The sequence below is a fragment of the Mchenga conophoros genome, linkage group LG8, assembly GCF_057382185.1.
Source record: "Mchenga conophoros isolate Kocher_MC1m ecotype Shallow Benthic linkage group LG8, M_conophoros_male_GT1.1, whole genome shotgun sequence".
NCBI lineage: Eukaryota > Metazoa > Chordata > Actinopteri > Cichliformes > Cichlidae > Mchenga > Mchenga conophoros.
In genome coordinates, this window is record NC_140533.1 from 20,503,252 (window position 1) to 20,575,340 (window position 72,089).

At 39.4% G+C, this 72,089-nt stretch overlaps 2 protein-coding genes across 2 annotated transcripts in view; both read right to left on the reverse strand.

Moving 5' to 3' along the window:
- Positions 1-3,000: 3,000 nt before the first annotated feature.
- On the reverse strand, positions 3,001-31,430 carry cpxm2 (carboxypeptidase X (M14 family), member 2). The gene is made up of 14 exons (XM_085284855.1): positions 31,005-31,430; positions 28,342-28,443; positions 23,895-24,004; positions 21,268-21,407; positions 16,359-16,443; positions 14,677-14,827; positions 14,296-14,384; positions 11,159-11,282; positions 10,788-10,984; positions 8,935-9,114; positions 7,924-8,221; positions 7,526-7,665; positions 7,099-7,198; positions 3,001-3,848 (listed from the first exon to the last, which is right to left on the reverse strand). The coding sequence occupies exons 1-14, from the start codon at positions 31,285-31,287 to the stop codon at positions 3,592-3,594; spliced, it is 2,256 nt and encodes a 751-aa protein (XP_085140981.1). The 5' UTR covers positions 31,288-31,430; the 3' UTR covers positions 3,001-3,591.
- A 13,915-nt stretch (positions 31,431-45,345) lies between these two features.
- The window catches only part of chst15b (carbohydrate (N-acetylgalactosamine 4-sulfate 6-O) sulfotransferase 15b), a 38,931-nt gene continuing 12,187 nt past the window's right edge, over positions 45,346-72,089 (reverse strand). The window contains exons 2-8 of the mRNA XM_085284856.1: positions 58,158-58,763; positions 56,453-56,792; positions 52,609-52,749; positions 49,075-49,231; positions 47,680-47,836; positions 46,412-46,559; positions 45,346-45,866 (exon numbers count right to left, since the gene is read on the reverse strand). Coding sequence (XP_085140982.1) covers positions 45,667-45,866; positions 46,412-46,559; positions 47,680-47,836; positions 49,075-49,231; positions 52,609-52,749; positions 56,453-56,792; positions 58,158-58,598 — 1,584 coding nt within the window. The 5' untranslated portion in view covers positions 58,599-58,763 and the 3' untranslated portion in view covers positions 45,346-45,666. The remainder of the gene's footprint in view (positions 45,867-46,411; positions 46,560-47,679; positions 47,837-49,074; positions 49,232-52,608; positions 52,750-56,452; positions 56,793-58,157; positions 58,764-72,089) is intronic.

The following is a 72,089-nucleotide window of genomic DNA, read 5'->3' on the forward strand; positions in this document are numbered from 1 at the left end:
CTCTTTCAAACCATCTGTCCTCTCTGTCCAAAATGTGATCGCTGGCATCCTCAAAAGAGTGACCTTTGTCCTTTAGATGCAGATGAAATGCTGAGTCTTGTTCCGTGGAGGTGGCTCTTCTATGTTGTGCCATGCGCTTGTGAAGTGGTTGTTTGGTCTCTCTAATGTAGAGGTCTGGGCATTCCTCACTGCACTGTACAGCATACACCACATTGTTAAGTTTGTGTTTTGGAGTTTGTCTTTTGGGTGAACCAGTTTCTGTCTGAGTGTGTTGCTGGGTCTGAAGTACACTGGAATGTCGTGCTTGGAGAAAACTCTCCTGAGTTTCCTGTGTTTCTTCTTCAGTCACCTTTTTCACTCACTATGTGTTTATACACCTCTCTGCACTTTCCAGCCAATGGGATGGGTAATTTTTATAGTTATTATTAATCTCTGGCTCAGATGGCCACCCCTCCCTGAGCCTGGTTCTGCTGCAGGTTTCCTCCTGTTAAAAGGAGGGTTTTCCTTCCCACTGTCGCCAAAGCCTTTGCTCATAGGATGGAACCTTAGATTTACATCAACGATATACCAGTGAAAATTCAAACCAGTACTTGCAAATTGTACCTATGAAGTGACCTGTGAGTCTATATCCCCCCCCCCAAAATGGCATTGAGTATTGTACTATTGGCAGGCTAAAATCAACCTTCTTCTTCTATTTTTATTACTAAATATCTGTAGCAGAAGTAAAACCACTCTGAGTGCTGTACAGTACAAATATACATATACTGTTTAGAAGCCCTGTGGTTTGTTTTAGTGGTTTTAAACTCTCCATCTCCCCATCTGCACATCATATACATCTCTGTTTCATTTGCCATCATATAAATCCACAGAAAATACATCAAATTAACAAGCTCTGTTCTTCTATTCTCCAGTGCTCTGAGATGATGACAGGTTTGCGAACCTCCGTTCAATAATCATTGAAGAACGAGTTAAGAGGCTGAGGTCCTCCTCTAATTGCATGTTGGTCGAACAGAAAGAAGGCTGGTGTTGTTGTCAGAATAATCCAGTGATGTGTAGAAGCCCCAACAGAGTTCTGATAATTAGAGTCTTCCTACCCTGACACTCCTACGATGCACCACTCGCCACTCCAGAAATCAAATTAGATGGTGCTTAAAATTAACCACAGTCGTTACTACTACAGTATGTTATGGGACTGAAATGGAGTTCCATCAGGGAGTTTCAGTCAAAAGGTGGAAGTAAAATGTTTCTCAGTTTGAAAATTAATCATACACATAACCTGCAACATCATAGTGAATCCCTTGTGGCTCAATCAGTTGATAATCTTGCTTGTTTTTTTAGTAGTATTTTAGTATTGATCTGCACTCCCCCTAAATTGCATGTTCGATGGGCTGAATGCTCGCCACTGCTGATGGATTCGGGGGTAGGTGTTTGCCTGTCAGTATGTGTTAGCACTCTGCTGGAAGGATTATCTTCTATTGCCCAGTGGAGACAAAATCCAACTCATATTGCCTTGGCAGGAATCAGTGTCTAAAAAGGGAATTTAACAGAGGTGTCTTTACTTACTTACATATATTTATAGAATCACTGGTATATGTTGTCAATAATCTCAAAGAAGCAATGACATAGTACAGTAGTTGCAGCAGAAATAAAATGCCTGGTACATCCAAAAGGGTTTTGTCTTTCATCTAATTTTTCCTTTCATGATTTCTGTATAGGGTTGAACTTTTATATGACTTCATAATGATAAGGTTTTAACTTATGCATGTTTTATGGCATGATCGCTTTGGGTGACAGGTAGCTGTCATCAAGCTGTCACCTGTCTTCAAGCATCAAAGTTATTTGAGTCACTGAACTGGGCCTTCTGACCGTTCTTGTGATGCTGCTCACATCTGAAGACTTTTTAATGTATTTTTAAGTTTTTTAATTAAATTATCTGACAAGCAGTTTTTTTTACTGGCACATATCCATGCTACAGTATTGTTTGGCCTGTTTTAGCAACTTCATACTGTAATAATATATCCTGATAGTTGAGAATTTATCAAGCTGAACTACTTTAGAAACTAAAGTGATACACTGTTTTCATAAGCTATTATAGTGGATATATTATGTCTGATTTATCCACATATCATTATGTGCATACATGCTAAACGTGGTTAATTTTAGCCCACTGCTAAGTTGTTGCTAGGCAGCATGATGACATCATAATATCAGATATAGATAAGAACCTTTAGGTGCTTAAGATGAACCTGTGTGTCAAGTTTGGTTGCTCGGCTCCTGATCTCTAGAGAGAGTTCACCACACAGACAGACACAGATTTTGTGTATTATAGAAGATTTTAGTAGTAATAAGCATGTAGAGATCATGGATCACCCATGCCCTTTCCAAGCTATATGACCACTTCTGGCAAGATGGCAGTAATCAGTCGTGATGATTTTATGGTTTATAATGATTGCTGTGAAATTTTAATTTCTTATAACAAATACTTAGATATATATGTACAAAAAATTAAATTTTTGCGTTTCTAATACCTCTTTGAATGTTTTAAACGTCACCTGAACCCCCCCACCCCCCACCTAGGGCAATGTGCATATTTTTGTAAATGAAAGAATTCATCTGTTTAGCCCAATTACTTTCCCTTATTTCTAATTATAGAATCATCTGGGTACTCCAGTAGGTTCTATTTGTATTAGACTATATTGATATTTTTGTTTTTGTGGTAGAGTCTGCTCAGCATGAAAATTGAATAAAAACAGCATTTTCTTAATTTCTGTTTCTATATGTAAGAAATTGTCTCTAGTTTTTTTGGATATGTCTCTCCAAACTTACAGATTCTGATATGTAACTATTTTCAGGATGTCTCATGCAAATTATTAGAAGCTTAAAGTTTTATACATGTGGTGACAGGCATAGTGACTAGCAAAAATCTGTATTAAAAAGATGTTACACAGTTTGGCTTCCTGAGTTGAATTCACACACAACATAATCAGCTGAACGAGTTCACTTTGTGCAAAACACAGCTTTTATTTTAATAACTAAAAGAAAAGTGTATAAAACAGAATCAATGACAAAGGTCACTAAGTCCACAAGCTTTTTAAGGACTCAACATTATACAGCTGTTGGTAATAAAGCTTTTGTAACTGTTTATATAACTGTGTTACATAAGTTATTAAGTATGTGCATAATGACATTCATGGTAGTTCCTCACAGTGGCTTAAATTTCTATAGTCATTTATTAAAGAAAAAATAGCTCTAATATGATGACAATCTCTTATCTGCTGTTATAGCTAATGCCACAAGATTTGCCCTATTAACAAACTTAACCTTCCACCAAATGAAAAGCATAAATGTTTCCCGTTGAGATGAGAGAAAAGTTGATGATGACAGTGAGTGCAAAGAAGCTCTAACCAAACAAGAAATCAAATAGAGTGCCCCGTTTAAATTAATCCACATTTTTAGTCTCAAAACACTAATTCCACTGACAGCACTCAGAAGGAATCTGACACAGATCCAAACCCAGGCTTGGCTTTCACCGCAGTCTGATCAGAGCAGATGTTTGTTTTTAATTCTTCCTCCAGCTACCTCATACGGTCATTATGTTCCCAGACGTCTCCTTCTGGACCCCCGGGCCGCAAGCTGCCTCATGGGCAATTTGATGGGTTGCTTTTTGAATTTTTCCATTATTTCTTTAATTCGTGACATGTTGGTGCGGCCAATGGTGAAGTCGCAACGGGTGGCACCCATCTCATAGCCCACCTCACACTTCTTGCTCAGGAGGCTGTATCCCTCAGCCCTCGCTGTTACTCTGTACTCCCCTGGGTTCAGCAGGCGCCAGTAATCACCGTCAGCAGCTGAAGACACAAACACTGAAAATTAACTTTGTTCGTAGGAAAGTGCTGTAGCTGTCATGGCTATCACTGAGTAAAGACGTGAGCAGATTTTAGAAATACTAAGCACTTAGTGCTATCAAAATTAATATGTTAGCATCTGTGATTAAATGAATAACTTTCAGATAGTGTTCATTTGTTGTTTTTAGGCTTCCCACTTCTTTCATCCTTCATTTCTCCAGCTTCATCAAGTTTTTTAAGGACACACTGCATACAGTACTGTGACAGGTTTCTAGGTAATAACTCTTCGGGAATCACCTTGTTGGCACCAAAAGACTTTTTTCATGTCTGTAAAACTGTGTTATCGTTGGCATTTTTTGGCATATTCAACAAAATAAATAGCAACACATTTTGTTTTTAGTTTTTTTTGACAGACTGGTAGAGTATCAAAGTGTCTAAAGATACAAGTTCCTTTTCTTCCCTTTGCTAAATTGTTTAAGTGCAGACACAACACTGGTTCATCCCTTGAGTTAGGTAACTTTTTAAACTTGAATGAGTCACAGGTCAGTGTTAGGTGGCTTAACAAACAATGCAACACCATCCATCCATCAATTTTCTTCCACTTATCCAATTAAGTGTTACGGGAAGCTGGAGGCAATTCCAGCTGCCATAGGGCGAGAAGCAGGGTTCACCTTGGACAGGTTGCCAGTCTATCACAGGGCTAACACAGGAAACGATTCACACCTATGGGCAACTTAGAATCACCAGTTAATTTAACCTTACAAATTGCATGTTGTTGGACTCTAGGAGGAGGCCAGAGTACCTAGAGCAAACCTTGGGGGGAGAACATGGAGAAATCACACAGAAAGGTCTCAGTCCAGCCAGAATTTTAAAAAGCAAAACAAACAAACAAACAAAAAAAAAAAAAAGAAGAAAACAGGTTCCTCTGAAAATGGTTGGCTATAAGGACTGTATGGAAAATGAGTGAAAAAGCATGTTCATAGAAAAACCTTCTGAAATGTTCTGAAAGCCTGAAAAACTACCATTAAAAACCACCTAAAAGTTATCCTTGGAAACAAAATATAAAGAAATGACAGGTGGCTCAAGACTTGCACAGTACTGTATATGTCAAAAAAAAAAAGGAACATATGTCCATTTTAAGATTCTATAGAAAACTTTGTTCTCTTCAATGTTTTGCTTAATTTTACCTTAATTATTACTTAATTATGAGAAAAACATGCAATTATGACCTTTAATTAATGGAAATAGTGCAATTAATTAGCTACTTTTTATCAGTTGACAGGACTTTGATGTGCTTGTGCATACTTGCCATACAGCCAAATTATTATTCCCTTCAGTTATACTGTTGGCCAACCAGTTTCTTTTCTCTTTTTCAAAAGCATGATGAGCACATTGATCAGAAGTAGTAAATTAGCTAATAACATCTTAATGGCTTGAGAAAAATATGCACCGACTCAGCAGTTCATCATAGAAGCTGACACCTAATGAATTTTAGTCTTTTAGATCCAGAGTTTTGTAATGCCCTTTGCATCTTTAGGCTTCACTTTTCTAATCCAGTGACTACGTCCATCTTTAATATACAGGCCATGATATAAAGCTGAAGCATAAATTATGGTGAAATTGATTTCTATAGTCTTGGCACAGCCACGAGTAAGAAATTTTACTATATGTGATGCACCCTTAAGTGTTTTACATATTATGGACTGTGAAAACACATTAAAGCACACTATTTTTGCCACAGTTGCAAAATGCAAATTCTGTCCTAGAAATCTGAATTTGAACAGCCCAGTAAGCAGTCATTTGATGCCTAAAATAAATGTTGGCGAGTTCTGTGTGTTCTACTTTTGACGAGGTAGGTGTTGTATAAAAGTAGAAAGAAGCTCTTTTAAAAGGAGCTCTGCTTTGTCGTGTTGGATTTTCTTGGTCTCTCTGTGCCAAATACTGCCTTTACGTGACCTCAGTACACCAGTGCGCCTATGGAATATTTTCAGCCTTTGACTCACTCACAAAAACGACAGTGTTGCGTCCCTCCTGCCATCCAAACACCCACCTGACGCGTCTGAACAACCACTGAGACAAATGAAATATGAAGGCAGGTCTGGTTCTGCTGCTGTCAGTCCAAATAGTTACACAACAGCATCCATGCTCATATTACTAGATGGAAGAAGAGAACTGAATTGTTTTCTGAAGTCACTGCATGAAAAATGCAATGGAACTAGAGCGTATTTCCATTATCTATTGGATATCAGTGTATCAGCAGTACCAAAGCTTTCTGTCATGTCTTCTTGGTGACTACAGCTGTTTCATCTTGATAAGAGAGAAACCGCCTTGCAAACGCCTGTTTCTAAAGGTCCATAAAGTTCCAAAGGAAATTCAAAGCAGCTGAAAAGGTACAGTCATCAAAGTAAATACCCTCACATCTTTCCTCTCTGCAGCTGAGAATAGTGAGAATCCTAAGAGGAAGCGCTGACTTAAACTTAGTTCCAGGAATAATAATGGCCAATGTCCTTTTGAACATTTGATTTCATGCTCTAAGTACAAAGCTTGGAAAGCTGCATTTTTTAGGCATCAGAATAGATTGCCTTGAGGACTCACACTTGATTGTTAAATTCGGAGCAGGAGGCCTCGGCAGCACAGGCTATGACTGTGAATTGAGTCAGAGCTCCGCTAAAATACATAACCTGCTTTTGTTTGTGCCTTTTATCCCGTCTTATACTGAAATACCAACTCGTTGCAAGAATGATTCATTTCTGAGGAATAAGCTGGACTGTGGAGACAGTTGAGTCAGAGCGCCCCGAGGCAGCTTCTTCTGCTTTGATTGCAAAATCGGAGCTTACTCGCAAAAAATTTCAGATGAATGCAAAAACGCTGCTGCAAAACAGACGCTGACAGCTACCCAGGTCCAGACAATTGGAAGGGGGGGTTTCCTGTAAATATGTTTACTTTGTACTGGCTTACTAGCTCAAACCATTAACCGTTAATGACTCAGAGTACAAACAGAGATCAACAGTTAGTAGCTACTGCTATTGCATGAGCTAATGGGGATCTCAAAAAACTAAAACTAAGAAATGGCCTTTCATTTAGATGTCAAGCACACACATATAAAGTGGCAGACAAATAAAAAATAAACACACAGCTCACAGGCAACTTTGCAGCACCAGTCACAAGGACAATATTTTTCCATGTTTACACACATACAGAGGATAGACCGCACTGTCACAGTAATAAGAATCAGGTAAAAGCAGCATGATACCTGTACGAATGTCATGGTTGATGCCCTCCACAGAGATGATGGCATTAGCTATTCCACGACCTTGGTGGTCCTTGACTACACCTTTGATCCCACGGTGCACCTGTACGTGGAAGCATGGCACATGTCATCGTGTGTGGTTTAATGATGTGAAGTGTACCGTATGTTGACAGTTAAGGATTCTATAATATAGTTCCTCCTCATGTAGCACCGATATTCAAATAACAGCTAGCTAAACCTATATTTGACAACAGCATTAATTTAGTATAAAACAGTTATGGTATTGATATAACATTAGTAAATTAAAACCATGTACATTATAAAAAAGCTCTAAAATATTTAAAACACTCATGTTTAAGTGCCTTTATTGGTTATTTGTTAAGTTTTTTATGTACATGTGTGAAATTTAGGGGCTCCTTTGCCTCTGTACCTGCTCCATGAATACAAGAAGAGACTCGCGATTGTTCTCCCACTCCTCAGGCAGGTCACTCTCATGAGGAAATTTGTCACAACCCACATACATCGACAGCTCAAAGCAATTTGTGTGCAGATAGCTGAAATCATTCATACCTGCCAAGAAAAAGAGACAGCAGAAGCCGGTCAGGATTTAGTTCACTTACTGGCCAGATCTGTGAAATTAAAAGTGGGCTTAAAAAGCCTTTCATTATTATTTGTTTGTCTGTGAATTATTACATAATGCTTTGGCTAAAACCTAGAAGCTCTGAAAGCAGAAGTTTTCCAAATATGCAGATATATGCTAACAAAAAGCTACAGCTCAAAGGCTCAGAGCTGAGCAGAGAAATCCACCCTCCAGATATGGACACTAACTGCCAGCTGCAGTGTGCCAGGATGCGCCGTTGATGGTGCCATCCTCCTTGGCAAAATCTTGTGTGTGGCAGACCCGTCGGTTGGCATCAGTCATCAGACGGTGGGTGGACGCGTAGGAGAAGGCCAGCCAGCGGAAGATGTGGTCATCTGGTGTCGAGGTTTGCTCCCTGACCACCCCTTGGGAGCGAGTTCTGTCATACGGGAAGGTCACCACAAGCTCCCCACCCTGGAGGTTACCACCCAGAACGAAGGGCATCTTCTCCATCCATGCTATCAGAGCTCGTGTCTCCAAGGCAACCTACAGGCGGGAGGGGATACAGGAAAGGGAATGATAATGTACTTCATGCAATCGTCTCGGCACAGTCACTAAATAAACTCACTCATGCTGAAAACAATTTGCTGCAATGTGCTGTCAAGAGGGAGTAATAACAATATTTAAATGTTAAAATACTGCAGTAGAATTTTAGTAAAATCCACTTTAAAAAGTGGACAAATATTCATCAAGAGGCAGGAAATTGATAAAATTGCCCCTGCTGTTCAGGCTCACGTAACCCCTTTTATCTCCAAGCACAGGCTGAACCAGTTAGCCAGGCAGGCAAGGATAGTTTTCACAGCTTTGTGAGCACAGATGGGGATCCCAGCTCTACAGCTGCAGCAGCTATTCTGGAGGCTTTGTATGACTCACTCGGGGCTCTCACCAACGTCAAAACACTCGTGAGGATGAGCTTTAAATAGATTGCTGGGTATATTTTAGCTCACAGCCCCTTTGTCGTCACACAGCGAATGCATCCGCTTCTCCCAAAATAGACAGCACTGATATGCCCCCGTGAAATGTTTACCCTTTTCAAAAGACTGATAATCTTCTCTATGAAATTTGTTTGTTACGCTTCTAGGGAGTCCAAGACAAAAATACAGTGTCAGAATTTGTCACCTGAGGGAAAAGTCACTGGAAACCAAATGGCAATCACAATTTAAAAGACAGACTATGACGGGGAAGATTTACTGACTTACTGAGGCATTTGTGGACTGGTACCAATCTGGGATGGCGATATGGTGGTTGAACATTTTACGAGGAGCCCACTTCTTTGCCTCAACTGCCCACAGAATAGCGTTAAGATCAGGAAAGTTATGGTGAATGTCGATTCCATCGTTGCTCCATCGACCCAGAGACCAGCCGATGAGCTCGGAGCCCTGCGTAAAACAAAAGAAAACCACAATATTTGGAAAATTCAAAGACAGTGGGAACACAAATCTATGATCACAGATGGAATTCTGTCAGCGGCGGAGGTGGGAAGTGTGGAGTTATCATTAAGAGGCTTAGCAGAGGTATCAAGCCAGGCACAGGAGGGGCAGGGGTTGCAGAGACTGATCAAAAAATCCTGTGGTCCATCCGCACAGTTTGCCAAACAAACAACATGCTGTCGAGTGGAAGGTCATCACCTGCAAGCAAAAAGGGCTTAAAGCTGCTTTAAGTGTTTTGTTTTGTTTTTTTATCACTGCAACACAGTTTAAAGCATCCTTAATAAAAATTTATGGACGATATCTGTCCCTCCCTACCTTCTTGCATGCCAAAACAGCATTTTGGGGCAAAGTCGCCATGCTTTTATTTGACTGATGATCCATGCAGCTTTAAACCCATCAAAATTAAAGTTAGTGGTCTTGTTTGCCAAAATATCTGATCAGAACTGGTGGCTGCCGAGTGCCATGGCAACTCATTTTTATTTGACAATATAAAGCCTAAATTTTTAATCTGTGTTCCGAGCTTGGTTAACCCATTTGTTACATCTTTCTTTTTGATCATTGCTTGTTTGGGAGTGGACACTGATAGTGTTTGCTGAAACTAATTGGCTATGGTTTGATGAGACTTGGGGCTAGCAGGAGCCAACTCAAACTTAAAGGGTATGTAGAGCCACAGGACCAAATGCTAAGTTGAGATGCAGAGCTGAGCATTTAGTTTAAATGAATGCAGCAGTTTTCATGTTACATAAGACTTTTATACACTGAACAAAAGAAACTGTGATCCAAGAAACTATTTTTAAAAAGTCAAGTATGAAAAAAGCACTAAAACTTTATAATACAGCCCACAACTAAGGGCATAATCCCCTATAATTAAATGCCATGTCAACATATTTTATTTGAAATTATAATGTAATTATATTTATCTACAAATACCTAAAGGTAGGTACACTAGAATAAGGGGGTAAAAAGTCTAATTTTTACAGGAAACAAAGAAATAATTGTAATGTAAGTAATTGTAAGTAATCGTAGGGCTTTTGCAACTGTTGTTGCAATTTGGCTTTATATAAATACCATAAAAAGCTTTAATCCATGGCTCCACAGTGTAGTAGTCATTCACCTAACAAGCTAAAGTTTCCTTGTTTTCCTGGGAGGAGACACAAATCCCTTTGGGATTGCATCAGAAAGGGCAGCTGGCGTAAAAAAAAATCTGTCAAATCAAACATACACAGCTACCTGCTGTGCCAACCCTGGTGAATAAGTGAGCTACCAAAAGTAGCTTCTTCTTAAAAAAAAAACTTTAATCACTTTAATCAGTCAGGAAAACAATAACTTTTAAAAAAACTGGCTTGCCTGCTGCCTTTATATAAGCGTCACAGGGTTCAGTAGCTTCATCTCTTTTAACTTTGCATGTACTGAAGTAAAACATGACCCTGAAACTGGTTGTTAGCTTTTGTGAAAAGTGTGTTACAGTATGCGCTCACATTGAATGATGTACAGAAAACGAACAAACTAATTTTCCAGCACCACATGCACTTTTATTAGGAGGAGACCAAGCAGAGAGATGCTGCTTTCACCAGAGGCCAGATCGTGGTAGGAGGTCACAAATGGCTGTCTTGCAGACCTACCACTTCAAAGGCTTTCTCGTACCCATCAGGGTTGACAGATGGCAGTAGATGGATTCTAGTCTCTTCCACCAGGTGACGTATCCGCTGGTTGCCAGATAGGTACTCCAGGCACATGAACTGCATCAGCAGAAGGAGCAGTTCTCGTCCCAACACCTCATTACCATGCAATCCTGCCGTGTAACGAAACTCTGGTTCGCCTAATCAACAGTTTCACATTAAGGGAGAGATGGAGAGAGAGAACAGATGGAAATTTATAGAGCCATCACTACAACTGTAGAAAGAAAATAACTCTTAGGAACACTGTGTGTCTTTGATGTTCCTTTTTTCTGCATTATATTCAGCAATCATAATCCACTTACTTAACTACTCACCAACTTCATGTTCTCCCGGATTGTCAGAGATCTCGATCGCATACAATTTGAGGCCACTCTGACTTTTTCCTATGTTATAGATCCGGGTTATGTTGGGACACATTTCATTAACCACCTTCATAAGCTGTGGAAAGCAAATAATGAGGCATTAGCTACTGATACTCTATATAAAATCTGACCTAAATGTGAGAGCTAATATCTACTGCAGAACTCACATTATCTTTGGGGCTCCGAAAAACTACTTTCAGAGGTACAAGAGATCAAAAAATACATTTATTTAAACAGCTAGGTGGAATTTTTGTGGTATTTACAGCTGAGATACAAAATTTTCAAAGTCACAGAAGTGCTCAGAGGGACAGAAAATCACGGCACATCAGTCATTTCATGACAAGACAACAGCTGTCATCTTCTGAAAGCTGCCCAACAAGCGAGCAAATCGACCTTGAGTTGAGATTGTTTTGACAACTGCTGTTTTCAAGATAATGAGCAAACTGTTAGGCTCATCATATGCACTAGTTTAAAGTTTCACATTTTTTAATCAGAAAATGGTGACGAGTGGGTTTGGTCACAAATTTGTCTGCTTCTTCACATTTGTCTGAGGAAACAGATAAAGCTTGTTTTGAGTTGCATGGATTATGTTGTATATCATCAATCAATCAATCAATCAATCAATCAATTAATCTTTATTTATAAAGCACTTTTCATACAAAAAATGTAGCACAAAGTGCTTTACATGGTTAAAAGCAGCCCACCCCGCCCTCCAACTCACTCCCCACACTCTCATTAACATAAACGATGTGAATACACACATCCCCCCCCCCCTCCACACACACACACGCACACTTAAAGAGTAAAATTGGGCTTGGTACGCATGAGCCAAGTGAGGAAACACTATCACAGGGAGCCGTCTGCACCGGGAGCCGGTCACAGATCGCAGCCTCCAGGCTGGGCACACAGCAGGAGGGAGGGATCACAGCCCCGGTGCAGAGAGCGCCCTCTGAGGAAACACTGGAGATATGACACAATAGGATATATACAGGGTAAAAAGATGAAATAAATAAGAATGGGATATAATATAAAGTAAGAAGATAAAAAATGAATAAGAATAAAATCAATCATAACTGCAAATGCCTCCTACATGTTGTAACCTGGCATGCACCTCATTGGAAATTTCACATCTGCATGCCAGGTTACAGACTATAAAGATCCATCACTTAAATCTAAATCAATAGTTACACTAAGTTTCTTAAATGTCCACTGAGAGCTGGCATCCAGAAGTGAGTTAATCTGCATACGTTTGCTTAAAATATTCAAATTTAATGATTAAATTAACAAATTAGCACATATTAAAAATATATATTTTTGGTTTAGACAAAGTTTAAGCAAAGTGATGCCTTGGCTGTTCGCAAGAGGTCACCTTAGCTAATTCACTGAACTGGGTCTCTCTACCTTGTTTGTGTTATTAGTGCCCTTTGGAGCAATTGTGATTAGTTTGAGTTTTATTGCTAACAGCTTGTTCAAGAGCACTAATTCAATCTATCTATCTATCTTAATAATGGCATTGCTTAGTTGTAAGAACATGTGCACATATCCTTAAAATATAAAAATAAATGACACTCCAGAAACACATTCTCCAGTGCTGTGTTAAAGCCCTTATTTGATAACACTGCAGCCAGTGTGAGGGGCTTTGCAGCAGCAGTCAAGGCAATTATGAAGCCTGCAAGAAAGGCCCATTGAATGTCCCCCACAGAGGCAGATTAAAATAGAAATAATTATTGTATACTCCTCTTTGTAAGAGTGGTGACACAAAGAAAATGTGCAGTTGGAGAAAGACTAACTAGCTGTTAAGTAAAGAAACCCCAGTAATGTCAGACATTTGTGTGTGCTAGCTCTTTCAGCTGCAGCAGAAGTTATTAGCCGGTCATGGGGTTTAAATCAAGTCTGTGTTTAACGTAACTTCTCATGTAAATCATTAAACAAACGTCTGCTTTTTATTGATAGAAATATAGGATCCTAAGTCTCAGCTCAATAAAGCACAGCATGCCCTTGATAAATAAACCTGGGCTGTTATTTACCATGATCACTGGGGGACAATCTGCCTTAGAAGAAGGAATCTTTTGCCCACTTCTCTGTAATTTTTTCTTACGGAAACATAATAAAACAGAACACAGCGCATGCTATATGCTTAAACTTTCTACTTACGCTAAAGCTGTTATCAAAGAGAAGCATCTCTGCCACCGTGTTCTCGGGCAATATTAATTTAGAGCGTGAAAAGTGCTCTTTCCTCACCATTTATAATGTCTTTTCACTGTCTGTGTTTGGCAATATCAGTAATCCCAAGGGCGCTGTATTATAATCAGCCGTGGTTTACAGAAAGGACAGTCCTTGAGCATCATAACGGATATCTTGTTCATTCCCTTCATTGGACACGTGCTTTATTCGGGAAGCCGCAAAGGGCTATTTCCAATTTAAAGTTCTGGCACAGCAGTATTTAAACAGCAACAGATGAAGGGGAGATATGGTACATACAAGAAGAAGCAAAATGCCAAGGGTGCAAGAGCCCTACAAAAGGAGTTTTAAAAATAGCCTTTCTTTATGGAGGCCTATTGGTGCTTGAACTTCCTGTGTGAGACATGTTAGCTTTAAAAGAAAAGAAAGCAAAGAAAAGCAGAAACTTTGATATTTCTATAATATAATTTCAGGCACTCACAGCAGCTTTCTAAAGACTCATACATAGCAGTCTGAGTGTGTTAAAGAGCAGGTCAGAGCACCTGTAGTCGAATGTTTGACACATAGAACTGCTACATTAGAGACAATTACAATTCACAGTCACCCTGGCAGAGTGTACGCAGTGACAAATACAGCTGTCCTCCTTCTCAGTACAAACTAGGCTTCTGCTCTTGACAACTATATGAATAAGTAATGTCACAAGCAGAGATGCTTTATGAATTTTTATGTGGCTGGCACTGTTCGCTTCATTTGTTACACTTGTACACTTTGTTCTTGCAAAGGATACAACTTGTCTAGTGTTGGCTCGAAGTTATACGCCATTTTTGTTGCTTCACGCTCTGGTCTGAATAAGAAATAGGTTGAGTCTTTTCTCTTTTTTTACTACTGGTCTGCTTACTGTAACTCACCTGCCTCATTTCTTTGTAGCTGTGATGTCTGAAGTCCAAGTCATCTGTTGTTATGACTTCATTGCGTCTGTGATAATAATTATTTGGATCTGGAATCAGAAGACATACAGTTACTGGTTTTTAAAGATTAAAAAGCTTCAGAAAGATTTAAAATTTGCTCTCTTGGTTTCAGTTTAGGTTTAGCCTGTGCAAAATGAAAACATTTTCTTTCTTGTCTTGTCCTGTCTTTTGCACCAACAGTGTCATGATTACTGTGGATAATCTCTGCAGATAGAAAACCTTTAACTGGGAAAAGCAAAAGTAAATGCATAAAAGCAAAATCTTCCCTGCGAGAAAAATTAAGGACTAATTGTATCTGCTTTGTCCATACAAACCCGTCACCTGGCATAGGACAACCAAGGATCTCCACTCGCATACAGATGCTGCCCCTGGTAAACCAAGAGCGAGGGTTAATTCGAATGTATCGACTGACCACAGGTTCTGGGAAGATGTTCCGGACTGGGATCTCTTTTTCCCTGTTGCCCTTGAATATCTACTGAGACAAAAAGATAGACTTACATAAAATAAATGCTAAAGAGGCTTTTAAAATATATATAAAAACAACCAAAATATTATAAATATAAATACTTATTAAAAGAAAAAAGAGGTTGTACAGTTAGAACCTGAAAAGACCAACGAAAAATATAAAAACACACATAAATGCACCTGTACAATGTCATGAGACTTTGATACCACTGGGAGTTTATTGTAAATTTTAACACCCACGGTTGGAGCTGTCATCCGCACCTTTTGGCATTTTGAAAGACCAACAGAACAGTTTGGCATTTGGCTCAAAAGGTGGATGAGAGGGAGGCTTGTAGCAGACATTAAATTACCATAGGGATATTATCTCCCACACTGATGACATCACCAGCCAAGGGAGTGCACAGTTACACCAAAATTTAATTAACTGGGATGTGAACCACAGAGGGAGCAATGAGGATATGATTTTCCACAAAAATATTAACTTGATCCGATTTGCATGTGCAGAAGAGATTATTAATCTTTCCTTTTTTCTTTCTTGCTTTCTTTCTTTCAGCTGTATTTGGTTTCTGTCTATTCAGTTACATAAACTGCAGAAGTGTTAAGTGGGGAGAAAGATCCATCTCTGACAATGAGCCAGGATGAAGTTCCTATCTGCTTCAGCATCCGCACTGTTTTTCTATTGCACTTCAGCTAAGCTAAGAAATAACCAGGCGTCTAAATCTCTCTGTGTAATTACTCTGTAGCCTTTTTTAAAAAATGGTTCCATCCAACCATGGACACGGAAAACAAGAATCCTTATTAAGCTATGGTTAATAGGAATATTAACAGTATAAGTATTTTTCAGTATGATACATATGTCAGAAGACTTTAAATACACAATACTGTATGAAAGTCTTGAGTGGAAAAACAGTATAAGAGTTTTTGCAATTCTAACGAGCTTGAAAGTCAATATTTGGTTGGATAGTGGCTGATTGATTTCATTGTATGTTTTTCTATGCAAGTATGTTTTAGTGCATTGGAGTGTGTTTGGCATCATTGTTGTGCTGAAAAACAAAGCTGTTGCCATTCAGATGCTGTCCACATGGTATTGCATGTTGGATCGAAATCTAATCTAATGAATCATAATTCTGTGAAATTTGAAGATCGCCAATACAGCTGACTGAGATACAGCTCTAAACAAGTCTCCATCGTCTTTTATAGATGGAGTAGACACTCACTGTTGTAGCTCTCTCCTGACCACAAATTGGATTTGTCACTCCAGAAGTCCTGTTGCCACTGATTTTCAGTCCTGTTTTTGCGTAATTAGAAATACCTCAGCCTTTTATCCCCGTTTCCCTTCTTTAAGAACGACTTATTCACAGAAAATCTTCCACTGAGCCCATTTCTAATAAAAAGCAGATGTATCAGCTGAAAGGCCAGATGCAAAAAAGAAATTCAGAAAAGCCTGAAAAACCTCAGAAGAAAGTCTGGCTCCTTGTCCAAAATATAAAGAAATGAGGGGTGGATAAAGCACTTTAAATGTCTAGATTGTTACTCACCAAGTCTTCTGAGCCATTGTTCAGTGTTATCCAGGTATGGCTGTCATTGCTAAACATGACCTTGTACGAGGTGACCCAATCACTCCTGTTAAAAATTATAAGAATAAGGGAGAAATGTCATTTGAGGCAGTGCATTAGAAAACTGCACTGCAACTATGAAATCAAGATTTTTTGTAGAGTATTAATCATGTTGAATAAAAGGAGCATTCAGGCCTAGACCAAGCAGTGTGCCAGATTCACTGGGGGTCTAGTGGGAAACACTCAATTATAATATCAGGCTTAAGAAGTTATCTTATTTAGATGGGTTCTGTGCTCTGAAAACCTTCTGTCTTTTAGTCATTTTAATCTATTTTCCAGGCTTTTCCAGGCATCACTTGAGCTCTATTAATCTCCTTAAAGACTAAATGTCATGATTCGTTGTGTGGCAGGCAGGAGAAGGACCCAAGATGCAGACTCACAGACACGGGGATAAACTTAAAGATCACAGTTTTAATGCTGGCTTAAAGGTGAAACACAAAACAGTACTGAACTAAACTGGAAAAACTAAACATGAGATGTACCAGGAACCACGGGGAGAATAACACACAACATGAGGGAGAACGCGACGCCGAACAGAGGAAGACGCAGACAGAAATACACAGAGGGTTAACGAGGAAAGTGGGAACACACGGGGAACACAGCTGACACAGATAACCATAACGAGACAGGGCGGGGTGAACATAACACTGACGGGAGACGGGCAGAGTCAAACAGGAAGTACACAGAGGTTCAGACAGGAGGAGAGAGCACGGGGAGAACACAGACATAACAGGCTGGGGAAAACATGGAATAAAACACGAAAGGGGACAAGGGCTCATGAATACATAGAGGGGCACACAGGGGGTGAGAGTCACAAAGGGAAAGCACACAGGGAACAACATAACAGGGCAACTCAGGAAACAGAACCTAAACAGGGAACTAAATACAAAAATACAAGAGAACTAAGAATACTGGGCCAACACGGCCCAGGACCATGACACTAAAATCTATTAGTGCACTCTTGTAACTTGCTCACGCTGTTTAATCCATCACAGTGAGCATCAAATCTGTAAGACTGAGGACAATATGCATCAATCCTTCCTAGAGTTACACCATACGAACTTTTAAAACCAGGCCTCGACGGCATTATCATAGAACAATCGGGGCCATTACTCAATTTTTCTTTAGGGAGATGTTGGTGGGCTACGTTGCACATTTGAAACTCACCATGTTGACTGTTACATAGGCAGACTCCTGCAATTAAACATAAACATACTGAAAAATAAATGGTGAACTGAAAAAACTCAGTTATACATATTTCTATACAAACTAAAATAAACTAAACAGAAAGAAATGTAAAAAATAAAAAAGAGGAATTTTATAAATATGAGAACAGAGGAGAAGTAATTAATGAAATGTGCAAATATACCAGCCATGTCCTTTAGAGGTACTTTATGTTGAACACAGACAGGTGAGACATCACTCAGTACAATGCCTTTTAAATATGCCTATATAAAGAACTCACAGATGGCTTAATGTCCCATAACACCAGACAGACCTCTAACCAAAGTCTGCAGTATGTAGGTTGGCAGTAACTCCCTTGTGCCTCCTATGCTTCTGGATAAAGACATCAGTGCTGAGCTGGTCTAGCCTGGTAAGAATTCCCAGCTCTGTTAATTAAAGCACTGTTATAGAAGGAAGCCCCTGAGCTGGCACTGCAGACAGTTACATACCCTACAGAGCTAATTGCAGAGAAATTCTGTCTCGGGCATCTGTGTCTTCTGTGCCATTAGGTTGCACCAGCATTGAAGGGAAATTACAAACACAACTTGGTAAAGTCTCTCATCTTGCTCTCTGACTACATAGCAGTTTTCTACAAAGTCTGTGCCACCCAGTCCACTTAATAAGTACAAAGGTCTGAAGTGTTCAAATAACATTGTTGAGGGAAGTTGAGAAAGGTAGATGGCAGGGGAAAATCTGCTGGCCTTCTCGCTTAAATGCAAATGTGGTCCTCAGTTCCCTCCAGTTTTCCACTTTCTTGTTGTCAAAATTGCTTTAACACTTATTCTAACAATTTATTTAAGGCTTTTAGGCTTAATAGATAAGTACTGCTGTCCATCAGTCCGGAAGGGCTTATAAGGGCATTTCCACATAACGTGAAGTCCACCATACTGCAGTTAAAAATATTATTCACAAGTGGAAAACATTTGCCAATCTTCTTGGGACTGAATGTCCCAACAAATTCACCCCAAGGTCAGACCACGCAATGCTCAAAGATCTTTTTAAAAACAAAAAGTCTAAAAACAACATCGCAGACTCTGCAAGTCTTGTTTAGGATGTTAAAAGTTAAAGATTATGACAGTACAATTAGAAAAAGTTTGAATGAGTATGGCTTGTTTGAAAAGACTGGTGGGAGAACACCTCCTCTCTCTAAAAAGACATCAGCAGCATGACTTAGGTTTAAAAAGTTGCATGTGAACAAACCACAAGATTTCTGGAACAATGTACTTTGGACAGACCAGACCAAAGTGGAGACTGGTCATAATGCACAGTGCCACATTTGGCGAAAACCACACAGCATATCAGCACAAACACCTCATACCAGCTGTGAAGCACGGAGCTGGGTTTGTTTTGGGTTTGTTTTGCAGCCACAGAACCCTGGAAATTCTCAGTCATTGAGTCAAACATGAACTCCCCCGTACACCAAGTATTCTGGAGGCAAATGTGAGCCCATCTGTCCAATAGCTAAAGCTTGGCCACAATTGTATCATGAAAAAGACAATGATCCCAAGCACAGCAACAAATCTACAACAGAATGACTAAACCAGAAGAGAAGTCTAGACCTCAACCTGACTGACATGCTGTAGTGTGACCTTAAGAGAGCTGTGTGTAAACGACCACCTGCAAACCCTAATAAAATAGAGCAATGTTGTAAAGAAGAATGGACTAAAACGCCTCCATGATGTGACAGACTGATACTGAACAGTTACTTCGACATACGCAGCTAAAAGTGGTCCTAGAAGCTGGTAAATCATGGCATGTGCGTAGTTTTTCAGAGCACTGCTTCTGTTTTGTGGCTTCATTTTTGTTAAAATATTGACATGATGAAATTTGTTTATTTATGTTTATGTCATTTTAAAAACTTCAGAAGCTGCTACAGTACCAGACGATTTTTGGTTATGTCCTGATATATAAAACCTTGGAATTGACAGAGTGTGTGCTTTCTTTACAAAGGCTGTCAGTTTGTAAGTAATAAATTGACCAGATTGAAAAAGTAGAACACATATAGTATCATTCAGTCTAATGTTGGCCCATTTTGTTACCTTTTTGGCTACATGGGATGCAATCAAATCTAGTTTAAATATAGTTTTTTCACATTTGTGGGTCTCTGGTAGCAGAAAAGCTCTTTTGATGTACTAACATGTATAGTTGCAGTTTTGTATAACAAAAAATGAAGATGACAAGGTGTTGTGGAATGTGTTTGAAATGTTTTTTACCATTCTTACACACATGCTTACACACAAAATGACTGAAACAAAGCTGCGGCAGTTTCATAAATCAGTTGATACAAACCTAGATAACTTTCACTCCACCTAGGGTGACTTACCCACAGTGAAGTGTTTGTTTCCTGCTCTGTGCTGTGGAAAACACCCTGATTTGATTTTAAAATGGCTTTAAAAACAGTATACACTGCGGCACAGTAATTGAAGCAATAGTGACTTGTAGGTGGTTTCTAAATTTAAGAGTAAACGCATGTGTGGATACTCAAAGAAGACCTGGCACACTTGTTGTTCAGATGTAGCAGTGGGAGGTGGGAGATATTTATAATTAAGTACATAAGACTCCACTGAGCCATTATGGTGCTGCAGTTTTTGTTTTACATATAGCTGCACACTCTTTCTAAAAGCATTTTTAAATAATAATGCCTACTTGTTGCATCTCTTTTTCCCTCTACATCTGACTGTGTTCAACAAGTCCATAAGGCTGTACAGTCTCTCTCCTCTGATGTGTTATTTCTAAAAATGTGGTGACCTTTTAAGAGTAATGAAAGAATCAGGCTGCACTCCAATCAGTCATATTCATAAATCCTTAATCCCACTGTGAGGGGATCAGAAAAGCCTCATGAAAAGGCCAAACACCAGTGAAGGTTCGGTGCCATGTAGACAAGATTGAAAAGCTTGTTTTGTTTATGTTCGCGGAGTTAAATTTTCCAGATGGATTCAAGGGAAAATCCAAGAATTTCGGAATGGTTATGTCCGTCTACGTTCAGTTTTATTACGGAGAGTCATTTTGAAACTCGTGCAACATGTAAACTGTTTTATGACCATTTACTGTGCTTGAGTTTGTATTAGCAACGTTAAGGGCGCGGCTCCATGAGTGGCAAAGCTAAATCTGTGACTCTGCCATGCGAGATTTACAGATTCATACTGAAACAGTATAATGTCATACTGTACTGAACAATAACTGCATAAGAGCAGAGAAACAACACCTGCAAAGCAAAAGGATTCTCAATATTTACTCTTGATGGAAAATTATTCAAGTTTCTCTATTCAAAGTTCAGGTAAATGGTTGCATGATAATGTTTTCAGTCTTGCTTTTATCTCCCTGTTGTATAAAACATAAAAAGGACTTAATCAAGGTAAGTGGTTAATGCAAAGATTGCCTACATTCATAAACATTACATAACACTGCGCTTGATATTCAGTTATAAATCTCCTTGCAGATTTTCTTTAGAATTTTTTTCACAAATATATCAAAACAGGCTCCAATAGCCTGCATAAAATCCATCCCACATATTTATCCTGTTATGTTTCATGGACAAGAACAATCTAGATCCTCACTGTGCAACCATCTGCAACTCTCCATACATGTCTGCTGGGTTCCTACTCACGACCAGAGGGAGCTCCTGCCTTGTGTGATGACCCCAGTGAACTTTGTCAGCCTCCTGGCATCCACCTCAAACCACTGTAGAGTGTCATCTCTCCCAGCACACCAGGCCCCGTCATAGAGGTCATCTTCATAAAGGCCAGCCTGCAGGTCAGAAAAAGCCAATTTAATTCCACGTGCGCTTACAGTCTGAATATGGTCCAACACACTGACTGGGAACATTTTTTCTTTTATAAAATTCTAATTAAAACTTACTATTGAAGTGTTTTATAATGGAGACAGTGAAGTGTGAAGAATATCTTCTGAAATAAGGTGTATTAACTATAAATTTTACTATGTACGTACAAGCCTACTCTTTTTTTCTGTCACATAAAAAGAGCGAACAAGAGAAAAAAACAGAGCCAGTGAAGCAGAGTTATAGGAATGAGCACGTCTATAAAACAGGGCTCAGTGTTGAAAACTGTCCTTCCTCTCCTGCAACTCTTTCCAAATCCCACCATTTCTGTTTTTGTGTAACTCTTTTAGTATGATGTACGAATCTGGTGCAATAGCTGAAAATGTTGCACTGATTATAAGGGATCAAATGCTACTCTGTAAAGCCTGTGCTGTACCAGTCAACACACTGGCTCAGAGTACGAACACTCATTTTCATATTGCATGCTTACAGGCTTGACTGTTTATTTTTATCATCTAAATTTAAACATTAGAATGAGATACTTCACTACAGATGTTAAGGGCATGGAGTCATTTCCTCCTTACCATGACTTTCACATGCTTTAATCAGAAAGATTAGGATGTTAAAGGCCATAATATAAATTCAACAGCTGATCCTAATTCCAGTTACAAAGGGGTTAGGCAAGGAAAGGGAAGATACATTAACTTATGAAATCCAACAGACATGTGAATGTCTTTATATGCTTCTTTAATTTATATTAGTGTGTAAAAATGTCTTGAGTCACTCCTCATTTCTTTATATTTTCCTTCCACAGAGTGAGAGTTTGTTGCAGGTTTTTAAGTTGTGTTCATTATAGTTCTCCAGGCTTTCTTTCAGCCAACATTTTCCTTGACCCTGACATTTTCAGGAAATATTTTTTTGTTCTTGTTTGCTAAGGCAGTTAACACTGACTGACAAATTACTAAAGAATAAAAAAGACACCTAACTCAGGCATGAACCAGTGTTGTGTCTACACATAACAGACAACTTAGGAAAGAATCAATTTTAAATTGTATTTTTAGGCACTTTGTTACTAAACACTAATTTCTTTCGTCAAAGCAGCAAAAAGTGCCAAAGATATCACAGCTTGGCCTATATGAAATAGTATGTTTGTACCAATGAAGCTCTGTTTTCACTTCTATTTATCTTTGCATGTTTTGCTGCATTTTACTAGAATAACATAATGAAATATAGAGGGACTCAAGAGTTTTGCACAGTATTCGAGCCATAAGAATATTTGGCTTATTTGAATTAAACACCTGGTTCATAGATGACATTTGTAGTCTCTTTTATGTTCTGTTTGTCAGCCAGTTAGAAGGGCGTCTCGAGATATTTTAATGAAAGATGAAATGCGCTGGCTACAGAAAAAAATATTGACTCCCGTATCACGTGTCTTGTCCAGGTGCAGGCAGTGAGACCTTTTCATGAACTATTTAGTAGAATAAAAGAAAGATGGCACATCACTTCATACAGTATGTTCTGCTACCAGATGGAGACTCCGTTTTGAAACATTACATGTATTACAGATACAAAATTTATATAGGGCTTACTTTTCCTGGTTTTGCTTTCTTTCAATTTTGTTCCTCCATAGATTTTCCTTCTAATGCATGTCTTTCAAACTATAGTTAGGGGTTAGGGTTATATATAGTTATCTTATAGTAGTGTTTTATGTATAGTTAAATGAATCCCAGCTCTTTCAGTATCTTTCATCTAAACAACATATAACACTGAGCACAGGCCTGAGTCAACAGACATCTGCTTTTTGTGGTCCTCCTTATTCTCTTGACACCATCTGTCTTTCTATCATATCTGCGCTTACACACGCACGCGCACACACACATACACAAACACAACAAATCCTCTGTTTTGTCGTTTGCCATTTAATGTCGTCTTGAGTGGATTAAGTGTATTTGTGCGTGTCATTAATTGTGCAGATAGATTTGGGGCGGTGGAGCTTGCAGAATGTTAGGTTAGCTGCACACTGCATGCAGGCTAATGCACTCAAAGCAAAGCTTGCACTAACAGGAAACACTTCTCTTCTCCCAGATGCCAGTTATTTTTTATTAGGTTTGGGGATGTGCCCCTAGTTTGATGGTAACCTTATTACTTTCACTGTTTAGTTAGCTTTGGGGTATTAAAATATTCAGTGAGCTGAAACAAGAGGATAATGTCATTCAATCTTACAAGGGAAAAGCCAAGTTATCACAGCTCACATCGTTGAGTGCAGCTTAAATATGGATTAAAAATAATACTATCTTTCAATCTTATTTTTTTGTATTTATAATATGGAACCGGAAAGAAAATGCCTTCACAAAATGTTAAAGCTTCCGAGGAAAGACGAGATAGCCCAGGGTATAATACGAGTCCCAACATTTCTGGTAAGTCTGCTATGCCAACACTTTACATTTCCGTCTCACCTGAATGTTAAGGCGACCTCTGTGTGCACCAAGGCCATAGCGTTTGGTAGATGATGCATGAAGCTGAAAATCATCAATCTTCAATGACTCCAGTCCAATGGGAGGGCATTCTAGGTAATGAGAATTACAAATTGGCTTGTGATGGTAATGTTATGTATCATGTGCAGCTGTGGTAGAAAGTTGCTTTTTGCAGAGTATGCAGATGCCCTGAGTCAGACACAATGCATCTGTATACCTTGAGTAAACAGTAAGGTACAGTTTAGACTTTTCACAAGAAAATTAGAGGATCTAATGATACAACACATAGTTTTATGTGACCACTTTCATTCTAGTAAAAGGAACAATTCTCAACCTTTATCATAGCTGTTGGTGATCATTTTGTGCCTCAGTCCAACTTAGCATAGGGGTCTCACATGAACTACATTTACTTTAGCAGTCTCACAGTGTGATCTTTGTTTTGATTGTTAAACTGATATGAATTCCAAAATGTGTCAGCCTTCACGGGTGATTAATGACTCTGCTTTGAACGCTTGCTTTTTATAATTTAGCAAAGCACACCTATCAAAGTCATCAATCTACACCCTGAATACATGATTAAATAGCTAAAACGACTAAAGCGATATCAGTATCCCGAAGGAAGGAAAAAAAGGGGAAATTGCAGCAGCTACTGCTTTTAGCCTGCTGATAACTTTTTAATGTTATAAATGAGAACACGGCTTGATTTGGGGGGGGGGGAAAGGTCTATTTTCATTGTTTTAACATGCATTAACCTGCACTAAATAATGAGAATATCAGATAAAAATGAAAACAGATGTTTCTATAACTTGTTTTTTTATGTTCTTTGGCGTAAAGCTAGGGTTAGAATTATGGGAAATTAAAATTAAAATAGATAAAACCATAACCACAATAAAACATCATCTTGAAATTTTATCTCTTATATGGATCAGGCCAAAGAAACTTTCAAGATGTGGCTTCCATTGTGGGATCATTTCCTGCAATGCAACCTGAGCCAACCCTTTCAGATAAACTTCACAACCACCATGTGTGTCATTTTGTTTTTGAACTCTTTCTATAAGCTGAAGGTAAAGTAATACTAATTGGATGTAGCATCATTTCGCAGACTTTCTGACTTTCAGACCCAGAGCATGCAATTGTCTTCACAGGCTGAAAGTCCCCATTTAACCACCATACATACGGTATGAAGTCAAGCAGAAATGCTAAAGTGTAAACAGAATACACTTGGCTTGCACAGATCATGCTAATTAACTGCAGATCTTATTTGTTTTTTTCTTTTAGCTTTTCCTCACTTGAGTCTCTCTGGAATATCTTTATACTTTCACAGTGTATGTGTCAAAAATGTTACTTTTATTATCACAAGCTTCACACTTTACAAACTGAGATGACACAATATATTTTTTTTACATCCTAAACTTTACAGTTTTATGTCCAAATTACAGATTTAGAAATCTACATGAATGCAACTCCAATAAAGAGATGTCTAATCTCTTATCCACTGGATCCCATAAAATACTGATAGTTTCAGTGATGACAATTAGCAGTCATCAAATCAAATAATCAACTGATAATTATCTCTGTGAGTACAGAAGTTATTCAGTATCACCAACTGATGCTCCAGCAATGGGTTGGTTGCCTAGCACCCATACTCAAGATAGATTTCCGAAAAACACGCAGATAAAACTCAGTCCCTGAGAGCTGCACATCACTGAAAGAGCTTTTGTTTGCTGCTGTAGAGCATTTGGAGTTTATTTGGACAGATGCCTGTATTTAAGTGATTGCAGAAACTGAGGTGACGTATACTGAACAGAACTACTTGGGTGATATTGGCTCATCTTTTAACAGTGCAAGGGAAATCATCCAGTGAGGGCCAAATGGGCAAATCAAAGTTGACGTGTGAAATCTCTGCTGCCCAAAAGCTCTTTAGGTCAGATCAGGCTGTTTGCAGACTTCCCTGGATCACAGCAATGGAATTTCAGCGCAAGAATTTCCGATTGGGCACCAGAGTGTTTGTACATGCGGCATATGCTGCACATGTCGCTGTCACACAGCCAGGCTGGCCTTCATAAATGAACAACCAGAAGTGTAACAGGCTGAAAAAAAAGACAAGTGAACTTTCCTTCTTTTACCTCTGCAGTAAGATTTAAATTTCTTCCAAAAGATGAAGCTGACTTTGCATACCCGACTGAAATATTTCAAACATTGCCAACCACAATCCCTGAGAGACACAACAGACAAAGAGGATCAGCATGCAGAATCTGCACATGCATGTCTTGATTTATGTTTGATGCATAAAGCAAACATAGCTCGAGCTCAAATTAATTCCTGCTGTAAAACTGAAGCGTAAAATTTGATTAACAAGCCAAAGGCAAAGCCGCTGGGAAGACCAGCTAGCGTAGTATTTATAGTAACTCTATACAGTAATAAAATGTGTTGCTGCACTTGCGACCCTGTGAATATATTTAAAATGCTCTCAGATTCACATTGTAAGTCCGTGGGGCTTCTGAATGCAGCGATCACAACATATTAGGGACAAGCCTAGCCCACAAAGCAGGATCAAGGTTAGCAGAACAAAAAAATAGATGGTTGTCTGCTTTCCTGCAAAGTCCTAAATCATCATTACCATCTGCATCCAATCCTTCACAAGAGGACCCCCACATACACACATCTGCCTTCAAAAGCAACGTGTAATAAAAATGACAAAATAGATACTGAAGGCATTGCTATTTAGGCTAACTGCCTACTTATCGCTGAGGCCAAAACCTAATTCTGTCAGTTACAAGCTCTCATTTTACATTTTGTGGTATAATAATGAAATATTTTCTGTGTATGATTTATTCATATTAGGATGTTTATGTGCTGTGAGTTTGAAACTGTTTCCAAACTAAAAGAAGTCAGCCCTTTATTTATTAGATACACTTTGAGGAAACACTTTGAACACTTGGGCAACAACTTCAACTGTTTCCAGTAAACTTTATTTAGTTTTTTAAACTAAGTAAATAGAATCACCATCCCTTGAGTTACAAAGCCCATATGATCACTTCACCATCAGTAAGTACTGCATCCAGTGCTAGGAAGTCAACTTTGGCACCCGCCAGTGTGTTGAATTTCTCGACATTTCCCAAGACTGTAACTCATTTTTAAATGACACAATACTTACTATTTATTCCCCTTACAAAAGCGACATTGTTTCGCCGTAATAGAAAAATTATTTAACAACTCAGTGTGCCAGAAGTAAGCCTCCCTACAACCCTTAATCCATTTTCTTTTCACTTTTCATCAGCCGAGCAGAAAGAAGAATGGGGTTTTTATCAAAGCCAGCATCTGCAGCTTTACAGAGTACATGTGACAAATCCTAGTTGAAATATTTGTTTCAGCTGATTTCTGTTACATCCGACGTGAATAATGAATGAGCTGTTGAAACATCTGCTGAATGAAACTTTGAAAATCCCTTTTGGTCTCAGATTACCAAAAACTCTCATTTGTTTTGGTATGTGCATGTGGCAGACACTCATGTTCTCCTTGACTTTTGACAACAGCCAAATAATTAACATTTCAGAGGTGGAACAAGTTCTGAGTATTGGAGGTCTTGATCTATAGAAAGTATAAGCCCTGAATTCCTGCCTCTGATAAATTAGCTGCTACCAGAAGCTGCTGAAACATATTCAAAAACCAGATTGAAGTTTAAGTCTTGATTTTTTAAGTCTGCACCACATCTTGACAGTTCAAGGCATGCCAGGCATGTCGGCATAGAGTTCCTATTTTCCATCATGAAATAGTATCCAACTTTCTGCTCTGCTGCATGAATGCCAAATTAAAAATGGCAACCTTTCTCCCTGTCTTGTTTGCATAGCTTCAACATAAACACATAAATTTGCAGTTGGCCCCAGTCACTCTTAATTTCCCAGTATTAATAAATAGAGCTTCCTGCAATAGAAGAAAAAAAAAAGAAAGGTCTTATCCTGTGTAAATAAGTCAAATAATGGCAATATTAGTACATTATGAGTTGTGGAAATTGTGAGGTTAAACCACACACACTTTGCACTGAATCACACTTTGAGTGGAGCAAGTTGACGTGCCAAAAACACAACTGGGGCATCCTGGTTTTAGTTTATATACAAATATACTGTGATCCATGGAAACCAAACACAATGCTTCATAGGCAAAGAAGACATCAGTGCCTCTGCGGCTAGACTCCAGTTCTGAGAGCATCATCTTATACTGCCAAACCTTTCCTCTCAGGGAAAATATGGTTTCTGAAAACACTTACTCTACCCAAAAGATTTGTCATCTCTGAGAGAGTCTGTATCTTTTTTCCCACCATAGAAATGATCCTTGCACAGTGCAGTATAGATGATTTTTTATGAGATCATGAATTTCCCATAACAAGTGAGTGTCAACTTTGATTTGCCCATTTGGCTTTTTTACTCACCCTTTTTTATCGGGTTGTATTGTTGTTCTCCTTCTGAGACGCTGTTTGGGTTTTTCACTGCAGTCTTCTTGGTTTTCTCTGCCTTTTTGTTGGGGGATTTTACTAAGGAAGGAATTGAAATGTTAAAAAGGGAAAAGAAAAGAAAATTATAAAAGGCTGAATCACATTTTAAATTGCTGATCCACTGATGTCAACGCAGAATTTGATAGGAAAAGTGATGACAAAGGAGAAAATGGTAATGGATTCAGGAATGGGGACTGAACCAAAAAATTATTTCTGGGCACAGAATCTGAAAACATTTAACTCTTGTGCTCCCTACATTCAGTTCATGTCTGTCTGCCTCTCACGTTAGATAAATAATGCATTTGAATTTGCACGTTTCTTGAAGTTCTCATATTAAATAATCAGGAAATCAAGGTTCAAATACATCATAAATACACCCAGTACATGCAGCAGGGTATGGGGCAGTGAGTTAACATTAAAGGTACTGAAAATGCTTTTTATTTGACTGAAGTTTGGGATGGGCTCCACATGACAACAGCTCTTCTCACATCTGTAAGTCTTTATCTGCATCTCTTTCTGGGGACAGGTTCAACTCCGCAGCGCTCTGAGCTCCACATGTGCTTCAGCAAAACCGATTAAGAAAGCACCAGCATATGGTTGTTGAGACACTGGTGAAATACTAGCACTACACATGACATTTAGTTAATCATAGTACAGTAGAAATATGACATTAAACTCCACTAAATGAATTCCAGAGATCCTACTTACGAGAAGCAGTGAAGGGATGGGTTCTTCCACGCAACAATCATCAATAAAAAATGCTCACTCTCCACATTTAAACTGTTCCCTACACTGACACTAAGATGTTAAGAAACTTCCATTCTTCTTCTCTCTTTAAGACTCTTAAGGTAAAGTAAAATATTGATTGTCATTGTGGATTTCAGTTGAAAGCAAATCTCAATTCATGACTAATTCTTTTTATTTTTTTGACACTTCAGTGCAGTCGTGAAAGCTGGAAATACAACATATATAACATGCAAGGAAACAATCGAGTCTTCTGCTGGCGCACCTCTAACTAATGGTCCTACACTAGCTTTGTTCACCAGCTAGTTTCTGTGCATTCCTGTTAGAAAAAGGTAACGTACAGCTTTTTTTGTTCTGTAGCTCGATGTCTATTTTGTCTGCAGAAAGATGTAGCTAGTTAATATTAGGTACAATTAATATTTAAAAAGAAAACCGTTTAAAAGTGCAGCTTTAAATACAACACTTGCATCTAAACATTTTCTTTGGCTTATCCAATTCAGGTTTGCATCTGGGCTGGAGCCTATCCCTGCTGTCATTGGGTAAGAGGCGGGGTACGTGCTTAGCAGGTCAACCAGACTGCCACGCGACTAACGCTGAGACATCTATTCACACCTACTTTCAATTTAGAATCAGCAAAAAAAACAGCAAGCTTGTGAACAGACTGCAGGAGGAAGCCTAAGTACCCAAAGAGGCACAGAGAGAACATGAGGATCACTCGCAGACAGGCCCCAGGCCCTGAGGCTCTGAGGTGACAGTGCCACCTCACCGACACAGATACTGTAAATAACTTTATCTGGAAGACACTAAAGTGATTAAGATGCATTTAATTCGATAAAAACTGTAATTGTAGGGAAGAAGCAGCTTCTGTATCACTGTTAACACCTTCCTCCTCCAGTCTCACCTGCAGCAGGTATCTCTGCTGAGACACGTGAAGTCAGATGCCTGAAACATGAGGTCACTTTCTACACAGCTGCACTACGCCATCAGCCACCAACCAACACAAACCCTCACAGCCTGTTACTGTCTCCCAATCACCTGGCAGCATTTCAAACACACCTACAAACCTGCTCCTGCATGAGCAGAAACTCTTTGAGAATGAGATTCAAGCTGTCCATTTCAACATGGACTACAGGAAGACCGCACTGCTGGTGCTTGTTACTTTTTGGGATAGCACAAGTTTCACATGTGCACTGCACACCACCACACAGTGCAATCCTAATCTCAACCATGCATGAAGCTTTAAATCCTGCTGTTGTGCTGCAGCCAAACAGAAACATGGGTCTGTATGCATACTGAGTAGTGAGGAGGACGACTACATCATGAGATCATTATTTTTATGAGTCAGTGAGCACATCAGGGTTGAATATGATGCCTCCAAATTTTTCATCTCTATTCATCGATTAGCATGAGCGTCGGCTGACTCTGGTGACTCTGAGAAAAGGTGATTATGAGTGATGTTTCCCTTTTTCCACACAGCAAGCACCCAATGATGCAAAATGCCAAATAATATGACATTTGTGATGTTATTTAATTCCAAATAATATTGACTATGAAAAATAAAATGCTAGAATGACTGTTTTAAAAACTGAAACCTGTCTCAACACTATCTCATAAGTTTACCTTTCCTATGGATTTAACAGAAAAAGAGGTTGCAGCAGCACAAGATACTGTTAGAATTGTCTGTTATCCAATCTTAAAGATCACTAATGCTCATTGATTGCTAATGATCATGCTTTTGTAGAGGATTTCTAAAAGAAAATGTACAGCAATACACAAAAAACTGATAAAAACTCACTGATATTGTTTTTCTTTAAAAGTTGCTTAAGTTGCTCTCTAAGTCACAGCAGTGTTTTTACCCGTTTTTGCATCTGCTGGGGTTTTATCTGTCTTCTTACTGCTGTCTGACTTCGCCTTGGCAGTCTTCTTGGCAGAATGCTCCTTTGGGTCTTCCTCACCATCGGGTATAAAGGAATTTTGCTTCTCCAACACCTGGACCTGGTTGTATTGTTCTCTTATCAGCAGCCCCTGCATGTAGTAATCCTCATCCTCACCGACAGAGCCGTGGCTAAGGTCTGCCAACCCCACAAGGAGTCCCAGCAGGGCCAGGGGGGTTAAGAGCCTGAGGTGTTTTCTTATCATTTTCTGGGGATTACCTCCAGTTGAGAGTCCTGATGCTGTCTCCAGAGGAGCCTGCTGCTGCTGCCATCAACTGCTCGCCTTTCTCTCCCTTCCCACTCCAACAGGAAGAGTTCACAAAGTTTTCAAAGCACTCCTAGTCACTGACGAAAGCTGGGAGCCAGAGGGTCCATGGACGCCTCTGCCTGAGAAAAATGCAGCGAGGGAGGGAGAAACAGAGAGCAGGAGATGAGGAAGCAGAAAGGGAAGAGGCAGGAAGACAGACAATACAGTTCTGTTTAGGATGCCACGAGGCATGGTAGAGACAGAAACTGACACATTTGGGATCAGCTGTCATATTCATCTCCTCCTACCTTCTCTGATCAGAGAAAAGTTTACTCTATCATGTGCGGGGGAAGCAACTGGGAGACCTAAGCAACCCTTAAACAGTTTTCAATTCTGGATCTTCAAAGGAAAAGCAGCACTAAGTATCCTTCTTGTGCCCACATGAGGTCTAAATTGGCACAACACATGTATCACCAAGCAAACAGGCACCGTGATCCACCTTTTTTTAGTTTGACGAGTCGGTTACAAATGTGTGTGCATCCGATAGTAAAAGTGTATTTAATCAGCGACCATTATACATCCTTTGCTTCAGCCAAGACATGTGTGGACTCTTCAGTAGTCTGCACGTTAACAAGCAGTGGAAATTAACAAAACACAGTCTCTGTGGAGCATTCAGGCATGTTCCAACACAGGGATGGAGTGCTGCCCTGTGTGTCACTGCTTATCACATCATGAAGCTTTTCCTCTTTTTTTTTCTTCCCCTCTCTCTCCCTCGCTTTCATACAGCCATGACTGCAGCAGCTGATGGAGCCTCACTTTCATAACAAGATGATAACAAAGCCTAAAGCGAGAGTCAAACTGGCAGATTCTTTATTAAACCATAATTTGTCCGCTGAAGAGATTTTTCTTTAGGTAAAATTAGAGGGGGGGGGGAAAAGAGATAGAGAGAAAGGTTTTCTCTTGAGTGTGTGCTTTTTGTGTTAATGCTAAGAAAAGAAATGTCTAGCCTTGGGCTTAAAAGATGTAGTCATAAGGAGCGGGGATTCCACCAAGCATTCGCACAACTAATAGCTACAGCTTCTGACATTTCATCAAGCTGAGGCAAGACAAACTAAGGCAGATATAATAATCCCTTAACAAGCCTGGTGGCCTGCCTGAATGCTGCCCAATTTAAATGTGCTGGTTCATTACACATAACTCATGTAGATGGACAGAAAACTGCAAAGGTTGCCTGGAAATCACTCACACCTGAGACTGAGACAGCCTCTGAACGGAGGCTAAAGTGGGCAGAGGCTGCAGGCTAATCACAGAAGAACAGGATCTGGAGTGGGTGGACAGCTCAGGGCTGGAAGACTCTGTTCAGCTGGCATAATCCTTCGCCAGCTAGGCAGCCATTCACTGCTCGCCCACTTCTCATCTAGACTACACCCATCCTGAGCCGTATGGGAGGAAAGGAAGGAGGGATGAGAAGAAGGCATCCAAAAAGGACTATAAAACTTTACTGAACAGGCTTTGAGACAAATGTCAGCCCTTTCTGCTAAAGCAACCACAACTGTCAGTGAGTTTCTCAAATGCAGGACCGCACCGTGGCTGTGATGCCTCTGCAGACAAGAATGTCTTGTATTAAAAGCTGGTAACATGACAGATCGCTTCTTTGAAACAGCCTCTAGGATTTCAGCTTTGATTCTCAACAAGTTGTGTTGCCCAGTTATTTTTTTTGTAACTGAATCTAACTAAAAGGAAGCTATATTTTGTTTTACTAAACGCAAAATAGGCACGCAAGAATTAAACAACCCCCTTTAGCCCTCTGCACATCAGCTGACTCTTTATCTTTATTCTCAGGCACATCTTTCTTTTTATTTTAACATGGTGCACAAAACACGCTCTTCAAATATTTACCACAGGCGTCAGTGCATTATAATATTTGTGACATCAGTGGACAGATCATTTTGGCAGTTTCAACAGGTTCACCTTGCAAAGTTTCATATAAGAAGCATTAGAAACATTTTGGGGGAAATGGCAGCTTTTAGGATGAGGTTTGATTAAGTAATAATAATTTAATATTATGAGAAGAGAGTGTGTGTATGTGGACTAAAATGAAGGTGTTTGGAGTCTGCAGAATTATCTAGGTACTACTCCACTTGTCTTTGTGTTTTATTTTCAAGCTCCTGTTGTTTGCTTTGAAAATTAGTTTTCGCTGTTGTTGCTGTGCAGCTTTCAAAATGAAATGCGGATAGCAAAAAGGCCCAACAACCCTTATGTAATCTTCCACTTCATTTGTTAGTAGAAATGTGACCTACAGAACGGATATATTAGAGCGTAGACGCTATTTAATCTTGGTTAACATTTATTAAAGCATGAAATGATTTCCTAAACTCGACGTCAGAGTTTAATATACCTGATCTGGTGCCGGCTTATCAAACAGCTGCTTATCAGGCTGTGAAGTATAGAGCAGCTTGAGGCAGGAATGTTGTGACAATAGCTGTCTTTCTCAGTGAAGAACACCCAAGGTAGGAGTGATGGCCTCTGCCTCTCTCCATAATCTCTCACAGGGAGAAAATCCCCTGGCTGAATTCTCATTAACTGGGCGTCAGTGCCTAGAGTGACAGGTTAGAAACTCAATGGCAAATTTCTCCCTGCTGCTGCTTTGTCACTATGTAACTGATGAAAAAGGGGACACTGACTTGAGACTGTGAATCCAATGGTACAGTAGGGCATGGTGAGGCCAAGTTTGGTGGACAGTGGTAATTGTAATGAGTGCTTAAAATGGAGAGTGCTTTGCTTTTCATGCAAGGAGAGAACCTCATTAATGTTTTAAAGTCTCACACAAAGAGGCTGAAATGTATGCATGCAAACACCTTCAGTGATCATCCATCAAAAACAACCTTGGATGTGCCACACTGGCTTGTGCCCTATATTTCTACTAAATTCACATCCAAAGAGTTAATCCTGCCTGAGCGGGACAAACCCACCTTGACCTATTTATTTATTTACATGTAAAACAAAATGTGATATGACACATTTATAGATCCAAAACAGGGCATATTGCAACCTTGGGATTTACTGCTTTAAAGTATGTACATTTCATTAGGAACGACTCTCAAATCTTGGCACTACGTCTGACAAGCGGCAAGCTAAAGCTGAAAGCTAAATCACTGAAAGGTAAATGTGTTCCACACAAGGATGAGGCTGGTGCTGTCAGAGTTTGAATGTAAAAGCGGTGCTATATTAACCCAAATGACGCAGGAATACGATAAGTGCAGTAGAGCTTTGACACACTTAAGGCTTGGAATGCATATTAGAATGATCATCTTTAACAATCCATAAAAAAAGGAATGTCTGCCACATAAAAAAGTTTAAAAAACTGTGTCTGTATCACTAAAATTGGCGAAATTAAGTGGTGAACATCTCTCATCACAGCATAGTGTGACAAGAAGGTAACAGCCCAGTGCTGGGTCTTAGCAATATTTCTTCTGTGTCCATGGAAACTGTGAGAAATGTGGCAATGGTCAATTTGCTCGACCAGCACACATGCAGAGCAGTCTGTTTTGAGACTGGAGGTCTGTGTCAGCTTATGTTTTCATGGTGTCCTTCATGGAACTCAGCTTGTTTCACCACTCAAGATGCCAGCAAATTTTTACTGGTCTGATTATAGCCAATAGATCCAATGCTTAATCTTGCTTTAGGTAGTGGGATCACAAAAGATGGTGAGATTTCTTTGTTGTTGTGTAATGCTATAATGAATGAATGAAATGAAATAACACTCCTCTCTATTTTTCACTTTTATTTGATTTGAACAGATGGCTTTAGCCTCTGGATATAAAGACAGTATAGAAATATTATCTTAATATTTTAATGGCATGTAGAAGATGACTTATGTGGTTGCAAAGATAAGTCAGTGACAAAATGAACCTACTTCTCAACTGATTTGTGACCTCGGTAAGCAATTTCCTAATTACCTCCACCAAGGAGGTTATGTTTTTGGTACCATTTGTATGCGTGTCTGCATGTGTGTCACACTGTCTGTTTGAAAACAAGGTAGCACCAAAGGTTTTTATTGAATTCTGTTACATCTTTGTTGGGGTATAGAGTGGGATCATGTTAATAATCCACTAAAATTTGACTTACATCCACCAAGGCCCTCAACTAAGGTCACCTTAATGATTTACTGGTTTAAAATTGACGGAAAGCCTTATAACTTAGAAACTATGCTTCTTACAAGAGTAGTGTATATTGTAAACTAATCGAAAGAGTTAAAATGTCATGTCACATTTGACCTCTGACCCCTTTTTTAAGGTCAATAGTTTGATCTGAAGGTCAAATTCATAATAATGCTACACAGAGCTATTTAAAACAAAGTTTCTTACTGGTATTGTTTGTACTGCCAATATATGGGCATATAGGGAATTATATATGTGGGTTCCTCGGATCTCACTTTACCATTTCATATCTGCCTTTCTTTAAAAAATAACTCCACAATGTATTATATGTTTGTTTATGATGAGGTGATTAAGAAAATGGATGGATGGACTGATGTGATGACATTCAAATGATTCATTTCTTTCAGTTTTGTTTTTATTTATATATTAAATCAAATTATATTTAGTGCAGCATAGTGGCATCTTTTCCTAATCTTTATAATGAGAATATTGCTAAAGGAGAACTGCCCCGTCTGGACTGGAGCATGAAACGTCCTGCAGTTTCTATACACAGCATTTCAACAACTTTGAACATTGCTTTGATTGCTTTTTCATCTGGATTATTTCTAGAAGCTGTCAGCAGTTAATTCTACCCGTAAAAATACACCCCATTTCTTAAAATTAGCAGTTAGTTGGTGCAAAGAAAAGTGAATACTCATAATTCATAATATAATATTAGTATTATATGCAATTATACATTGTTTATAGCTTATTTCTACCATGGTTAACTAACTACAATACTTTCAGGGCTAAATATTACTGACCTCAATTAAAAAATCTGTTAAAGTTACTTCTTCTAAATCCTCAAAGCAAATGTTTAAACTGGAAGTGAATAGTGGTTTGTCACTGTGTGTAGTGTCTGGTTTATTCAGGCCAGCTAAATATACTTGGACATCTGTCTTTCACACTGGGTACAAACCAGTCTTTTGGTTTTCTACTTTCGCATTGACTGTGTTTTCATACAACAGCACTGCGTGGTTACTGTAGAAACTATTACATTTATTTTATTTCTGCAATTACGTGAAATTTATTTCTGTTTTTGGTTTGTTAAGCTCAGAATGTCGCCCCACTGGGGACCTGTAAAGCATTTTTATCTATTTATCACATACTCAGACCTCAAGCTGTTCTTCAACAATGTCAGTTTTATAACACAGTGGCCTGGAGCCTGTTGCTGTGCTGATGTGTTTCAGCACAGCCGCCCTCAGTTTCCTCCCAGAAAAGATTCCCTTCCTGAACACCTGTGTTTCTAATTCTTTGTCTAAATCTGCCCTGGCTATGACTGGGGCAGATTCCAGCTGGATGTGACCAAAATAAGGCCAGATGTTCACATCTAATGTCAGTGATATAAAGAGAGAGTTTTTTGAATGAATGAATGACTGAAACAAACTGGTTTGATATTGCAGCTGCATCCAGTGAACTGATACTAAAGCACTGTTCAAGAGTGGGCACCTCTAAGGACATGTGTCAGTTTTGCTTCAAGACGAGGATCCGCCCAGACACAGATGTAACCACATTAGAATTCTGTGCTGTTCTCAGATGCTTGGCTAGAGTCTGATGTGAAAGCTAATGCAGAGCAACGACCATAGATCCAGTGAACCTTGTTGAACAATGACACAATTTCAAGGGCACAAGAGGCTCAGAAGAAGCAAAGAAGTAACATCTGGTTTAACACATTCTCCACTTCTAAGAATTTGCCCTGATTAAAAATAGCTGAAGTGACAAATATGCCATATGGAGACTTGTCAACACTAAACAGAACCATATAAGGACAAGGAGGTAAACAAGCATGAAAGGCAGTGGCTTCCCTTATTTGTGGAGAAACGGCTTTCTAACAGTGCCATCGTGTCTTAGCTTAGTTTAGACTATGTGGAGAAAAAAACATAACCAGGCCAATCAGTAATAACAATCTCTGCCAAGGACCATTTCTATTTCTATGTGTGTCCAAAACAGATAAAACTGCATAGCACTGTATATCACAAGCAGATGTTTTCAGCCCTTCCAACAAAATCAGAAAGCTGAACAGATCTCACAGGACTGTTCTGTTTAATATTATCAGCTTACTTTTGCATTCTTGTGTATACTATTAAAAAAGTTAACTGATTAATATTGCTATATTTTACCTAACTGAGGCAATGGTTTTATTTTAAAGATTGCGTTCCTCAGTCTCTCTAACGTCAGTGGGCATAACTGGGCCTCACACAGCCTCTTCAGATACAACTGGCAGGCTATCAGAGCACTTAATTAGCATGATGGATTGCAAATGTTTGTTGCATAAACTTGTTTATCCAGTCTTTCTTTCTTGTTGTCACAAGAAACTCTCTGTGGCACTCTCTCTTACAGACAATAGAGACACACAGAACTGCGATTCAAAAGAATATACTTTTTCTTTTTTTTCTCAGCTCATTTCAGGGTATGAAGGATGGTTATGAGCAAGAATAGCAGCAGTAAGGTTCCTAATATAATTTTATACCCAGTTGGTCAAAAGTCTGAAGGTCTAACATTAACTTAAAGGACCACTATAGCATTAAGAATCCCGGAAGATCCGGGACAGTTTAATTTGACAGAAGACTAAAGAGAGCTGAGAAGGACAGCAGACAACTTGGAGGACAGCAAAAGAGTTAAGAGATATTTGATGAGAAGAAACGAAAAAACGATGGTGTAAAACAGGGAGCCCTCGCTGCTAAAGCCCTGCTTCGAAGCTTATCCAAACTGACAGAGAAGAAATGGACCTGGGGAGAAAAGGTCTCCCAAACACATCTAAGGTCCTGTAGTGAATATCATAAATGTGACCTGAAACACGATGTCTGCATCGTCATGCTGCTGGCATACACCCCCAACTCCTCTTTTTTCATGTTTTCCTTTTAGTCAACAAATCATATAAAAGAATGTTTTAACTTCTCATTATCTTCCAACCTTCCTAGCCTGTCTGTAAAACTTAGACACCAGCCCACTGATTTATACACAAACCTTTGCTTCTAACACAAAGTGGCAGTGGGGATCTAACATGTGTGCAGACTGACTGAAAATAAGAGAGTGGACGCGTTTATAGTAAAAGACAAAAAGCATAAAAAAAACAGTGTAGCAACTTGTCTCATTCACATGTTTTTTGACAACAGGTCTCATCATAAAATTGAAAAATCGTATTTTGATGCTGCTACTATACCAGAGCTATATATTCACTCACAGGACATGAGGATATCTGTTTTATTTGTTACACCTTTCTAGTACCAGGATTCATAGACTCAACAAGGTGCTGGAAACATTCCTCAGAGATTTTGGTCCATATTGACATGAGAAGTTTCTGCAAATTTGTAGGCTACACATCCATTATGCAAATCACCACATCCAAAAGTTGCTCTGTTAGATTGAGATCTGGTGAATGTAGAGGTCATTTGAGTACAGTCAATTCATATTCAACCTGATGGGTACACTGCTCATAATCCCAATGTCACAGCAGAACTTGAGACTCATTAGACCAATCTTCCAATCTTCTATGGGGTCCAATTTTGGTCAACCCATGCAAACTGTAGCCTCAGTTTCCTGTTCTTAGCTAACAGAAGTGGCACCCTGTCATGGTGACTAGGCTGGACTCAAGTGCAGGACTTAGAACTGTTCAGACAGAACAAGGTTTATTTACAGCAGTGGGTGGAATAATTACATATGTACAGTGAGAGGGAGAAAAGGGGTCCAGGGATTCCAGGTGTAGGTCCAGGGTTGGGGAACAGTCACGCTCACAGTCCTCTTCAATCCGCTTGTGAAAAACACACACTCAGTCCAGATGTCCATACCTTTCCTCACTCACGCTCTTGCTCAACCAAAGGGTTTCCAGGGAAGGCAGGCTGGGGTCCAGGTAGGTCTGTGCAGGAGGAGATGGAGAACCAACAATTAGCCGCAGAACCAGGGAGCACAAGGAAAAATATCATAGAGAGCTGGGCTACACTAACTGAAAATAGCACAACAATCCAGCAAGGACCAACACTCCACTGAGGCCTTAAATGGTGTCAGGGGCAATTAGCCAGAACCAGCATCAGGTGAGTAGAAGGAGAGTGAGGCTCCAGGAAGGCACAGGTGTCCAGACGCCACCCTAGCAGAGAAGTTGAGTAACACATCTACAGCAGAAGCTTGACACACCTGGTATGGTCTTCTGCTGTTGTCACCAATCACATTCAAGTTTTGACATTACATACGTTCACAGATGGTTTTCTGAATACCTTGGCTCAGTTGTTCCTCTGAGCTTTGACATTAACAAGGAATTATCACCCTGAGAATTACTGGCCAATGGATATTTCTCCTTTTCTGACCATTTCATTGACTGTGTGGGAAAATCCCAGATTAGCAATAACGACCATGCCATGCTCAAAGTCACTTGAATCACCTTTCTTCCCCATTATGATGCTCGGTTTTAATTTCAGCAGGTCATCCTGACTACGTCCATGTATCTGCCATAAGAGGTTAAACAGGTGTACCTAACAAAGTGAATTAGCGTATATCTACCTACTGCATATTTCTATAGTAATTTTTTTTACTGATATTGTTCCATCATATTCTAAGTAAACTACTTTATGATTTATGACACTATTTCATAATTAAACCACCCTGCATACAACTGAAAGCTAATAATGTTGCATCCGGACAGTATGGAGAAGAAACAATTATAGAGCCTTTGATGCTACTAGCTAACTGTTTGCAACATTTCACCAACCTGGAATCTGATTTTCTTTTTCCTTCCTGGGATTTTAGTGACCACCTTTCCTGAAGGAGCTGTGGGGAATCACGTCTTCACGCATGTAAGTTTATTTGCTAATATTTATTTGTAATACGTGTTATGAGTTTCTTGGTGGCTTAGCTTGGAGTTTTGTTAGTAGCCGCTAGCACTTGCAGGCCGGTGTTGCTGAACCTCTTGCATGACGTAATTCTGGGATTAATATTGCAGTCATTTATGAATTATTACACTTATTTTAGTTAACTTTCTATGTTTTGGTCTCCTATTTGTGCACTATAATATTTATGTTATTGGTTTGTTTGAGTATGTTTTGTGTTGTTTCATTTTGCTGCATATTTCCTGCTGTCTTGTTTTTTTTTTTTTTGGCTCACAACACTAAAGGACAGTAATATGTGTTGACTCTAGGAATGGAAATATGACAGCTTGTGCTAGAATATTTCACCTGATGCTTATGTCATCTAAGAATCAGGCAAATAATAGCTCAAAAATCCAACTTAGACCAATGCTACTTGATACTCTATATTTAGCTGGATTCCTTCCAACCCTCAGTGTTTATGTGCTGATAATTATGCTGATAATATATTTTCTAGATGTTATAATATCTACAGCTGATGCTGATATTATTATTATTATTATTATTATTATTATTAATATTATTATTATTGTCATCCAAAACATCCAAATTAAATTCAACCTTGTGCACCCAATTCTTGTTTTCTAAAGTTATTAAAGAAGAATTATTGCACCCTGGAAAAAGAACATCAATAAAAAAAATCAATAAAAGCCCAAAATTGCCTTTCATGCCCATGATAAGTGTATGTTTCATACTGTAGTCTACATACTGTTACATGCCCGGGTCGTAACTTATGACCACAACCCACATGCACATTAGTGCACTGTATTTCCCTTATAGTCTTTGTTGCCCTTTGCCCTGCTATGCTTGCTCTGTCCAGCTCTTCTGCTGCACACTGCAGCATTTCATAAACTCCACCTACATCAGCAGGATTCATCTGTGGGCTAAATTTCAAAGTTCCCCTGAGCTAAAGTTTAAATTCCTCATTCTCCAGCTTCTGCAGTGCTAGTTTTAGTATATACCTGTGGGAAGTGTTGAGATCAGAACCTAAATGCCAATCTGTTCAATGTTTGGTTATTCATTAAGAAAATTGAAATAGTGTGATCTAAGTGTGCATTTCAGAAAGTCTCTTCTTCAGTTTCTTCTCAGTCACTGTAATCTGTATTCCAGATTAGGATGAAAGATACTTTGATAATATTTGTGAATTCAAAGACAACTGAAATTGGTTGGAGGCTCTCACTAAAGCCAAACTCCTTCAGCCAGTCATATACACATCCAACTCTAAACACAGTATGCAAATGACTTGGAGTCACTATTTTTCCATTCAGATTGTCTTGATTTCAGTGAGGATAAAGTAGCCAAAATTGCTGGCACTTCGGGATTGCAGAGTGAAAGGGCTGCATTACCTTTTGAAAAACAGCAGCGAGAAGTAGAAGATCTCATGTCGTTAAACTGTTAAGCTCAAGTTTCTCATAGCTATTTGGGTCAGGTTGTCTTGAAGTTAAGATGGAAAACTACCACGGAATCCAAAGTACCATCAGGGTGTACACCCCACCCCTGGCGTCGTTGCCCACCTCTCAATGTTAAATACACGTAGACATTGAGGGCTAGCAGGAGGGACCATGCGTTTACCTGCTGCTCTCTGGCAGGTAGCTCCATGCCCTCCTGGGTTTTAAATGCACCTTAGAACACACATGCATCAACACTACAATGAGCGGGTGGAGGGAGGTTTGGAGTCTTCTCTCACCCCCATTCTCTGCGACCTGCTGGAGCGGGGGGGGCTAGGAGGAGGAGTTGGCCGTCCGACTGCGGTCTGGAGTGTGGGGCCTCCCTGCTGCTGCGGAGTCGGGGCGGTCTGCCTCCCCCCACCGCAGGGAAAAGGGTAACACCACCTGGGTCTGGGTGCAGTTCCCCCCTCCAGGGGCAAGGGTACCTAGACCCGGTTCGTAGAGTACGCTTGGGGAGTGTGATCGTGTGTACAGCGTCTCTTTATGTCTGTCTCCACATTGGTTGAGTGTGGAGTAAGTGCATATGAGAGCATGAGGGTGGGAATGGATGTTTGTATATGTGTGTGCCTGTATGTCTGTGTCTATATGTCAGGTTGGGTGTCAGACGCCACCTCTCTGGGGACATCTCAGGCCCTCCCTGCCAGTGGCGGACTCCCTCAGACATCGGTGCGTTGGTGGTTCTTTGTGTCTGGGGGTGGGCGTCCAGGTACACACCGGCTCACTCCTTGGCGGCCGCTTATCGGGGCCTGGAGCCTGGGGCTCGCTCGGGCCACTTCGGAGGTGGGGTGCCCCCGGCCTCTCGGCCTGGGGCTCGGTCACTCAGGCACGGCTGGCTGCCGGCGGAGCTCACGGGCGCGTCACTGCAACTCCCCCTGGCTTCTGCTCCACGGCTGCTGAGTGAGCCCTCATCTGGGACTCTCCTCAGCTCTTACTGAGACAGTGGCGCGGCTGCCCCTCTGTTGGTCTTCCTTGGTCTCTTGTGTTCTGGGGGCCTCTGGATGTCTGGAGTTTTGATCTCCTCCATACCTGCTTCATGCCCTGGAGGACGGGGCTGTGGCCCCCCCCCCACGCCCTCTAGCAGATCATTACATGAAGGAACCTTTTTAAAAAAAAAAACAAGCGCGTCCATGCTCACAGGTGTACACATGGGTGATCACACCCACAAACTACACCCTTTTTGGCTCCTACCTCAAAGCACACTGTGTTCTGTTGATCTTATGTGCTGCACAATAATGTTTAATATTTAGTATTTACTGTCATATTCCCATATATCATTGTGATGTTGTTTATTCTATTACTCTTGTTCTCTTCTGCTTGTTTTCTTTTTTCTTTCTCAGCAGGTGATCCAGGTGATTGATATATGCATTTTTTTTTCTGCTCATTCTGTTGGTTTTTGTCTTTTGCCCTTCTCCCCCGTCCCTCTTCTCAACTGTTTCTCTTTCCCTCTTTCTTTCTCCCCTTCTTTCCCCCAGTCAAGTCTGTCCCGTATTCAGTAAGTGAAAATAAAATAAACAATAAAAGGTGAATCAAATGGACCATTACGGCAAGGCTGGGATGGTCAATTTGGTAAAGTAAATCCGTTGGGTATCTTTCTTTGCCTTTAGACAACAATTCTGATGGCAAAAGAGCCAAATGGGACAGGCAAAAAAAAAAAAAAAAAAAGATGGTAACTATAAATATTGTCAGGAAAGAAAAATTACTGCATGATTTTTCTGTTTTTTTAACCCATATTCAAAATCGAGGCACATTTTCTTAAAGCATCACAATGTTTAATAATAATATTCTCATTAATGATGGCGTTAATAATTGCTGTAACTTACTAAACGTCCTGCTAAAATCGAAGTTACAATTAGGTATAGTTAAGTCTTGTCTGCCCTCTGGTGTAGAGAATAGATTGTACTCGAATTTCATTTTCACAGTCTCATATTTTCGTAATTGAAGTCATGCAACATTGTTTTAAAGACGTGAAATATTGTTTTTTGGGGGAATTTTTCTGGCAATATTTTGCTCCTTTGTAGGTGTGCTTCTGTATAAACTGTGAAATTATTTGCATTGTTAAATTAATTTGAGCTATGTGTTTCAGCAACACTCTGCAGCTACAGAAGTCCAAGAATAAACAATGCTATCAATCAATTTTCCCTCGAGTTTGGGCCTTCCTCCAGACGTTGGCAAAGCGGTGACTCATTCAGCACCACTTATTAAAAGAGTATTTTTTTTACCCTAGAGAAAATCCAAAAGTGGAGGAGTGGACATTGCAATCGTCTACATGCTGCTTATGATACTGATGACCCGACAAGACAGACTGCATGTAAGACTGTGCAGTGCTCTGTATGATTTGGTGATGTTCAGTACAGGAGCTCCACAGGAGACTGTGCTGTCTTACTGCTCACCTTGCAAACCTCAGAACTTTGATTCATGCCACCTGCAGAAATACTCTGATTACTCCGCAGTTGTTGGATGAGGTTGGAAGTGGAATGAGGAGCAGTACAGAGCACTAGTGGATAATTTTGTGGAGTGGTCTTGAAGAAATTGTCTTCTGGATGCAAATAAAGGACAGAGGACAGCTATAGAGCTTGTGGACCAGAAATGCTGATGTGGCGGAGGAGCACCTGGACATCCATGTCAGCAGCAGGCTGAACCAATACAGAGGCTGTATGCCAAAAAGGTACGAACAGGCTCTTCTTTCTTTTCTATAGAAAGAGATGATTTTTCAATGTGTACAGCAAAATGTTGGAGATTTTCTATCAGTCTGCTGTGATCAGTGTACTGTACTTTGCTGAGGTCTACTTGGGGAGCAGCATAGGAGGTAGTGACTCCAGCACTGGTTAACTAATGAGGTAGGCTGGTCTGTGACTGTACAGAGCCAGCCCAGAAGCTGTGATGGAGAGAAGGTTACTGAACAAACTGTTATCCATTATGGATTATCCTGACTCTCTGCACCTCTTACCGTACAGGCAGCAGAGCACCTTCTCTAACAGACTGATTAAGCTCTGCTGCAACAAAAACAGATACAGGAAATCTTTCATACCACATGGACTATTATGCATAATACAATATAACTATCTGGCAGGAAGTCATCTGCCAGATAATAAGTCCTTCAATTTAATTCAGAAACTATTTCTTTTAATTTCCTGTTAAAATCTCTGCTAACATTTAACATGAGACAAACCATTGTATTAATTTTGAGGATAACATATATTCCATTTCACATCTGTGTTTTTAACCTTTTAGTCTTGAATGAGGCCAATTTTAAGACTGCAGTTACACCTTCTTCACAGTAGAGGGCGCTGTTGTTTCACTAATCCATTGTGCCCCTACAAGCTCGTTTCACTATGCCATATTTACAATCCTTCTGATAAAGGTACAATCAAAGTAATTTGTCTCTGTGAGTATAGCTATCTTGGAAGAAAAGGACCAAAACTAGTAGATCTCATCTTTTCTCATCTCATCTTTCAGTCCTGTCGGACGTCTTCCTCTTTAAATTAATTAAACATAAAGAGACAACGTAATATCTTCAGTTTCACTATTTAATTTTGGTACATCTGGTTAAAAAAAACAACAACAACAATCAGGGCCAAGAACAACTCAACTCTCGCTCACACACTCTCACACAAAACCACCACACTTGCTTGTGCTATTTTTCTATCGTTGATTCATCTCTGCTTTTATAACTTAAAAAAATAATTTAAATAAAAAAACATAGATTTTATTGTTTTTGTTTTTTAATGGGCACTTGAGAGAGATGAAGTCCAAAGGGGCTGGTTGACACATCAGTGGTATTTTTTTTTCTTTCTTTCTTTTTCTAAAATAACAGGAGTTGTGATGTTGGGATGTTCAGAGTTTAGAGTTATTCTCCCAGAGGAAGGAGTCATTCTGCAGCACTTTGGCCAATTTTTCATTGAACGGTGTGTAGAAGTCCCGCAGGATGTCTTTAGTGATGGGCAGCATGGGTCCTAGGTTTTTGTCAGCTGGCCTCCTGGTGTTTGACGCCGGGCTTCTTGTGATTTCTGACTCAATTTCTTTTGTCAGCGGCCCTGTGAAAAACACAGAAACATTTCTTTCACACCCCCTCGTTCTGGTCCACTTATTTTGATTTTGACGCAACACTAAACAAATGGAACAAAATAGTGAGAAAGGCAAAAGATTCTCTGGAAGGTAATCACACCTTAGATGGTGTTGGCAGCTCTTTGAAGAGCTAAGTCTGAGCTTTGGGGCAATTACACTGTGGGATAAACCAGTGAGTTCAGAGGAAGGAAGCTTCCACAAAGCTGGAAGGGGCTGTTTTTGGCTGTCATATTCATACACTCAAACCTGTGTGCGTGTGTGGTAAACTGTTCACGATTACTCCTAAGTGGAGATTTTATACTCCCGTATTCTGCATCGACAGATTTTAATTATATCGTTGCATGCCATTTTAAAGTGACATTTGTTTGCACAGGTTTTAGGTCGACGCATTCGTTTTTCTAATAATCACATTCACTGCTACACTACATATCCATATTTGTATGTATCTAGGGCACTGTTTGGAACTGTACTGATCAGAGTCCCCATGACTACACTTACTCACTTGTTCACTTACCCAGGTTAAGGAACTCGAAGACTTGATGCATTGTGTATTTCCTGTTAGAGGCATGGTCTTCCAACCTTAGGACCAGAATTTGTTTCCTGCTGAAGATGGTCAGCCAGTCCATTAAGTACACAATGTATAAGCCAACTTGCAATCTGACCTGAGGGCACAGAAGAAGAAAGTCAACATGAGATAAGAAATTCCTATGCAAGGTGATTTTCCCTCTTTTGTAAAAGTGCAAATTGAAATAATCTAAAGATTTAATAATCTTTAAATTATTTTCTGGTCAAAACAAGTATTTTAAAGATCTCAACTTGGGCTCTGGGAACACAGGATAGACGTTTCTTTTAATTTTCTGAGGTTTTATTTGAGACGTAGATTAAACCACTACACAATTCATCAACCCCAGAAATAAATGAGCACACTGATCTTTTGTGAGATCTCATCAAAGCATTTGCTCGTAGCCTAACCCTTGTTGAAATTGATTTTTGGATTCCTTTGTGACAGTTCACTGCAGAACAGTAGGTGTGCACAAAATACCCTGTCCTTTCGCCTTTTTAGCGAAAATTGAAAGGCCATTTAGAATCGATGATTACAAGCCAGCTCAGCAATTCCTTCTTTGTTAAATCAATTTGGTACAACAGTTTAGGTCAGACGTGTTCTCATGCTGGGGTTTATTTGTTTTTTTTCTCTAAGACACTAATCCAAGCTCTAAAACCTTTATCAAGAAACCACAGGCATGAGAGTCTGCTGTAGGGACAGCTGTAATGCTTCTCACATGGGCTAATAACTCTTATAGATATTTGCGGATGAACAATTAGGTCATCGCTAGAGAGCAAACATGCTTATGAAGGGCCATAAAGACTGTTGGAGAACCTCTAAATACAAGGCAGCATAAAGGGAAAGCCAACAGAGGACAATCCTCATCCCCATCTCACACAGTCTGCCTCAGGGTGCTATGAGAAAAGCTGACCTAACACCGGCCCGGGCACTGGCTGGCACTAATACGTGGTCCATGAGTAAGAAGCAAGTTCACAGGAAAACGAGCTTTTGTAGTACACAAAGAGGCTTGAGGTGTTGAACTGCTCAGTGGTCCCACAGTGCTGCCAATCCTTTCCATTAAGTCTGTCCTGCGAACTTTAGCGTTTGCTAATGAAGCACGGACTTCTCTCCATCTGTCTTTTCTTACTTTCTTCGTTCCCACCAGCTAATCAACTGGTCACTAAGTGCCGCTTTTCAGCGGAGCTTTGAGACAAAAGCAGGAGGCGGGGAACACTCACTGGCATGGCGTTGTTGACGGTGGTGTTGTACACACAGGAGCGCATTGTGAACTCCGTAAGGCACCCCTCAAACAACTGCAGTGACTCTGACACCTTCTCGTGGAAATCCTCTGCAGACTTATTGGCACTACCAAAGTAAAGGTAGTCAGAGTACAGCCTGCAAGACAAGAGACAAATTTGAACATGGAAAAGACATCTCATTATGTTTCAGGTTTTTGTCTTCAAGCATTTACAAGCTGTAATATCACAGATATATTTCCTCTTCTCTGGTATTTTTAATATGTCTCCTAATTAAACTGTAGACAGTCATCATATTGGTCCAGCAAGAGGAATCCCCAGTGCCTCAGCCTCCTCTGACAGCAAATTATTTTAGCTTGTTAAGCCAGCCAGATGTTTATTGATGCTGGCACTGGTCTTGACTCTTATCTCTGTCATCTTAGTGCTTCCATTATACTTCTGTTGTTCTCTCTTAAAATGAAAAAAGATATTTCGATTTTAATTAAGCTGCCAGATTAAGTGACAATTAAATGAATCAAAATAATCATTTGGGGTTCAATTTACTAAAAATTGCTACTCTTGTTTGCTTTCAGCCAGCCCTTGTGAAAGATTTCTCTCTGTAATTAATTTGATCAGTCAGTAATGGGTTCCAGAATTGACAGGCCTTCACAGAGAAACCCAGATGTCCAAATTAGGACCTACAATTTGGTATTTTGTCGTTTCCAGTCAGTCTGTTAATGTTTTGTATTTAGGCTTTTTTTCTAAGTCAACCAAAAGTATTCATAGTGAACTCAACTCAGTTCTTAATGGTTGACTCTATGACTGAAACATGTTTCTGCCCATATGTCAAATGAGAATGAAAGGGAATTGTGGCGACACTGATCCATATAAACTCTAAGTTGCAATTTAGTTTGAAATGTAAGATCGTATAGAGGAAATGCGGTACAGGGTGTAAACTGATCTCACCTAATAAAAATGACACAGCTAATCTAATTGAGCATGCAACTCATTTTTTCCTAGAATTGTTTCGGGGGAGAGGTTCCACGGGCCACGATTTGACAGACAGAAGCAATTACAGAGCATGCTTAGACATTCTCAGAAGTAAAAATCAACATTAACAGCGTTAAGAACCCTCCCCACCCCCGTCTAAACACATTATCACACAGGCATTCAGCTGTAAGGTCTCCACATGTCTGATAAAGGCATCATAATGATACTTTTGTAGCAGCCTGTCTGAGTAAAAGTCAACACATCTCTTGTGACAACAGGTCTTTTGTTTCTTATGAACCTGGAAAATGTCTGTCTGTGTCAGCAGTGTAAACACTTATGATAGGGGTGCAAAGACATGCACATCAGAACTAGATCTGCATCATCGCTAGCAAAGCAGATTTCTCCCACCTTTCCACTGGATCCCTGAGCATGACAATGAAGCGGGCATCAGGATGCAGGGCATGGATGAAGTCCTGGATAAGGAAGGGAGGCTCTCCCTTTGTTGTGTTGTCATAGAAATATACCCAAGCGTTGTTATCCCACATGGTGGATGCGCTGGCTTCTCCTGGAAAATACAGCCACAGTGCTTCAAGTAAAAACATGCACACATACACAAAAATATTGTGCAGTCACAGACACTTTTAGTTTTTAGTGTAAGGCTCATTATTTGTGTTTTTTGTGTATTTTTACCAAATATACACAGTACAGGATCCCTGTTAAATTACATCAAATTACTGTTATATGTGTTATCTTACACCTAATAATCTAAAACAACATAAAAACATCATACTAATACACTTTTGTATTGTTATTTTAGCGTTACTATTCTTATCACCATAAACGTATTTTATTGTAAAATGTGATGTTGATTGATATTTAAAAAAACAAACAGAATTTGGTATCTCGTTTGGCTTAAATGTAAACTGGCCAAATGTTATTAATCACTGAAAGTTGGGTTTTAGATGGTGGACAATACAAAATAAACAGTTTGGTTATTAAGAAATAATGGGCATGTATTGGGAAAACCATTGTTGTTGTTGTTTTTGCAACTAATTTTTAAGCCTATTTTCATTTTTCATTTCCGTTTTAGTTTGTCATTACCTGCAAATGATTGTCTGAGATTTAAATCGCACGTTGTTATGAAACTTGAAACATACAGCCTCTAAATTAAAGCTTGAAGTAAAACATGAAAGCAAAGGTCAATAAAATGAGATGTTCTAAAGCAAGTGCTCAATGGGAGAAAAAAGAAAGAAAAAAGACAAACAGCAAGGGCAGCTAAATAGTACAATGACTGCAGTCTTCAAATCCTTGTCCAGACTGGTGCTCATACCAAGTCAGAGGACATTGTTTCTCAAACAATTTAGGACCATAAACTTTATCAAGCCAAGCTGAGAAATGATATCCTGGATTCATTAGACTGTCTGCGCCTTCATTATCCTCTTATCTGTGAAGCAAAGCTGTATTTGGAAGGAACACAACAGGAGCCTTATCTGCCTCCCTTCCTCAGAAAAAAAGGGACGATAGCCAGGGCCTATTTTTTTGCGATGAAAACGGTGAGAGCGAAACAGGATCACTGTTAATGCTGTTAACACATAAAATGATACACACTGTGATCAAGTCTATTTAAAGGTCTCTGTATCCATTAAAAGGGCTTATTTTGGTCCAGAAGGAGGGCTGTACAGGACAAACAAATGCAGGAGCCAGACTGGTCTCTCTGGTGTTTCATAGTGGCTGGGTCTTGGCCGGGGGTTGAAAAGAATCAGAAGCCCAAGATCCTGGCCATAGGCCTGCGCCGTGCTGGGCTCTCCCAGGGCATCGTGTGAATACTGAGTGGGGTTTTGCTCCCCCACACCCCTCTAACTAGGATTATTTATTTGAAATCGCAAACAAAACAGTGCAACATGCTAAGCTGCACCCAATGCAGCGAGCCAAGTGTGAAAAGCCTGTTGTTGAAAATTGAAATCAGTTTTTTTTGTGACCGAGCAATTTCTTTGACACAGTGTTTAAGCGATGGAGGGGGAAAAAAGACAGAAACAGATAGTTGCAGAGGGGCTGGAGACAGGATATGCAGATAGAGGAAGGAGGTTTGTAAGACTTCACCACCCCACTGCGGGTATTATTGCTGTCCTGACACACACACACACACACACACACACACACATTCACACACGCATGCACACAAAACAATGATTCCCTTATACAGCACTTCAGTGAAGTGGCTAAGTGAGGCAGACGGAAGTCCAGTATTATTAAGCTGTTAGAGCCTCTCTTTAAGGCTTAGTCACTAGCTCGTTTAGAAATACCTTCCCTCACTGAAGTGAAAGTGGCTGCTACAGAGCGGCCCCATGCTTCATCCTCACTACCTGCTGCTTTAATAGTAGTTTTGTAATATTGGACACAAGATTACAGGCGAAGTTTAAAGTGAGTGTCAGGTCACCCCAGGCCCAATGCTATTGGCTGCAGCCCGACGAGGGCACAGAATGCTGCAGGACCACGTTCTATAGATGGATCACAACAGATACATGACCCGAGTAATTAATAAGATTCTCAGTAGAGAGTGGGGAACAATAGCTGTTCCCTGAAGCAGTGAAAGAAAACAGGAAGACAGAGGTTACACTCAACAGGAAATGTTTCCGCTTAGAAAACTACCAAGAGATGCGATTAGCAAGAAGTCAGGCAATGTTTTACACACTATCGCCTGTATCTTGTTGGCTTAGCTACCCAAAAACATGTTATTCTGATGATAATCAGTCTGTAATAGTTGGGTATTTTTTTGTGTGGGGAAATGCTGATATGCAGTTTCCTGTCATAATGTGCAACTCAAAGTTTGATTTACTGTGCTTGCATAGCACAAAAAGTGCAATATGATATTCAGTGTTTGCATTCTGCGCAATCTTAGTTCATATTAAATGCAAAATGTAGCTGGGTCACTTTGGAATATGAAGGTTTTGATGACAGTTAGATTTGAACTGGATCAAGGAATGATTTGTTTGAATTATACCTGCTCCTGTCACCTCATATTACTCATAATGTATTTATTCAAGAGACATTTCATTTAAGAGCATCAGTTCTTGTTTTCTTGTTCAAATATTGCAACAGTCCGCTTCAAAACTTTGCCTTTGGACTCAAATAAACCACATAGATTTGTTCGTCTACTGCGCAAAATTGTATGTCTGCCCTGAGACGGACTGCTGCCCGCACAGACATCTTGTCCTCTAACTGAACCTCTATATCGTTGCACTCAAGTCATTTCTGTTTGCTTGCAAAACTTCCACTTCTAAATCTCTGCTCCTGCTCCCAGCATTTTGCATAATGAGTGACAAACCAATTGCCAAGTGGTTAGTACTTATATCACATGGCTGCTAATCATCTGAGCAATGGGTACCAGGTTTTATGACCTTTCCCTGCTCTTTGGCAGTCCTTGTTAGATCCATTAAATTACTGCAATGGGACATAAACCAGGAAGGTAATGTTGCTCACATCCACTGGAGGCTGCTGTGCAGTAGGCATAGGGCAACTACAGTATATGTAGGTATTCAGTTGTGCTGACTGTTTAATTCTAAAGATTATAATCTTCCATTGTATAACTTTTAAAGCCTTTGTTAGCAAGTTACAGTAGCACCAAGTAGAAACGACACAGAGTGAATTTTCAACCACCCAGAAATTAAACTAGATTTGGGCCAGATGGTGGATTTGAACCAAGGACCTTCTTACTGTAAAGACCACCATGCTGCCCAAAAATATTTTAAGTCTATTTTATAAATCTCGGTCCCAATATGCTACTAAGACGATAATTATCCATGTTATCCACACTGGCTAACAACTAGTGGTGCAGAGCCCAGTTGGAAAATGCTTCAATAAATTTTAATTCGAAGTGTTGCAATAATATATGTTATAATAGTTTCATTTCTACAAATGGGAGCTGGCTGTCATCTCACTTACCTATGATCATATCAGGTTGGCTGGATCTGCTGGTATTTGCTGTGAGGTTGCCCTGGATTTGGTAAGCAGCCTGATCGAACAAGTCCAAGTAGTCTTCCACTGGGTATCGATCATGGAAGCCCTCACTGAGACGAATGATACCTGACAGAGAAAAAGATGTTGACTTTAGGCAGGTATATTTTAGAATTTTTTGCTAAGTTATTACACTTAAAAAGCTGTTGGAGTGGATACGTTGGCTTTAAATGGGATTCTAGAAGCAAAAGTGGGTGTGTTTTCAGTCCCGCCTTCTTTTTTCTCTACATGTGTTTCTGTGCTCACACTAAAGGGGGTCATTAGGGTTTTGTTGTTGTCCTGACTGCAGGATGACCTAATAAAATCCAAGTAAAGATCCAATCCAAATTCAGCAGGGAGTACTGTCTCTGCTCACTTTCTCGTCTGTCCAATTAAAGGCCAATGTCAAGTTAATCCTTAAAATGCAGGACTAGCAAATGTGTTTTCCATCTTAGCTGCTGTGGTGTACATTATAATTATAATTTAGTAGGCTATCGTGGAGATATGGTTTAGGACTTGGGAGCATCCATGCAGCATAAGGATAATGAGGTAACTCAGGCGGCTGTTACTTTCAGCGATGCTTTGATGGTGTCCTATTAAACCACCTTTTCTTAGGAGGAAAAACATGATTAGAAAACTCAAGTAAACTCTCCAAACACCCAGTCTGCATCTTTACTCATCCAGAACGGTCACACTTGTATGAGGTGTGATGGCTCTGGCGAGTCTTGCTTCAGTGCTTTTCTTTTTTTTCCCCCGTCCCTGTGCTTTTTCATATGAATTAGGCATAGAGCAGTTTTCAAAAAAGATTCAAAATGCTCCTCCAAGAAAGTTATGTAGCACGGATCGCATCAAATCACCTTTTTACTGCATCGACCGAGCAGCGCCTCGAGGGGGATCGAAATAAATAAATACAAAACAAGACCATTTGAATTCTGAGAGCTCTCAAAGGATGTCTTAAGAGAAAAGTGCTGATTAGCAGCCCGAAGTTCATGACTAGAAGGAATAGAGAGAAAGAAAGTGACAGCAAAGATGAAAGCGCACCCAACGAGGGGGAACAGTAACTGAGGGGGACCTGTGTCCTTGGGATATAACTGCATTTGCTGCTATGCAACATCACAAGCAGCAGAAAACACGGAGCATGAGGCAGACAAATTAAGGCAAACAACTCATCCACAACCCACAGCTTTACGAGCTTCAAATAATTATCAACTCAGATTAAACCCAACATATTAAAATAAGTATTGCATGCAGACTGATCAATCCACCAATTAGGTTTTGTGAGTCTCGAAAGGATTAGGGGCATAGTCAGCAACTGGATAAACTTCAAAGGGATAGATTTGGCTGTGACACTTAAGCCTCTTTTGATATTTGTGGTGAGAATTTGGATGATTTTTTTTCCAAAGATTGTGGCCAATACTGTATGTAGTGCCCTTAACAAGGAGTACACCAAAGCCATGAGTGAATTTATTCAAATCATTAAGTAACCTTTAGACAGACAGCTGCTGGAAAAATAAAATGTCAAATTAGTCATTGTTGAGTAGAAGAATAGCCCCCATCCCCAGAAATCACGGTGAAAATCGAGCGCTCGTATTGCACTCGTGTTATAGCGTAGCTTCATTTACTAAAAGATAATTATAAAATAATCTGAGCACTGCATATACAAAATTCAGTATAAAGCTGTTGTGTTATTGACTTCTGATTTTGAAATCAGAACTGAAAACAGAGCCATCGGTCAAAAGGCAGATCGCTCCCCTAAAGTTTAACTGCTGGGCTTTGTATTTCTTTATTTCAGGCACATATTAGTGAGACGCACGCGCTGACTCACTCGCTGATGTCCGCATCCTGGGCTGATGAAGGATTCCCATTATTCATGAGTCTTAATGACTCTTTCAGTATCAAAGAGAAACAAAAAAAACCTCATAGGTATGATGATCTGCTTGTTTAGAGACAACAATGCAAGAGAGAAAAAGAAATCTTGGCCTACTTAAGATTTTTACTACAAGCCTTATTATCAGCTAAATTTGTAATTAAAAATATTTCAGATGTAAGAGGAAATCGAGTAAAGCCTTCGTGGTGTCTAAAATCACTAAATCAAACCAAACAAGCGATTTAACATTCAACTTAAGGGTGTCCAGAGGGTTTTCTTCTCACATGAGGTGCATTCAGTCTCACTCCCGGGTCTTGCGTATCTTTTAATCCCATCTGTGATGGTGTGGTGGTTCTTTTTACATCACAGATGCTCGTGGAGGAAGAACACCACAATGTCAGGCACACTGTTAGAACTGCCATACGACCCAGATGTCTGCTGCGAGGCGGCTCTTACTTCTTGACGCACAGGGTTTTCTCTTTGTTTGTGCAAATGACTTGTTCGAGTTACCACCTGTTCAAACGCCTTGAGTGCCAAAATTATAAGCCGGAATTTTGGCAGTAATTTGTGTGCGTCTAAACAAACAAGCCAATATATTAACAGATAGTGTTAAACTCTCCATGAAATTGGCCAGTATTTTCACTATTTATCCATTATTTATTCAATATTCTATCCAATAAGAAGTAACAACTTTAATTGCCTTTATGCAACAGCTCTATCATAAAATGGAAAGATTTGTTGTGTAATTAAATAAACCTATAATTGCTCTGTTACTCTTTTCAAGGAGAGTGTAAAATTCAAATTTATGCACAGTGGGAACAGCCCAAATGATGCACCTAGAAGCTGAGGGAAGCAAATTTCACGGTAGAGAGATGTGTCGCAAGGAGCGACTGCAACATTAACGTGCTAAACAAGTGCAAAAAAACAGCATGCGTGGGTTCAGTGTGCCTGAAGAAGCTTCGGTTGTTTTTATGTTCCTTTCAAGTGCTTTCTACCACAGAGATAAGTCTATGTCACAGATGACAATAAAGCACAGTTAATCTAGCTCCTTCTGCGTATAGTTCTAGTCGAGCTGTTAATGAGCTTTGTTAGCACATAAGCTTAACCACACATACCAAGATGAGAAAGTTGCACTGGTAAGAGTCTAATGAAGGTGTAGAAGTACGCAGGAGGGGAACAGGGAATGGTTATAATTCAAATTGCTGCATAAAGATTGTAAATATACAATTAGGGATGTTGATCTGGGTCAACTCTCAGGCAGAAAATTAGCAGTTTCTGTTAATTGTAGTGCTTTTGTTTTGAGTATTAATTTCCCTGTAATTATACTGTAATTGCACTGGGAAAAGCTTATATAGCACCTTTCTTCTTAATTTTGAGCACTGAAAGCACTTTCTACTATAAGTCTCATTCACCCAGTGACACACACATTCATACAGTGCTTTTATCTATCCCTAAGCACTTTTATCTAACATTCACACAAACATCAGGGGCATCAGGGTTCAGTATCTTGCCCAAGGTTACTTGGGAATATAAAATATATTAATATAGATACATAATATGCTGGACAGCCGGGGTAGAAATTGGTAGAAAGCCTGAGACAGCTGGAAACTGAACTATATGGAACTAAATGTAAAAACAAATACATAAATGTGTATTTGTTTCAGAAAAGTCTTACTCTAACATTATTGTCAGTCAATACCCAAAGAACTCAAATTACCTACTAAAATATGCAGAAACTGTGCAATTCACGCATAAAACAATATGATGATAGTTATAGCATAGACAATTTCAATATTATGTCACTTAGTGGTTTTGTGGGGTCCACTGAGGCTATTTTACTGCCAAAATAATGACAGTGACTTGAGCTTAGCATATGTCATGGTCCCAGGCTCCCTTACCGCTCAAAATTACGTGTTCCTTACTCACCAAAACGTTTGCGGGTCCACCAGTGTGGCTCTTTGAAAGTTGTGAACTTCACGTCCGGGTGCAGCTTTAGTCTATCATACAGGTCTGTTGTGCCGCACTTTGGCTGACCAATGATATAGAAATAAGGAAGGCACCGCATGCGGTAGAGTTTCCTGTTGTGATGAAGCAAATGTTCGTGGAAAGTGTTCCTCAAGTGCTGGAAAACTGTTCTGAAGCGCCGCGAATAGCGTCCATATAAGTTTGTCCTGTATGGGTCGGAAGTGATATTCCCAGTGTATTCCTCATACCAGCAGGGGTTCTTGACACCAGGCAGAAATTTGCGAGGGATAACAGAAAACATCTGTAAATGCAGAGAAAGCAGGTTGCATCAGTCTGTTAGGCCATTTAGACATTTCACGCAAAACTTTTTGTAAACTCTCAATTATCATCGCACGGTAGAAGATGAATATGTTTGGGGTTTTTTGTATAGCCTACAGACCATTATTTTGGTAGGACTAGGCAAGCACTGTGTGCGTTCATGACAAGTTTGTGCAGCTAGAATGTGGTCTCTGGCAAATCAGACTTATAATAAATTAGAAACACAAGCAAGTGGCTTCATGCTAAATTTGTTGAGCAATGTTCCAATAAACACCAGCACACTCTATCATATCTGTACTGCTGATGCTCAGCCACATAGTCCAGCCATTCATACCTTTTTCCTTGTTCTGGAGGCTTTTTTGCATTCAGTCTGGTCTTGAATAGTTAAAACGAACATTAGCTGAATTGTGTTTGAGGGACTGATTTGGCCAGAAGGGAACATTGCAATTTGTGGCCATAAAAACAATCTAACTCAGATCCATTATCCACCCTCACACTCACAAAAAGAGCTTCAAATTCATTGTTGAGTAAGTGTGGAGGTGCAAACTCACAAAATGTTAACTTTCATTCTGGTAATTTTGTAACCAGATTAACCTCTAATCTCATCTCACACTTTCTGGTAGCACTACACATGAGCATGCATGCATTCATTCACATTGTTAAGATGTTATTTTTTTCTTTTTGTTGATGAAAGGCAGCAAATAATCACGTCACTATGACTTGCTTGCACTTTGTAAGACGTGGCTACTTTAAGGACAATTAATGCCGGATCCATCCACAGATGCAGTATTGATTGTCCTGCAGCCACTCTTTCCAATTCATTAGGTTGTTCAATAAGAAATTAGTTATATTGCAAATAGCCCAAGCACAAGCCATTATCATTACGATTAGCAATTAATTGAACTAAGCTTTGAGGTGAGACGAACAGTAAGAAAGCCTCAAGGCCAACATGCTGAAGGACCTCGAGATGGCTTTGAGCTTAAGGGGACCTATGTAATTATCTGGTTTGGCATAAAGAGTTATAGAAGGATTTCAGTGCAGGTTTATCTCTTTATGAATTAAATTAGACACTGTAGCCAATGGGGAATTACACCAGAGTAGCCGTATTCAGCCCTGGGTAGACAGCATGTAGGCAGGAATGCTGATTTCAATCACCTTTTCAACACATTTAATTATAGCACAAGGCTCTTCGGGCTGATTAAAGGAGTAATATAAATAGTTATATAGTACTGAAGTATGAATTTAATCAGTTTTAAATAAATCAATTTTGTGATAGCATTTGATATCCAAAGCCAAAGTCCATGCGTTAAATTGGAAAAAGAATATATAGAATAATTTGGATACTCACATGTGGCTCACTCTTAACCAGTGCTTTAAGCTCCGGAAGCTGTCTACTGCTCTGAAACTCCACCTTAGATGCAATGGATTTGACCACCATTTTAATATGTATGTAATCCTTGACCGAGGAGAGATTAAAGGTTAAAGGTCCTGGGCTGACCAGGCTGCTGAAGTGATAGGGAGAAGGGGTGAGGAGAAGGCCCTTTTTGTCCCCAGTCAGAATGTATGAAGCCGTGATGAGGAACATGACAGCCAGGCCAAACAGGAAGCTGTAGACACGGATCTTTCGGAACCACCCCAGGTTGCTCCATCGTCTTGGTAGATCCCGTTTTACCTCCAGAACTGCAAACAGGTTCATAGGTGTTTCATCCACCTGCAGGAGTAGCGGTCTCTTGCGGTAGTCCTCCACCGTGGAGCCCAGCAGGCTGTACTTGTAGTCCATCTGTGTCATGATGTCCACAGCCTGTGAGTCCCGGGCGTCCCAGCTCAAACACAGGGAGGTGTTATGGAGCAGGAGCCTTTCAGACAGGATGTTTTGAGATGGGTAAATAGCCAGTAGTTGATATCCATAATGGGTTATGGAGAACAGCCCACCTCATCCACTGACTTCTGCTAACTAAATGGAGAGAGACAGAGAAAGAAAGAAAACTAAGTGCGATGACTAGGTGTCAACATTATCTCACTGTTTTCATTATCTGGCTGAAATATTGTAAAAGAGCAGAATTATTATAAAAAAACTCATTTAAACCTCTCTGATTGTGTGAAATTGTGACGTTGCTATATTGTAATTACCTGCTGTGAATACGAAGAAAATATAAAATTGCAGCAGCTCACAAAATGTCAACATTTCTACCTCAACAAAGCGGTATAATCATGAGAAAAATGTAACTAATTGGAATGACTTCTTAAACTTCCTGTTTCAATCAGACATTACAGCAGCGCTCTACTCATTGTCCATCCTCCCATCCTTCCTGTGCATTGGAATCACAATATGGAAGAAACGATAAGGATGAGAGAGACATTCAGCCCAGAAACTATGAGGCTCTCACGGGGAGGGACATAGATATAAGAGATACGCAGCCGGGCCTGGACCACAGGAGGGATTATATTATCAGAAAATAGTATTCCTCACTGTGAAGTCACTTGGATCAACACTCACCTGCAGATAAAAAAGAACACCAATGTCTAAAGGGTGAAAGAAATGTTGATCTTTAAAGATAATGCTCTCGCAGTACTACCTTCTGGTTTTATCCTTGAGGTTTTCTTTGTGTCTAAAGGTAAGCCATAATGATTTGCTCTGAACAAAATACAGCAGGATGACAAAAAGGATACTTTTTAAAAGGGTGAGCAGAATGATTTTATAGCTGAAGGCTTTGGAAATGTTTCCCATCTTCACACTTGGAGCTGCATATATATATATATATTATACCCATGCAGTTGAAGCTGATGTATGCCATTCCTGCTCTTGCTCGCATACATCATAAGATAAGGGCACCGTGGAAGTGAGTCATTGCTCGTCCTCACAGCTGCTGATATTGTCTACCCCCAGCTACCCATTGCAGCTCTGTATTCCAGCAGCTTGCAGGCAGAGCTGATAAGAAGACGGAGTGACTGCCTCCCTGCTCAAGCAATGTCATTTACCCCCCGCTGGGCCATCAGGTTCACCCCACAGCAACAGTCTTTCTAGGAAACAGGTGTCGAAATAACAAGCTCTGCTCTGAAAAGGTTCCTTTCCAACCTACAAGAAGTTCACCTGACAGTACCTTCAGTTTGGAAAAGAAAGACGCAGATGTAAAATATGTTTTTGCTTTACGCCAGCAAAATAATGGATCTTAATCGATAGATTCTTCAGTTAAAGGATTGTACACTATAATCACAGCACTAAAGTTAGGATGACATTTACAGAATTAGACCTAACAAGCCCGCTGATTACTGTTGATGAGCATATCACTCTTCTGTATCACTCTTCTGTTCTGTTCCTTTATCAGTCAATTGGGGGTCATGGCAAAGACTACAAGGATGAAGGCAAAGAAAAATGGTGCATGAGGGTTACATATGAAGAGAGATCGAGACAGGTAAAACAGATGGATGGAAAATGCAAAAGCAAATAAGGGACGGTGTCATTGACACAACAATGTCACTCTCAAGGGAAGTTGCATCTAAATCAATCAGTCAGCTAGCTGTAGCAGTGGGTGACTGGCAGCTTGACAAATCTGCTATACTCATAAAGCAAATATGTTGCTCCTGTCCATCAAGTATGATGAAATAGCTTAACTGGAACTGAAATATGTGTAGAGGGCAGTGGACAAAGAGAACACAAAGTTGCATCATCTACCTTTTTCAGCTGATAAACCTTTAAATCTGTAATAATTAAAGCATGGATTTGAAGACTATCTGCACTGAAGGCCACCCGTCACATTCATTTTTCCACCTTTAGCATCCTTAATGCCTCTGAACACTGCCTGTAAGAAAGTAGCTGAAAAGTTTTTTTGCAACTAAGTTTTAAAGCATTAGTAATAATTCTTTCAATAATGTGTAATTAATCTATATTAAGCATTAAAAAATCTTAAACTATTATCTGGCCACTAGCTATTCAGTTCAATTCTTCCTATTAAATTCAGTGTACTGATACTGTGTTGCACCAACAACAAAAGTCAACCAAACAAATTTAAAGAGGAAACACAAAAATCTAGGTATAGTTTTACTGCTGATATCTATCTGTACTGACATCTATAAATAAGAGAAACACCCTTCAATCATCAATATTATTATGGGTGTTGACTTTGCATAGTTTGTTCACCAGCTTCCCTTGGCAGCACACATGTTTGAAACGCCACAGACACAACAACCAGCTGAGCAGAATCGCGTGAAGCATAAATAAATAAAAAAAATACAAATAAATATTATGGAAATCTGTTTATGTTTCATGTCTTTAAAAGAAGAAGAAAAATGGCATAAGAAATATTGGATTTTTTTTTTTTTTTTAATTGACAAATATTGGTATCTGTCCTAAGAGTCCTATTGATCGGGCTCCAATGCCCTGCAGCTTGTGAGTAGTGAGACTAAACCTCTTTTGAAGAAAGAAATCTCATCTGCAAATATGTCTTTACTCAAATGTAATGCAAATGACTGTGTGTGTGTTTTTTAAAGATAAAACTTGATATCAGACTAGGCTGAGATGTTTTAGCTATGAATAAAAAAAAATTGTGTGCATCTATCTGAATAGAACAGATTTGAGTGCAATATAGTATAAAACCATTTGTGTGCGTGTTCTAGTATAAAACCTGTTGAAAAGCTTTTTGTGCGTGCATCAGTACTTCATTTTCAGGTCTTTTTCAAACCACAGAATAATAAGACAGGATAAATTTGATAATACGATTTCGTGCTTTGTAAAATTAATAATGATCACTAAATATTTAATAAATTATTATCGCACAATCAATATCACCAGTAGTTTCAGATTTTATTTGAAATTGGCACTGAGAAATGAAATATCACTCATGTAGGGAGACCGCAGGTCAGGAAACTGGTTTGGCTGGAAAGATCAAACACATAACCACACAGATAACTCAAATTCATAATAACTGTAATTAACTTTGAATACATAAGCCTCAGTAGTAGTGGTGTACGTGCTGCGCTGACGGCTCCTTCCCTGTGTGGTACAAATGGAATTGGCCACAGTCTTAATAACTCATGAAAGCGAGGCCTCTCCATACTATCTACCCTGTCATTTAGGGACATATCAGCACAGCCAATCAGGCTGATTTGTTTAAAGTCTGCTGTCTGCTTTCCTCCAAGCTTCCCATCCCGGCTCTGGAAAAAAACAGCCCTCCTCACACCAGCAGTTAATTGCTATTCTCTTTTGTACTTTCCCTTCTTTCACAAACAATTATTTTCTTTGTGTTTATTTCTGTCAATACAAAAATGTTTCTTTGTGTGAAAAGTTGCTGTGTGTAACTCATTTTTTGGCCAATCTGAATCTATTGTTGGCGATCACTATCACGCTATTGGCTGTAGCAAATCAAATTTAAACAGGCTATGCTACAGCTTTTCTAATGTTCTGAAGATGAAAATTTGCTTTCTTTGGTATTGATTTTGCACACACACAAAAAATGGAAAAGTGGTGACACAAAAGCAACATGTCCATGCGTTTTGGTCTCATTCTTAGAGAAAGCGAATGACAAAAACACTCAACAGCCCTTTAACCATTCATTGCTCAAACCACAGCAAGGAATTATTGTTATACCTGGCTGGAGAAACAGTCTGTGTAGCAGAGAGTGCACTGTCCTACTTCCTCAGCTCTCTGATATTTCAAATGGTGGAAATTAATTGCTGGCCTGCTGATGGGCCGTCTTTGTTTTGATTCAAAGCAAACCAGTAGTGCTTTCTCAGGCTACGGAGAACTCACAGGAAACGTTTAAAATACCATCGCTGTCTTCATTTTTGACTCATGGAGAAGATTAAAAGGCCTTGTTTCTACTGGGTTTAGCACTAACCCATTTTCAGAGGAAATGCTTTCTCTTTGAAACATTGTGCAAGAAACTCTTGAAGATGTTCCGCAAGATAAGTTGGCCGAGTATATGTTTGTGTCCTCTTGTGTCTCCGGGCGTTCTTAAAATGTCAGACTATCTTTTAATATTCAGTGCTGTTTACACTGCACGATAGCTAAAACTTCACTTATCTGGAGAAGCAACAGGCAGATTAGAAGTTGCACTCGTGGCTGGGATGCAGTGAAGCGAAATGCTATATGAGGTTTTGCACAGGGTCAGTTGATAAGCTCAGGCGAGCCCGATTCATATCACCAGAAAGACTCAATGAAAAATGGTTGAATCCTCAAGCATTTATTAGTCACCGGAAACCCAATCCATAATCAAGTGTTCAATCAGAAATGTGGGTGATGAAGGAATAAATCAAGATAGAAGGAAGAAAGCAAACATTTATATTCTCTTGTAGTGTTGGTCCTTATATAATCTCCCTATATAGTACCGCCTCTGCCAACAAGTCAAGTTGCACTTTACAGCCATGTAAATCCAAACATTCATGTAAAGATGCCTTCAAAGACATGTAATACGTGGGCACCGAATATTAGTTTCACAAATTCAAAATGATGAAAAATCTGGACATTTCTTCCACTTCTGTTCTGAGGCTATGGTGAATAATGGCCAACAGTATGATGATGCACTAAAGTTGACCTTTGAATATAGCTCCAGGGCTCGGTTGTGGGACACAAGCCACTGTACTCCTACTGCCGGTCCCAAGTCTGGATACGTTGGGAGCCTAGTGTCAGGCAGGTCATCTCCTGTGGCGACCTCTAAACAGAGCAGCCAAAATAAAGAGGAGGAAGTAATGTTCACCTTTGAATCTGTGGCTTATAAAGTATTATCAATCATCATTGAATCACATAGATTTTCCAGTGAATATGGCATAAATGAGTTGTCTTTTGTCCTGTCTTCTTCCTGTTAAAAGGGAGTTTTTCCTTCCCACTGTCACCAAATACTTCCTCATAGAGGCTCATTTGACTGTTGGGGTTTGTTCTATATTATTCTAGGGTCTTTACTTTATCATATAAAGTGCCTTCAGGTGACTTGTTGTGATTCGGTGCTTTATAAACAAAAAATAAATTGAACACAATCACACCAAGTGTAACATGTGTGTATTTTATGAGGCTTTTTTTGGGTTACTATGTGCACCAAAATCTAATCAGTTCAGTCCAAGTGAAGGGTTGTTGCAGATGTAAAGAACATTTAGAAGCTATCAACAATATCTCAAATTTATTAGAATGGATGGACTAATGAATGGATGGCAGAGTAATGTACAGTCCCGAAACAATCCCAAAGACATAATGCCTCTAGCCATGGCCATCGACAGCATGGAGGTATAAAAATAGATGAACATAAGTGGAATATGACAATACCATAAAAATGAAATCTACTGCCAGCTTTCCTCTGCGGCAACAGAGCCAGAGAGCTCAATACCATTGCATTGCTCAAGGTGCAGAGAAAAATAAAACATGAAAACAGTATGACAGAGTGGACTGCAAACCCTGCAGTGGAGTCACTTGAGAGACCTTGAGAACAGAACAGCACATTCTGTCCAGAGAGTCCTTCTGGGCAGCTACCCAGAAGTGCTCTCGACAGGCTGATTCCAACTATCCATTGTTATAGTGAAGAAACGGTTTATCATTCAGGGACGATCCTGTCCACACACCATTATAAAGTCATTTCCCTTTTAGGACCACTTACAAAATAAGCAAAAAAACAGAAGAACAGAGGAGACAGCTAATGAGCCTACTTGCCTGCAGACTCCAGGCAACTTCCTGTTGTGGTGTTTTGTACAAAAACAGCTGATAAGTTGACTATAAAAGCCAATAGAAGCTGAAAACGTGAATTTACTGTACGTTCACATCTGTGAAACCATCTGGTTCTTCTTACTGCCTCACCTCTCTTAACATTTCCAAGAGACAGGAAGTTGAATTTGGTTGAAGTCCACCAAAAACACAGGAAGTACTGGCAGGGGAAGAATGTGATAGAAGTAGTAAGATGGAAGAAGAAAGGAATTGTAGTTGCTGTGTCAGCTGAAAAAAAAACACGTTTTTTCAACCAGGCCACTCACAATAATTAAAGTTCAGCATGAGGCCACTGCCAGGGTGGTACAGCCATTAAATGCTCTCTGACATGTGACACTGCGGCAAATGCTTGATTGGTCATATTGGAATTGTGATAAATAGCTGCTGGTGACAATGACACTGCCTCCTTCTGTGCTGGGGCTTTTTTATTCTGCCAGGGTGATATAAAGGGACAGAAGCTCTCTTATAATAAATTATGCATGTGTCTCATATTTAAATATTAATTTTCCATTAACATGTTGTCTATAAATCTACAGATGAGTGTTTAAAAAAATAGCAAGGCTTCAAACCTGAAAATGTTGTGTAACATTTTGTTTTCCTGGTTTAACAACCTGCTTCTGCTAAATTGTGTGAGACTGTGGGTTACTGGAAGTAGGACAGTGTGGGTTTTTTCAAACTATACTAATATCCATTAAACCACTGATCTCATTCTCAGAAGCAGTGACATGATGTTTCTTACTAATTTTTCTTAATACGGTATTACACAAAATGTACTGACTCGAGCAGCTACAAACATTTCTCTTGCAATAACTATCTCTTATAACAACATCTTTAAGTTATATTAGGTTTCCATAAACTTTGCTTTCCTATAATTCATCCAAACATATAAGTTGTATATAGAGTTGTTTACATAGGTATTTTTTATAATGCCTGGGAAATGTATAATCTAGTACTTACTTACTGCGTGACTTACTTCGTGACTTACTTACTTAGTAACTTACACTACTTAGTGATATTTATATATTAGCATCCTTAGGGTACCGTTGGAATATTTTTAGTGATTTCTGTTATTGTAACGTGATGTATGCTAATGTATGTTAGGAGTAATACAGTATATGTATTTGGTGTATATTATCTGATGTTTCTTGTATGTATGTACAGACATATCCCTCTTTGACTCGATTTTAACAATTTTCTATTGATTTACATGATCAAAACCTTTGGAGGCATTGATGAAACACATGAATATTGATGAATTCTTTCCTCAGACAACTTTGGCTTTAAAGCCAAACTGATTTCATTTAATTGCTCCTTTATTCAAGAGGTGTCACATGTTTTTAACACCAGATCCCGTTCCGGATACAACACTCCAGGGATTTGTGCCACTTCTTGGGATCTTTTACTTGTTAGGAAAATTTGTAAACCACTACACTATGGAACTACCTAATATGCACATTTATGTATATTAAAAATTGGATTTATAATAGTATACATAAAATTAACACAAATAATTCTTTTTTCTGTTTAGTTCACCCTTCCAATTTTTTTTACTTGCAGTTACTAACCTGAGGCCATTAACTTACTAATACTTATCAGACATCTGTATGCACAAACACATGATAAAGATGAGAAGGAAAAATAAATGACATTACTTTCTGGTTTGTTGAGTATCCCTATGGCATTAGATGAAAGGAACGCCAAGCTCCAACACGTGAAAAATTTACTCGCTTGATGTTATTATGTATTAAACTCCTTATCAGATGTAATTACTCATTATTGAAGATACGTGGGTGTGCAGCCCCATGGACAAGGAGGGCTTGATCAGTGAAGTCCAAAAACAGAAATCAACAAGAAGCACTCGGAAAGCTCAAACGTCCCCCAAGGCGGCTCACTCTCTGGATAGTATTTATGGTCAAGGGAATAGTATTATATTTTGTATGCAAACATTTTGATTTCTTTGTTATTTTTTAAATGTACTTTAAGATGTTTGCATTGCAGTAAAAATCAGATAAACATTATCTGGGACATTATCAATGGATAAGCTTATCCAGGGAAAAGTCTAGGGGTTCCCAGGCCAGCCGATGCAGTTAGGTTCATACATATTTAGACACTGACACAAGTTTTGTTTTGTTACCTGTTTACTAAAACATATTCCAATTATAATTAGATAATGGACATGGGCATAATATGTAGCCTTTCAGCTTTCATTTGAGGGTATCAACATTCAAATTGGATAAAGGGTTTAGGAGTTTCAGCTCCTTAACCCTCTCAAGGCAGGCGTTGCAGATTTGCAACAGTTAGAAGCTAACAACCTGATTACCCCACATACATATTTTATGAGTTTTCTTTTACTCAGAAGTACCACTGCAGGTATTCTTTTGTGCATTAGCAACAAAAACTTAATTTGAGCCTGAGAGGGTTAACATGTGTCGCCCTTAGCTGTCTCCTTTCAATGTGGAGGAGCAGCGACTATACTCAGAGTTCTCTTGGGAGAAATTTACTTTGGACAACTGAGGGAAGCAACTCATATAAGGTACCCCACAATTGCACCTATTACCATTTAGTAATTTGACTGATAATGGCACTAGAGACATTTTTAACCCACTTAGCTTAACAGTTTTGCGCCCTATAGCTTTTGGATTTGACCTCACCATGGCTATGTCCACATATTTTCTATGCAATCTGAGTAAACAACAGTAGAGCTAATATGCTGTTGAGTGTTAGAATCTGTAAAAACAGACGGTGAACCTTTTTACCCATATTAATATATTTTTCTAAAAACAACAATTTAAATGTAATAAATGCTCATAACGTGGCAAAAAGAGAATTATTAGCTTTAACTTTGATGTGTTTATTTGAAAGCAACTGAAAAAGGCTGGTTAGTGCAAATAAAGTGAGAACCAAAGCTATCTACTGAACCATGAAATTACTCCTTAGTATAGTTTGGGATTACAAGACAACACTTGGAAAAGGGGATTGTATTATATTGCATGTCTACAGTGTGCCACAAAGATGTCTGATAATAGAGTGAGCAGGAGCACCCTGACCTGTCAGATATGTCACTCCTTCTCCAGCACCCCCAAAGGTCTGTGGCCCAGTTCAATCATGTAAATTACAAGCACACATAAGAAAAACAAGGAGAAGATCTGTATTCACTGTGGCTTAGAGTGGATTCATTTGTCATATTACCCAAGGAGAAGTCATCCATCACATTCATCCGGATCACACATTCTGTGGCCCAAAAGATCAGAATCTAATCCCCAGGAAGTCAATCTGACCTCAGCCTGACCAATGAGCACACAGGGTCAAATTAACAAACACAACCATCAGCCGCTCTCACCCCCGAGGAGGGTGGTGAGAAACGTGGCCTCTGCCCTGCATTCATAACTGCTTCTCAGCTGGGATCTCAGACAGCTGGAATCCCAGTTCAGCACTTTCCACTATCTTATCTTTTATTCATTATTTTAATTTCAGTGGCAGCACCTTCTGAGGTGAATAAGTGCTTATAATGGCATCATTAAAAAGCAGAGAAAAACAATGGCTCCTATTTAAATTATTGATTGTGGTAATGGATATGCTGTGAAGAGCTGTTCTGGGCTCCAAACAGAACACAAATGATGAGGATAAACTAGGCCTGAAAATGATAACAGGGAAAGTGACAGGTCATGTGTCTTATGATGGGAGTATACTTTACATCAAACCCTGAACAAGGGATGATGGTTTTATTTGAAGAGCTCTGTCTTTAACACAATAAACAATTAAGGTGTATGTGTGTGGATAAAATGGTGTTTCAAACTTGAGGGGCATATGCAAAACAGTGCAGCGTTAGCACAGCAGTTTCAAACGAATAATTTATCAGGATGAACTTCGATGTGATGTGTCTGCAACTTATTATCTAACTTTAGAAAATTTATACCCATGTGAGTAAAAATAATTCTGAAGAGATCCTTGTGTGCATTTCAGCATTTTCCCTGCTACTGTTCTTTTTCCCCTTTGTTTTAAGCTTTCTAATACTAATCTTCCAGTCAATTAAATTCAGTTTCTCTGTTCTCTTTTATCAAGTGTTTTATGTCTGTCTATGTTCCTTTATGTTGATTATTCTTCTTATTTTTGTGAAATATTAATCCGTCTTGCTGACAGATTTTGTGATAAAAGAGATCCAGAGATCTTGAATACAGCACTAACTTGTCAGTAAGTTGCATGGAATGGGGAAGAAGATGTCATGAAATACTAGTTTAATTCACAGTGACTGGTTTTTCTGTTTGTGGTGGTAGAGATGAGTTCAAAAGAGTACAAACCCACATAAACTATATTACTTATCCAATTCAATTTAACTCGATTTTAATTATATAGCACCAAATCTGCTTTATATTGTAAGGTAAAGACCCTGCAATAATCGAATTACCCCCCTTGAACAAGCACTTGGTGACAGTGGGAAGTAAAAACTCCCTTTTAACTAGAAGAAAACTCCATCAAAAACATGCTCAGGGAGGGGCAGCCATCTGCCATGACTTCTAAAGTACAGAAGACCATTTTATACCACATGAGGTGCTCTTCTGTATCTTTTAATAGCAAAGAATTTGGGGACAAATAGCACATTTGAATCACCTGTGAGTCACTCATTTTGCAGATGGACACCAAATTTACCTGATAATTATCCTTCTGCTCTGTAGCCTTGGTGATCTCAGCATAGCAACAATTAATGAGGTAGATCTCAACAGAGATGCTGTCAGAACCCATATTTGTGATACCTTAAATTACCGTAATTCTGACCACAAAATATTTTCTGTCTATCATAGGTACTGTAAGCAGAATGGGGTAGTATATGGCTACAAGTAGTCTGTTGTATCTTTACATGCTGATGGATGACCACAGGCACAGGGAAAGTTCATAGTATAAAAGATGGACATAGCTACTGTGACGTCAGCCACTGGTTTCCAAAGTCTCATTTCGAGGTCTTGAGAGGCTAAAGCTGTCTGCCAGTACAAATACAGTAACTTGAACCTGAACTCCGATGCATAGATAACCAAGGCATTAAGGTGCAGGGGGATAACTTATTTCCTAAAGGCAGTATGCAAACAATGCTATCATGCTTTTCAGATCAGGGGAGGAAATACTTCCAATTTAGGAAAGCACCAGAAAGTCCAGCATCCAAATCTGTTTGGATTTAAATGGTAAAAACAAATAATTAAAAAGGTGAATGTGCTTCAATTCAACAACTTCATCCAATATTAGTCTGAATGTGTTATCTTTTGAGACAGCTGACATTGCTGTTACAAAATCCCCCACGTTCCATAGGCTTAAATGTTTGCAGTGGTTAATGCTATGCAGTGCACATTTAAGTAGGCAGGATAATCATTTTCTTTTGCTATCAAACTGGGTGTCAAGTTGGGTATCGTAACATCCCTTCGTCTCACGTTGTTTAAAATGAAGGCAAAAGGAATGTGCAGTGTTGTTTTTAGATTATAAGGTGGATGTTACACCTGGGTGGACTGCTCAAGTGAACTCTGTGTGCCTGTTTGAATAACACTGAGTGTAATGAGAGTAGCTGTTAGTGGAGGCTTATGTCTGGAATTTATAATTGCTAGCAATGCATGTTGAATATGCAAGCCATTAACATGTATAGGATATTGTGCACCATCAAAATCACCTGTTTTCTTGGAAGGTAGAGTTTAAACATAAACAGATAATTGTCGAAATTAGCTAGTTTCGGTTATTTATAATTTTCAGCCATTGTAGCAGCTGTAAATGTACCTATCTGTTATTTGATCCCAATATCAAAGTCATTGTCCCCAGTGAGTGAATCCCACCATCTTTGGTGACACAACAGCACATTGCCATTGCAATTTTAAAGTAAAGTTTTTGTGCTGATATTATTGTCAATTTTTATGTGTATTATACTGTCTGGTAAGGTGTAGATGATTAAAATAGCAATAATGCAAGTTGAAAATTCAAGCCACAAACCTCTATAACATATCGGACAACATCAGAATCCCAACAACGCACCTGTTTTCTTATAAGTTAGGTTTAAAAAAAGACTACTCACAAACAATGCAAGATAGACATAGAAAGTTTCAAACTTGCAATAACACTTTTGTAAAAACTTCAAAGATCTGTACAAGAGATAAAACTACAAACAACTACAAGATGCTAGAACTTGTCCCTTTTACCTAATCTGACCTCTTCTTTCAGACATCCAACTTTTCATTTGTTCAACAATCCACCAACACCTGGTCCTACTCGCCTCCTCGCGCTTTATGAGACCTGACAGGCAAACTTTCTACATGTGGACCAAAGTTCATTCCACTGTTAACCTCCATTCTGACAAGAAACAGACAGAACAGAGGAAAAGGAGTTGGTAATTAATCCAATGGGAATGTTTACCATTTCCAGTGGAATGCCTCTCAACCCACAGAGCGGCATAAAAGATTTTGATCCCTACAGGCTCGCAGAAAAATTCAGGGGAAACTATATTCAGTCAATAACACTTGTATTAAAAAAGAAAACATATGCTGTGGTTAAGACTGTCAAGACTAAATTTAGATGTAAAACAATACTGCAGTTGTATTTTTCCATGCTCAGTGTCTTGCCCAGTGACCCTCTTAACAAACACATCTGTAAATGCTATTTTATACTTTGGAATCACGCTACACTTCAAAAGGGTGAACCACTACTAAAATACGATTTTATGGAGCAGCTGTGCATGCATAAATATATTTAAGGTTTGGTTTACACTCAGTGGAATTTGGTGAGAGTCCAGGTTGAGAAATTAAAGGACCTATGCGAAAATTTTCATCATGTTTCCTTCCCCAAAACAAGGCATGAGCATTGAATGTTTTTAGAAAGCAATTCCAAACTATTGTAGTCTTTGACTGGAGCTGAAACAAATAAAGTGTTGGACAGATAATTATCTAAATTAGATTCGATCTCATTCAAAGTGTATTTTGTTGTTTGTTTATGCAGTAGTGTCACTTGAGCACCACGGGGAATGGGTTTTACATTGCCCTATGTAGGAAACGCATTGAGAGCACAGGTGGAGAGAATTAGAGCCAGGAGGAAGCCACACAGATCTTTCAACCGTGTGGTTTTTGGTTCTGATGGTAGTGTCGTGTTTTTATCTGTTTTTGCACTGTGAATTTGGCTTTCAGTCATTCTCTCAGATTTGTCTGTTTTTTTGTTTGTTTGTTTTTTAAGAATTAGATGATAAAGTGTTAAAGGTATTGGCCATGGTGGACGTTAGTTTATTTCACCACAGCAGCTTGGAAATTACTTCAAATTGAGTCAAGTGGCCTTTTGGTGCTTGGATCATCACTACAATGACATGGAAACCAATACAAATATTTATGGTAACCCAAGTTTAAGGATCAGAAAATGTTTCCTAACACTCTGATGAAAGCATTGGGAGCAACTTGGCATTCAGTATCTTGGTCAAGGATACTTGACATGCCGAGGTCAAACCATTAATAGCTGACCTGCTGTGCTGAACCTCCTGAGCCACAGCCACCCCAATATAAATATATTTAACTAGCAAAAGATTAAATAACAGCATGAGTTCAATGAGTTCCCCTTTTTCCCCAGCTCGATTAAGCAAAGAGG

What these genes read in the sequence shown, in the direction of transcription:
- cpxm2 (XM_085284855.1), bottom strand. Translation starts at nt 31,287, where the DNA reads ATGATAAGAAAACACCTCAGGCTCTTAACCCCCCTGGCCCTGCTGGGA. An exon ending in CCCAGCAGATGCAAAAACGG is followed by an intron (nt 28,444 to 31,004) that starts GTAAAAACACTG and finishes TTCCTTCCTTAG; the next exon opens with TAAAATCCCCCAACAAAAAG. An exon ending in CTGGCACACTGCAGCTGGCA is followed by an intron (nt 7,666 to 7,923) that starts GTTAGTGTCCAT and finishes TTTTCTTGGCAG; the next exon opens with GTATGAATGATTTCAGCTAT.